This window comes from Lactuca sativa, chromosome 8 (assembly GCF_002870075.4).
Source record: "Lactuca sativa cultivar Salinas chromosome 8, Lsat_Salinas_v11, whole genome shotgun sequence".
NCBI lineage: Eukaryota > Viridiplantae > Streptophyta > Magnoliopsida > Asterales > Asteraceae > Lactuca > Lactuca sativa.
Genome location: NC_056630.2, coordinates 25,303,824 through 25,375,912, shown reverse-complemented (window position 1 = coordinate 25,375,912; position 72,089 = coordinate 25,303,824). Strand labels below are relative to the sequence as shown.

Genomic DNA, 72,089 nt, shown 5'->3' with positions numbered 1-72,089 from the left:
TCGGTGAAACCGGCTTTGTGCCCTCAAACGATAAGTCAATGAAATTATCGTGGTCACATTAAATGAAAAATTAAATTCAGGGCTTTTTCCAATTTAGTGCCAAAAGCATGGGACTTTAGTGATATTAGTCCATATTTTTTATGGGGAGATTTTACTTTTTCTCTTTAAACGCAAAACCCCAAGAGAAAAATGTTGATTACACGAATTGTTTTCTTATACATCTTAAAAATGATATTTGGTCTTTATTTTTAAAAATTAATTTTAGTTCTTGTCTTATTATTTTTCACTCGGATATAAAATAACTATTTTGCTCACAATAATTTATTTTTTAATTTTGTTTTTGTTTATTTATCATTTTTTAATTAAAAAAATGTCCACCAAACACACTCCAACCCATCCCTCCTGCCTCCCCTTTCCTAAGATCCTTTCTACCCATTCGACACCCTCTTTATCATATTTTTCTTTGGAGCTGTTGAATCTAAATCGTCGGAGTAAAAAAGAAGAACAGATATGTTATTTTCCGCCTCCATCTCTGTTCGAAACCCTAGCTCCACCTACATATCTTTGAAATCTGGTGATTTCGATGTACCGGGTGGTGTGAACAACGATGATTCAAGTGATGGCAAACCCTAAAGGGTTCGACAAAACAAAACTCTTCTCTCTTCTCTCCGTCGGAAACTGTCAACCACTACTGCTCCACTTCTCTTTCTTGTGCCTCCTTCTTCCTATGTTTAGTTAGACTGATACATCCAAGACCCTCCCTTCCTTCATTTTAATCACACCAACTCTCTTTCGTTCTCCCTCCAATCGCACCAAAAAAACACGAGGTTCAACACCTTACCTTTTAATCAAGTTGCAAGTTCACTTTCTTTCTCTCACTCTTCTTTTTTTCTTAAAATCAATACAAAAGCACACCCTCTTCTCTTTTAATTCTTGAATTTTGGATGTTAGTTTATGGTGATGTGTGATAGGTGGACGCTTGATGATGGTATAAGATGGCTTGATGGTAAGTGATGAACATGAGAATGAGAGTGTAACATCCCAAAATTCATAAATAAAATTTTAATTTTTAATTCAACCAAAAACCATCAAATATTCATATCAAACCATCCAGAAGTGTGTCATAGTAAAATAGTTATCAGAGTACAATCAATATCATGAAAGTGCGAAAACATGTGTGGTTGCATTTCAATCAAGTCGGGTCCTTCCCCTTCGAACCTAAAGTGCCTGAAATATAAACTTAAACCGTAAGCACAAAGCTTAATGAGTTCCTCAAATGCCACATACCATACATATCAAACATACATATCATGCTAAAGCAAGTACGAGTCTATTTCACCCCTAAGTCCCTCCCGACTCTCTCAGTCCCTTCCGACTCCCTGAGTTCCTTCTGGCTCCTTCGGTATCTTTCTACTGGTACGGGTCTATATCACTGTAACGTTTGCGGTCTCTCTAGGCATTAAAGAGATGATTAGGGTCAATAATTGTAACTTATTTGATATATAATATCGGAAAAATTACTTGAGTATTATGTAATTTTTTTTAGTATGCATGCTTACGACAATATAATAAAATAAGAATAAAATACGCGTCTAAAATTGTAACTTCCATAAAGTTTCGAAAAATTTAAAACTTTTACATAATTCCAAAAACCATCATTTATTACATATTGTTTTCAAAATAGGTTTCACATCAACGTTTTTCCCAGAAATCATAACATGAAATACGAGGAGGTGCACAATCAAGCCTTCGCCTTTCCGTGATCATCTGAAGTATCTGAAACACAACCAAAAACTATAAGCCCAAAGCTTAGTGAGTCTTCCCCAAAATACCACCACATAACATACAGACAACAACAAGCATAAATGAGCCTTCAGCCTGACTGGATCACCTCACAGGGACTTCAGCCTATATGCACCGCTCTCGAGCCTTCGGCATGACTGGACCGCCTCGTAGGGCCTACAGCCTATCCTGACCGCTCAATAGGGTTTTGGCCTAACTGGGCCGCCTCGCAGGCCTTCAGTCTATTTGGGCCGCCCTGGGTCTATTGGCTTTCAGCATAAAGCAGGACTGCCTCAACCCAACCACACACATGCATGTCGACATATACATAACTCATAAACACATGTGTAATCAATAGGCAAACACAAATCATACAGATCAATAAGCATAACATCATCCTATCTACCAAGATATCGATCTAACAACTCATAACAACATAATAGCATCCTAAGATAACCAGGATAACAATCCAAAAATGGCCGACGTTGGTGCCTTCGATCCATAAGTATAGGGAGGAAAACTCACCTCATAAGTAGCTGAACTGATAAGATCTAACTTCGAATCCCAGCTCCCGACCCAAAGCCTACAACCAGCATGACCAACCCATCAAAACCTCAAATACCCAAAATGCCCTCAAAGTCAAACTTGGTCAACCATGGTCAAGGTCAAGGTCAACAGTCCATGTTGATCCAACTCGTTGAGTGCATCTACCAACTCATTGAGTTCCTTTATCACTTAGAGAAATAGGGAAAACCCAACCAACTCGCCGAGTTACCAAGACAACTCGTCGAGTTCCTATAGTATCCAAAATAGCGGGAAAACTCGAGCCAACTCGCCGAGTTTCCTGGATAACTCGTCGATTTTTTCCAACTTAACTCATTCAGTCCTTTATCGCCACTTCAAACGCTCAAGAATGCAAATCTGGAACCCATGAGCTGGAAAACCACGTAAAGTTGCTAACTTTACGTCCATGCATAACACAAGGAGGCTAAAACACTCAAAGAAGGCCTAACAAGGGCCTAAAGCATGAAGGGGGCCTATAACATGATAAAGCTTGAAGCTTTAATCCCAAAGAGGCCACAAACATCCAGATCTGAAGTGACAACTTCAATAAATGGCCAAACCTAAGAATGACCCCAATATGAGCCAAAAATAACAATAATTTCCAAAGGGAAAGATCTAAGCAATAAAAGACCAAGGTATCGACTTTATACCTCAAAATGGTTGCAACAACATAGAAGATACCGGATCTACAACCTTCCTCTCAATCAAACCTCTTCAAACTCCAAGCTCTTTCAAAAGATCAACAAAAACTCACTCTTCAAGCTCTCACACACACAAAAAGGGAGATAATGCACGAATTAGGGTTTCTATGGACAGAGGGGCGGACAAAGAGGCCATCCAAAGGCCATAAGGTCTTTAAATAGGGTGCAACACCCTAAAAATTAGGGTTTCATAAATAGCTGCAAACTCCTCGAGTTTTCCTCAACAACTCGTCGAGTTGGTCCAAAAACATGCGCGACCCAAGAGCTTCCAACACGTAGAGTTGAGGCTATCAACTCGGCGAGTTCAAAAGGGAAATTTGTATTTTAAGCCATAAATCTCATACCTGGGAGTCGGGATGTTACAGAAATAGAATAATAATTAGGCCGAATACCCTTGACAAAAGTTGAAGTAGTCTTGATAAGGATTCCAAGGATATAAGGGACACTTAAATCGGACTTATAACAAATAAGTTATGGCTTGTTGAAGTTTCACAATTCGACCCCGTTCGACAGCACGCGTCGTAAAAAGTAAAATTTTGCTAGGTTACTTTTTAACCTTAGTGACCTAAACAAAAGTCCCAGTAGTTGTTAAACCTAGAGCGCACATATAGAGAACGTCCAAATCTAACTTCATTAAATTATGATTTTTCTAAGATTAGCATAGCAGTAGACAACTCAAATATCGAATTATAGACCGGTTGATTGTTAGTCGAAATAATCTAAATGAGAGTTAAAGATCTCGTTGATAGGATTCCAACGATCTAAAGACAGACAAAAACAGACGTCAGATGACAAAGTTATGCATTTTATACGGGTTTTAACAGTCTAATTCTATGTGAAATAAATAAAGTCAAAATTAGCCGACAAAGTCTAAATGAAAATTGTAGATCTCATCAATAGCTACGCATGGATATAAAGAACGTCAAAAATGGAGCTCGTAAGAAGAAGTTACGCGATTTTAAAGTTTGAATTCCGTTGCTCACGACTGCGTCATGCGCTTGTCCTTCTAGAAGCCACCACGATGCCCCAACTATTGATCACCACGTGTCAGCAAGCCTAAGGAGCCACGACCCCCATGTGCGTGGTGCACACATGGCCATGCACGACGTGCAAGTGTCTCCAGCAGCCTATAAAGAGCTCATTTGTGTTCAACAATTCCTCACACTCCTCTCTACAACTCTCTCTCAATTTCACATCCTTTGGTATGAATTTTTCCTTAGTAGTTAGGATATTTTGGCAATTTTAGAAGTCCCTATGAGCTCGGTATCTAGTAGCTATTATCCCGAAGTTCCGCTAGTGCAATTTCCGAACTTTTGTCCAGGGAATATATGTAAGTTAAATTACACTCTATTTTATTCTATTGTAATTTATATTTAAATTCATAATCGTTGTTATGAATTTATCAATAGTATTTTTCAATAATTTTAATGTCACATTACTAATTGATCTACTTACGGGGATGATGTCTAGGCTGGATTTAGTGAGGTGTTTAAAGTGGGATTTCCAAAAGTATACTCTGTATACCAAACAGACCCTACCACCGATATGATCCTACCTGGTTGTCGCTTATCAACTATATATCAGTAGACTTTGGAATTAGTGATTGATCTAGTCCATCTTTACAGATAAGGAATATTAGCCTAAGACTTAGTGTTAATTTAACCTAGGTCACGTCAAAGGAAAAACCAAGTGCTAAAGCGAAGCGCTGTCCAAGTTTCGAGTCGTCACTTTAGCAAATGAGTGCATAGTTACTTTCATCTTACACATAGATATAAAGTATTTAAGATAATTACAAGATATATGTGCATATTATTTGTATTCTTGTAATCTATGCTAGATGAACGATTTATATATGTTTTACTTGATTCAAACTGTATATTTACTTTTATATCCATAAATATATTAGGTAGAGATAGGTAGATAACATATTATATAGTTGATGAGAGTGGAAAGATGAGATTGATGATGAGAGGCCTTGACTTTAAAGTACTCCAGTCGTCTAGCGGATTATAAATGACGACCACTAACTATTCTAGTCAGTTCAGTGGAACGCTAGCAGGCTCGCAACCTGTAGGTGTTTTTGAACTAAGTGTCCAACTGGTATACTCCACCCTCCATGGAGGCCTTATTGACACATAGTGCTAAGGAATCCCTTAAGCATTATTGTCTACTCTGAAGATATTCCTTAGGATAGGTCCCCAGAAGTAGATGCTTTATGAATAAAAAATGAGGATAACGGGAATAGGTAATCGGGTTGAATGTTTTGATGAAAATATATAGTATAATTATTATGGGTCGAAAGTTGTATGTGCTTACCAGGCCCCCAAGCCTGACCCACTCAATTTTTTATATTACAGGTAATGGCACGAGAGCACAAGTGTGATGTTATGATGAGCGATTTATAGATGCTTATAGGCCAGTAGTTTAGATAAACTATTGTAAGGCTTATATTATTTGTGTTTATGCTTTTGTATTAGATTGACGATGACATCCCAATATTTTTAATATAAATAAAATACATTTTTTCGGAAATGTTTTGATAATATCATTGTCATATTTTTTGGAACAAATTCTGCAATATTATTTTTTAAAAAGGACACTCTGATTTTAAATAAGCATAAATCAATCGGTCTTTTTCGGTCGTGAAATTGGGGCTGTCACAGTTGGTATCAGAGCTTTAGTTTACGTAATCTAGGAAATTTTCTTAGGCTTTCTAGACTTAAACTTAAAATGTTAAGCGATGATTGTGAGATGAGTGTCTGCTAGATTTATGAAATATGTATGGGTAGACACAAGCACTAGCTTATTTTAGGGAAGATGCCTAGATTGTTTTCTATGTGCTAAATGATTTATGTTGTAGCTATAAGATGCCTTATATGCCTTAGGATACTATTATTTGACCAAATCGATGGTCTTTTGCCGACCTAGATTTGGAAATTTTATGTGTTCAGGTTTCTAAACGTGGAATTACGATATTAGAATTGACATATAACTCTTTGGAGTAATAAGGAGATTTATACGTCTATCATAGAGCTTTCCCTATCTTAATTCTCCCCACTATATACGAAATGCATGCTTTAGTGTATAGAACGTTATGGTAAGAACACGTAGTGGATTAGAAAACTCTAATGGAAATCAGCCTGCCGAGCCTTGTGTAGCCGAGCATGCACCAGAAGCAATGCATGTATAATAGAAACTCACGATGGAAGGAGTTAAAGCTGTGATCTGAGCTATGATGGCTGAACAAAGGGAAAAGATGAGGCAGTTAATTTGTAAGAACGGTAGAGAGCCTACAGCACATGTTGAGCAACCTGAGTTGAACATAGAATAATCGGAAGAAGGAAATTATAGTATTACTGTTAGTCAGGTAGAACCCCAAGTGGTTATAAGGAATAACCCTGTGGGAGAGAATGAAGAAAATAATAGACATGGTTTCATGTAACACCCATTTTCTATTTAATTATTTAGAAAAAGAATAATAGGTATAAATGCAAATAAATAATTATGATTAATAATAATTAATAAAAGTAATATAAGAAATATAATAGTAATTAATTAAAAACAATTAATTAGTGGAATCTAAAGATTTTTCTATGTGAGGGGTCAAAAAGGAACATTTTTGAAACTTCATTTGAAAAGAAATTATGGAGGAAGGGCTAAATCGCCATTATGTCAAAGTTTGGGGGCAAATATGTAAATTCGAATTCTAGGCCATGTTATGACGTGACTCTGGGGTTTGATGCACTGCTGGTCCACAAACCATATTTAAGTTCATATATATGTATACTAATTAAACTTGAGAAGCCTTAAACCTATTTTGGTGTGTGTACGTACGTTTTTGGGTTGTGGCTGAGATAAGAAAACAAGGAGGGCTAGTGGGATTTCTTGCAATCAATAAGGATGCAATGGGTGTAGAGTGTCGGTCCTAGGAGGAAGTAGGGTTGAGGAGGTCAAGTTTGAAGGAAGCTTTGGCGGGGAAGATCGGCTAAGGGTATGTTTCTCGGTTTCCTTTTCCTTTCTTTCATTTTTTGGTTTTGTCACTCCAATCGAGAACACCACAGCCTTCATCCATGGCTGCAATTCCCAGCTACCTATAACCTCCTTGCTAGGGTGGAAATGGGTGGTGTTGATTTCCGATTTCAAGTTCAGGAATTGGAGGAAAATCTAACCCTAATTAAATTATCAAAATGGCAATGCACTTTGTAGTTTTCTTATAACATCATACATTGGAAAAGGAATTGAAATTCTAGTTGTCTCTTTGACTAAGTATGTTATAGTATATTTTAATTTAGTGATTTCCCTGATTTGAGTCATTTTCATAATGACTTAATGGGTTAAGAGGCTAATTTTCCCTAAAAAGACAAAGCTGTGATTTCAAAATTTTGTCCTAATCTGTCCAGATTTTTGAGAGATCATATATCGGTCATGGGGAACCCTTTTTATTCGAAACCAAAGACAAGATTTTTGTTTTTGAGTACTCTAAAATTCATTAGTTTTGACCGAAGGCTAGAAATGCCTCTAACTATGGTGAAATCAACCATTACCCAGATTGGTCCGTAATGAACTGTTTTGCGAGGCAGTTTTGTAAAAATTGCCAACAATTGTACAAAAATCGTACATAGGTGTGCAAATACTAATTTTAAAGCTAAGAACCGAAACTTCACGCATATAGAATAGTTTTGAAAATATTGTGTTTAAGCGGGGTAAAACAGGTCCCGAACAGACCATAACTTCTATATATAAATCTGAAAGAAAATAACCCAAGAGTCATTGTACTTTTGAGATATCAAAGGGCCATAACTTAACTCTTTTGGTCATTATCATGAAGTTGAAGGTTGATCTGGTGTGAAGGGGTGTTTGGATTATTTGAAGGATGTTTGACTACTTGAGGTGAGTTCCTCACTTCATACCTATAGGGTATCGCGGTCAGACAGTTGAAGACTGGAGTATTAAGTTGGTGGAAGTTACTGGCTGATACCATGCCCAAAGGAGAAGCTAGTAAGATGTCTTGGGAAGAATTTCTAGTGCAACTGAAAATGCAGTACTGCTCTGAGCATGATTTATTGGAAATCAACAATGAGTTCCAGAATCTGAAGAAGGGTAAAATGAGCGTCAACAAGTGTGCTGCAAGTTTTATGGAGAAAATGAAGCTTGTTCCTTATTTAGTTCCAACAGAACTCACCAAAGTCAAAAAGTTTACTAATGGATTGCTAGCGGACTTTGATCCAATGGTCAAACAGGCAACTACTTTGAAAGCCACCATCTGGGCAAGTAAGAATGTTGAGACCCAGTTAAGAGAGAAGAGTCTGGAGAGAGCTGGGATGGGAGAGAAGAGGAAATTTGAGGGATCTTCAAGATCCAACAAAAAGGGCAGATACTTAAAGTCTGGTTCCGAGAAGTTTGGGGGAGGAGGATGTGAAGCAAAATGGTGTGAGAAATATAGGAAGAAACACTTTGGGAAGTGTGGCAAAGAGTTGACATGTTTCAAGTGTGGGAGGAGTGGTTACTATGCCAACGAGTGACATCCAACAAGAAGGTGTGTTGCAGATGTAATGATGAATGACATATAGCAAGGGACTGCCCGAAGAAGAAAGAGGTTGCAAAGCCTACTGTTGTAACACTTGCAGATTTGGGCTAGTCAATTAAGATATAATAAGCGTTAAAAATGATTTTTTTATAGAAGATTATATATGATAAGAGAAATTAAATTGTTTCCTACTTTTTATGCCTACAAATGTTCCTACCCAATAAAATTATGACAAGTGTCACAATTCCATATTTTTTTAACTAACTCATTAAGGTTATATTACGAATATATCAAATACAATTAAATTTAATGGTGATTTGTCAAAATTTTAGTGGGCAAGAATAATTGTAGGCATAAAAGGTAGGAGGTAAGTTAATTGTAACCTGTTTGACGTAATAAAGAATAATTATATGAATATTATGTATTTCATAATTATTATTATAATAAAACATGAAAAATCAGTCGAATCGTCCGTAAATCATAAAAATAAGTGCGCCAAAACACACACATACACACATACACACACACACACACACACATATATATATATATATATATATATATATATATATATATATATATATATATATATATATATATATATATATAGAAAATACGCGTCGTCCCGATCCCGAAAATATAAATTTCATCGAAATCCAAATCCGTATGAATTAGATATGATTTTTATAAGATATAAAAGTCAGTCGCGCACAATGAATGTATGACGTAAAAAACTACGAAGAAAATGATTGACTTTTAGCTAATACCACCAAAAAGAAAATTGTAGTACTACTTAAAATAGGAATTTTAAGAAAAAGAAGACAAAAAACAGAGTACATATGAGAGAGTTAGGATTTTAGCAAAATTATTTAATTTTATAAATATATGGACAAAAAATAAAGTCAAAATAATTTGACGGAGTTTAAATGAAAGTTGTAGATCTTGTCGATAGCTACGCGTGGATATAAAAAACGTCAAAAATGGAGTTCGTATGAACGAGTTATAAATTATAATAGCATATTTACGTAATAAAATAAAGTCTAAATCATATGTACGTATACATACATATACATATGTATATATCATTAGAAAGGTATCGACGATGCGGTCGTTATAAGACTAGTGTTGAGTACTTTCGATATTAGTTTTGTACAAATATTGTTAAATCTGTTTAAATTAGTATTATAAATGGGCGTTTAGTCATTTAAATAACTATCAGGTCATTAAATAACTATAGATGGTGGTTTTTGAAAATTCAGTTACTATAAATAAGAGTTTCTAGGTTCTCATATTTCTTGCACCACTCTCTTGATTCAATAGTCTTTCTCTTCTTATCCCCTGAGCATTTCAGTCCCTCGTGATTCGACTTCTCTTTCTGTAGTTTTAGTATAGTAAGGTGAGCACTGAAGCGCTACAAGAATCATTTTAGAAAGATTCAGCAACGAAGTTTTGCCCGCGCAGGGCCCGACTCCTAGCTAAAACCCGATTGTAAGTGATTTATGCTTACTTTACTTTAAGTATAACTGATATTTAAGTTCATTATCGTTATTATGAAACTATAAACAATACATGTGCTAAGTATTATAAATTATAAACATTTTTTATAGATGAATCCCTTGAAACTATGTACTCATCAGGTTTTCCAACCTGACCCACTCAGTTTATTTGTATCACAGATATTGATACGAATACACATTACATTGAGAGACTAATGGAGATGTAAATCATTAGTGTAAATGAATGTAAGGTCACTTTATGATTATGTTTTTGCATTGACGATAACATCCCAATGTTTTAATATAAATAAAATACATTTATTTGGAAATGCTTTTATAATACTATTATCATGTTTTTCTGGGAACAAATTCCGCAATACTACTTTTCAAAAAAAATAATGTGATTTTTAAATAAGCATAAATAATTTTTTTAAAATGATCGTGAGTTTGGGGATGTCACAAATGTGCCACCAAGGTTATGTTGGAATAGTGTCTAAGGCTGCAACTATATTAGGCAAGTATTTGACCCGATTGTGCATGGTCCTTTTAGGTTGCCTTCACCAGAGCAACTTGATAGGATGATTTATTATGAGAGAGTAAATATTATTAATATATTATGAGAATAATATAAGGAATAATAATATTGTTATTTGATTAATATAAGCCGTAAATTAATTAGTATTAATTTGGTGACTTAAAGAGATTAATTAAATAAGAGGGTATAAACTGTCAATTGTTTGATAGTTACACTTTAGACTGTAAATCCTTATTGGATGAAGGGTGGACGGATTCTAGGGCTAGGGATAGCCTCAAATCGTCCAATGCTTATCTAAGGAAAGGATTTGGATTGCTTTAAGGAAAGATTATCCAACTAGGGTTTAAGGTGAAACCCTTAAGGAGTCTACAAGTATAAATAGACCCCATGGTCAAGGGAAATCGGCATCTCATCTAAAGTAGAGAACCCCTGGCCGATTTCCTCCTCTCCTCTCTCTCAAATCATCTTCTTTGCTATTTGGTGTTTGTAAGTTATTAGAGGAGTGACAATTGTGACTCTAGAGCTCCAAGACAACAAGATCAAAACAAGAGATTCAAAGGTAAACTTCTAGATCTGATTTTGTATTGTTTTTATACCTAATTAGTTATTAGAAGTCTTGGATTCAAAGCATGTTTAATTAGAAAGCCTAGATCCGAGCATTAGGGTTTTGCATGCGCACATAGGAAAGTTCTTATGGCTAAAACCCATCAGTGGTATCAGAGCCTAGATTGGTTTCTATTAAATTGTTGCTTGTTTGTTTGAATCTTGTTTGCAAAATTCGAATTTTGTGTCTCTGTGTCATGAACTCGATGAGTCCCATGGTGGACTCGATGAGTTGGCCTGACTCGACGAGTCCAGTTGGGAACTCGACGAGTTCGAGCGTCAGGAAGGGCTAGATTCGGGATTTTTTCATATTTATCTTATGGAAACTTGCCTTTATCATATTAGATCAACCTTAATTCGATTTTCTAATATATATGACTATAATCTTGATCTAATTAAAGATATTTATCAACTAATAAAATATTTAATTTCCTTATGTGATAATTAATTAATTATTTTGATTAAATTGGTAATTATCTTGCAAGAAATCTTGAATTAATCAAATATGGATAATTATGGAATTAATAGTTAATTAAAATTATTTGCTATTTGATCCTCCATGTTTTAAATGTTTAAAACTTGTCCTCAAGTTTTGAAATTTCTGTTTTGTGATTAAAAGTTTTAATTTAGACAATTTAAATTTCAAACCCTAGATTTTTTAAAAGTTTAAAATACAACCCTATGCTAATATAATATTACAAGATTAATATATATGTATAACTAAAATGCTAGTCTTACCGTTAGTAGGCCTCATTCACGAAGCCGATCTATAAGGTGGGTATAAGGTTGCGGCCTATAAAATGGCGCTTAATGGGTGTACACTCACACCCACCGCTTGCTTGATCGGTGGATGGTCGTTAGCCGAACAGGTAGGATAGGGCAACCTCATCCTCTCATTAAAAGTATAATATGAAATACAAAGTAACTACATGTTTTTTAAAATTTCCCAATCTTAGTTACTTTAGGAAAAGTGAATTGATGCAATCCCATGATTTTACACTTTGCACCCTTGCTAAGAAGTTAGTGGAGCGTGTGTGGTTTACCGGCACACTAATTGGTTCTAAGAAAAGGTGGCAAAGGGTGATTCATTGTTTATCATAGTTCGATGGAGCGTGTGTGGTTTACCGGCACATCGAATAGGTGATCGTTACAATGAAGGCACCATGTGAATTTGCATGGTAATTCACACCCGCTTTGTGATCCTCGGTATCCTAGTCACAAACAAGAGGGTCATATCGAGATTTGAACATGCCATTGAATAGTTTCAATGAATCTCATCCGAACCTAGGAATTCTCAATACATTTAGGACTTAAAGTTATGTTTTTATGGTGGAGAATTAGTGAATCCTCATTCACTTACCTTCATATTATTTACATGTTAGATTACGGCATCCCTTTTCTAATATGTAAATATTGTTGTTGGATCCTAGCCCTAATTTTTCTTATTGGGTGATAATTAGGGATTCATATTCTAATCTATCTTTGTCCTTTCTACTTGTAGATGTCAAACGCAAACAACGCTGCTGCTAGTTCTTTCACATTGATGAGCCTTTGTCAAAACGTCACTTTCGATGGGATGAACTTTAGCGAATGGATAAGATACATTCGCACCATTGCTCGCTATGAGGATAAGGAGTATGTCCTCGATGAGAAGCTCGAGAAAATCAACCATGAAATCGCTACTCTAGTTGAAATGACCGCTTTTGAAACTCACGAGCGAGATGCAACGAAGGTGCATTGCATCATGATAGCCACTATGAACTCCGAATTCCAAAAGTCCTATGAGGACATGTACTCGTACGAGATGCATCAAGACTTATTGGAGAGATACCATCAAAACACGAGACAAGAGCGTTATGAGATTTTCACTAACATGATTTCTGCTAAGATGGGTCATGGAGAGTCTCTTACCGTGCACCTGCAAAAGATGCAAAGGTATGTCGACCGCCTTCGCAAGTTAAATGTTGACTTTGGGGAAGACTTGGCGATCGACATGGTGCTTCACTCTTTGCCTTCGAGCTACAATCAATTTAGGATGACCTACCACATGAACAAAGAGGAGGTCACTCTAAGCAAACTCCAAGGTCTCTTGAGGGTCGCTGAGAGCAACTTCAAGGACAAGTCTATTGCACCAACTCCCAATCCGCCTGCTGCTCCTGTCTTGGCTATTGGACAAGGAAAGGGAAAGAAGAGGAAGGCTTCGTCCAAGAACTATCGTAAGGTTAAAGCCGGAGATGGTGCCTCTTCTAGTGGGACCAAAGTTGATCCTACTAAGCCCTTCCCTAACCCGAAGGAGGCAGAGTGCCTCCACTGCCACAAGATAGGACATTGGAAGAGAAGCTGCCCAGAGTACCTGCAAGCCATCAAGGAAGGAAAGATCAAGCCGTCTTTCACAGGTATATACACAATCAAATCTAACGATTCATCTCATGCTATTTCTTGGGTTCTTGATACCGGTTGTGGTTACCACATTTGTTCTAATGTGTAGGGACTAAGAATAAATACGGATGTGGAGGCTGGAAGAATAAATCTAATCATGGGGAACAGAAGATCGTCGCCTGTGACCAAGATTGGAGTGTATTCTTTAGTACTTAGGAATGGTTTAACTTTAGATTTGAACAATTGTTGCTATTCGCCAGAAATGGCTAGAAACATCATTTCATTTCATGGTTTGTTTAGACAAGGTTTTAGATTTTCTTTTAATAATGAGAATGGTTCTATTTTAGCTTATCTAAATGGTGTCTTTTATTTTGAAGCTATACCATGTAATGGAATATATGAAACTGTTATGATTGTTGATAACTTAGGAAATGATGTTTTGAACATAGATTCTTCCAATAGTATGGATAGAGCATCCTTATGGCATTGTCGTCTTGGACATGTCAACAAGAAACGCATAGCCCAACTCCAAAAGGATGGATTTTTGGAGTCATTCGACCTTAGGGAAGATGACACATGCGAATCTTGTTTAGTTGGAAAGATGACTAAGTCACCCTTCACGAGCACGTGTGAAAGGGGTGAGGGTCTATTGGACCTAATACATACCAATGTATGTGGACCGTTTAGATCAACCATGAAGGATGGGAACCTCTTCTACGTGACTTTTACCGATGACTATACTAGATATGGGTATATCTATTTAATCAAGCAAAAGTCATAAACTTTTGAAAAGTTTAAAGAGTTCAAGAATGAAGTGGAGAATCAATTGGGCAGGAAAATCAAGATGCTTCAATCCGATCGAGGAGGAGAGTACCTAAGTCTTGAATTCCACGATTATCTCAAGGAGTGTGGAATAGTTTCACAATTGACGCCACCTAGGACACCACAATTGAATGGTGTGGCAGAAAGGCGTAATCGAACCTTATTGGATATGGTTCGCTCTATGATGAGTCGTGCTTCACTACCTATCTCTTTTTGGGGGTATGCCTTAGAGACTACCGCCACTACAAGAAAAATAGCCTTTTACGATGCGCAATCAATGACACGCGCTAATAGAGGATACGCATTTGTGTGTGCCCTAAAAATCGATATCAGTTTTCCAAAATTTAAAGGATAGAAGACACGCATTTGTGCGTGCCATACAATTAGTGTCAAACAAAACAAAATTAAAAACACGAAGGGCGCTTATTTTAAGTGTGTGTCGTCTACAAATGTCGCTTTATATTTTTTTAACTAAACGCGCGTTTTTAAAGAGGGATCTGAAATTCTAAAATTTTGAATACCCCGCTTCTCACTCTGATCCTATGGGTCGCCTTACCTCTCGCACAAAGCCATTCTCTCCCTTTTCTCTCTCTCTCTCTCTCTCTCTCTCTCTAACCCTAGACATAACCACTGGCCATTCACGTTCCTTCTTCCCCGCCGCTATATTCTTCTTGCTCCATATAATAAAATCGGCGACCAAACAATCAGGCTCACTTCTTATTTTGCTTCTCCGTCTCCCACAAAAACCCTAGTTTCTATCACCAGTTCTTTTTCCTCATCGACGATCTCATCTAAACCTCATTCTTCTGTTCTCTTCTTATAATTCTTAAACCCCGCTTCAAAGAACTAGGGATGCGGACCTCACAAAATCCTTCATAGAACCGGCGATTGGGGATCTGCAACTCTTCACGTTGACAACGCCCTACTGTAACTTACGGTGGGGCCCAATGGAAATTGCGTATGGACTTTATTGTCTTAGGCCCTAGTTTATCATCAGACTTCCATTTCTTTGTTCTCCAAAAAAGAAAACCTCTCTGCCTTTGTTTGTGCCTTAGCCCGCCCTTACGCCCTCACGTATGTCTCCGGCCTTACCTTGGGCATCTTTCACCTCCGGCGTCCGCTCACCTACTATGTCTTCTCACCTGTGGCGTCTCCTTCACTTTCGGTAAGCTCTTTCATCCATCTTTTGGATATGCATCTTAAATATAGTGCTAAATCTTGATTTTGAAACAATGTTTTTTGCTTCTGGTTCTTTACTCTATCTCCCAATCTAAATGTATCCATATCCTTTAAATGCCAAGTCAATTTCATATTTCCCTAATTTATTCCAACCGCCGACATCCCCGATTTTTTGTGTTATACCCACAACACACGATGGTTGATTTTAAAATTAGGGTGTTGTAAATTTTGATAATTGAAACCTTTAAACTGGGGAATTGTTCCTGAGGTGTTGAATCATGATTAGCCTTCGGTTGGGTTTTGAAGCAAAACATGAACTTTGACCAAAAATTGGGAATTCTTGAATTTTGTAGAGTTTAAATCATCGTTGGCTGGCCCTCATCAGGACTAGTTTCTGAACCTTGACAAAACTTTGTTCGCGGTGCAGAGAAATCATTTTCTTTGATGTAAGTGAACATTTTCATTTGTTTAAACTGATATTAACTTTGATTTTTGTGATTACATTGTTGGGCCTTGTTGTAATACTTGTGCTGAGGATTGTAATTGTTACTTTTTAGTCACAATTATGAAGTCATGTCTATTGTCTGCTGATGTGGCTCAAGGACACAGTGGAGATTGTGGCGGTGATGGTGACCCTCCTCGTTGCCATTTAGATAGTGTACCTACATCTTGTGCGACTTGTAAGTTACTATTTCAATACCGTGTCTTCATATTCTCAATATCTTCTTATTTTCTAATCTTTATATTAATGGAGCAAAACAAAAATCAAATGAAGTCCATCAAAAGGAAAGAATCTATAGAGGCGGTTTGGAAAAACAGAACTTTATGAGTACTGTTTGACAAATCTTTTGATGAATCTATCCTGAGACACAACAAATTCAAGATGCAATAGATAACTGGCATGACACTCATTTTAAGGACAATCGTGGACGGGCAAGTAAGCAGGCATGATTAGCTTATATAAGTATCTACTTAACCTTTCAGAGAATTCTGTGATCATAAATTGACCATTGACCAAAAAAGAGTAATTAATTAGTATAGCCTTCATATAAGTCTATTTATTTTTTGAAATATTGACCAAAGATGTCTTATGTATTACGTTTTATACATATGCCTTTTCTACATTAAAGATAAATTTAAAAGCTAGTTTGTTAAAATGCTTGTAAATTCATTATAGTTTTTGTTATGGTTTATAATGATCAGTTCTTGCTAGTAATAAGCTTATATGTGAATTTTTTATTGTTGCCCATTAAGTCAAATTATAAGTACTAATATTTATTTAGAGTCAACTTTATATATTGCTAACTAATCACCTTCAAATATGCAGCAACAAATGGTTGTAGAAAAGAAAATACAATCACCTTCCTATTCCGTAAGGTGTTTGGTGACGACATCGGACTTGGATGGAAGTTAAAATGCCCATCGGGTTTACCATTCTCCTCAAACACTTCACATCCATCTTTTTGTTAGACAATGCAAGAGATTGTAAGAAGCGTGCAAGATTGGCATTTGGGTTACAATTTTTTTATTCAATCATCTACCCTTTACTTTTTGCCCTTGGTTTATTTAATTAAACGAAATGGATAATATATACAGGTGAGAGTAAACAAGGTTAGTGGAGCAGCAGTTCAGACAAGTGGCTTGAGGTGGGCCCCTGCTGCCAACACTGATCAACACAAACCTAGGCCAGCTAAGCCTTCACCAGAACCAGAAACAACATCACTCCCTGTGGTTGTTAATGCTCTTGAAAGCAGCAAAGTTTATGATGATGGTAATCAACTTCTTTACTTTTTTTTTTTGCTAAATACAATAAATAACAATGTACTTTCATTTTTTTTTAAAGTACAATGATGTAATAGGAAAAAGGATATTGCTATTTTGTTGTGTTTAATTCTTTTACATGTACTAATATTAATTTTGTGGGGTATAGTTGAAGGTCACTCGATATATGTACGCAATTTGCCAATGATGCACGCAATTTGCCAATGAATGCATCAGTTGCACAACTTGAGGAGGAATTCAAAAAATTTGGACCCATCAAAAGTAATGGCATCCAAGTTAGAAGTAATAAGGTTTGATTATTTATATTCTCTTCTCATGTGTTTGATCAATTTGCTATATATAATTTTGGAAACGTGTATTTTGTTTCCAGCAACAGGGATTTTGTTTTGGGTTTGTGGAATTCGAGTCATTGGATTCCATGCATAGTGCGATAAAGGTATAAGTAATTAAGTATAACCTTGTTATTTTCATTCTAATTCAAAAAATAGCAAATCTACTTTCATTGCTATAATTGGGTGGATTTTTCAAAGTAGAATGTTGTAATCTTTTTCAGGCACCTTCTATCGCAATTGGCACTTTTACTTGTGATTCCAAATGCCAATCTTGCCAACTTCCCACCATTTGAGTCTACACCAGCGCAGCGCATCAGTTTGACTACAATGCCTTTATGTCTGTCTACAAAAAATCTAGTACCACCACAATGATGGCAACAAGGAAGATATGTAGTTTATTTATGAAACTTTATGTTGGTTTAGTGTTTTCCTGGATTTTTTTGGCTAACTTATCCTTGATTTAGTATGTTAGTTCAATGTTTTGATGGATTTTAGGTTAAACAGGGATGTATCTTTGACTTACCATTTTATTGAAAATGGAATTATGGGTTTGGTTAAAAGAAAAAATAAATAATAATAACTACATGAAATAATGAACTTTTCAAAATGTCTCATTCCATTATAATATCTTTGTGACTTAATGTTTTGGAACTTGATTGCTTACTGATAGTTGTTTGATTCTGGTGTTCTATTTTTCAGAGAAACTGGATGACTAGCTAATCCAAAGGCTTCCATTTACGGATTAGTCGCCTCTTCCTCTTTAAGAAAATTAGGGCTTTCATCAAGAAACCTTCAATTGCAGTTGATGACTCAATATTTAAGGGTCCTAATCAGGTATTTTGTTTTCCCAAAACATGAAAATTTGTAAAGTGAGACTGAGAGCCACTTGGTATAAAAAAAATACATCTTTTCTACTGCAGTGCCAGAGAGTGTAAAAAACAACTGACCAATTAAACTGTTATCATTTCCAAGATCCTTGTTCTCCTAAACAAAAAGATTCAACATTTTATAAAATTAACCAATTAATGTAATGTAGTACATATTTGCTAATGATTTATATGAAAGAAGGTAAAGTACCACTTTGAGAAATGGTTCCAAGGCAGTCTATTAGTTCTTCTTTGGTCATTCCAATACCAGTGTCTCTACAATAAGGGTAAAAAAAAGGTTTATAAATCTCTTGTAGAGTTGTATTTTATGAGGAAAGATTCAAGAATGAAGAAAAGTAAGTAATCTTATGATATTGTGATTGTCCCTTTTTCTGGATCAGGTTTAATTTGGATTTCAAGCTCACCAGCATCTCCAAGTAATGAGGGATCCGTTACACTTAAGAATATCAGCTTATCAAGAGCATCACTTGCATTACTAAAAGAAGGTTTCTTGTTAGAACTTTTGTTTTTAAAAACAATAAAAGATGGAAATCAAGCATGAAACATGTAGACTGTAGAGATGTTTTTACATGTAAATTTATATATTGTAAGAAATAGAATTGTAAGACATTAAATTTTATGAAATGGATTATATTTTTTGTATATGATATTTTATTTTATATTGTGAGGCATTAAATGCAAATTTAATTTGAAAATTAGTAAATCTATAAAAAATAATTTTTTTTTAACATTTAAAATTATGATACGCAAACATGCGTGTCATCTTCATTTATGACATGGCCTTTCTTGACAGAGGCTTTCTTGATACGCATTGCGTGTCATTAACACGCGCGTCGTAAGGTTACGACACGCGAATGCGTATCGTCTTCCTTTATGACAGGGCCTTCCTTGATACGCATTGCGTGTCGTAACCGCGCGTCGTAAATGCGCGTCATAAATGCGCGTCGTAAATGCGCGTCGTCTCTCTTTATGACAGGGCCTTCCTTGACACGCATGTGCGCGTCGTCTGAGCGTTTTATGACGCGCAATGAGTGTCGTAAAAGGCCTTTTTTCTAGTAGTGCGCCCATATCCTTAACCGAGTCCCTACTAAGAAGGTTGCCAAAACACCTCACAAGATGTGGACAGGGAAAGCTCCCTCGTTAGCACATATTAAGGTTTGGGGTTGCGAGGCTTTCGTAAGACGAGATACTCACGACAAGCTCGAACCTCGCAGTGAGTGATGTATTTTCATCAGCTACCTGCAGAAATCCTTTGGATATCTCTTCTATAGACCGAAGGACAATGTTGTCTTTGTTGCGAGGAGAGGGGTTTTCCGAGAGCGAGAACTCATAAGCCAAGGAGACAGTGGGAGGCAAATCGAGCTTGAAGAGATTCAAGAGTCGATAGATGAAGGAACCTCTACCGCTGGCACTCAACCCGAGGAGGAAACTCCGATTGAACCGATTGACGAGTCCTTACCTCTTAGACGTTCCGAAAGAGTTAGAGTTCAACCCCAGTTTTATGGTTTTCATATTACTACCGAAGGGGACACGTATATTAGTGATGGTACGCCAATAAACCTTGAAGAACCTAATAGCTATAAGGAAGCCATGGCAGGCCCGGAGTCTGAGAAATGGAAAGAGGCAATGAATAGCGAGATCCAATCCATGTATGATAACCAAGTTTGGAATTTGGTTGATAATGTGCCCGGACGTAAGACCGTTGGGTGAAAATGGATCTTCAAGAAGAAGACCGACATGGATGGAAACGTACACACATATAAAGCGCGATTGATGGCGAAGGGCTTTAATCAAACTCCCAGAGTTGACTATGATGAGACCTTCTCACCAGTTGCGAAGATAAAATCTATTAGAGTGATGCTAGCGATTGCCGCATTTCATGATTATGAGATTTGGCAAATGGATGTCAAGACCGCTTTCCTGAATGGGAAGTTGGCTGAGGATGTTTACATGGCTCAGCTAGAGGGGTTTGTGGATCCGAAGCATCCAAATAGAGTGTGTAAGCTTGAGAAGTCCATTTATGGACTTTAGCAAGTGTCTCGCAGATGGAATCTTTGCTTCGATGAGAAAGTCAAAGAGTCTGGATTTGTACGAAGCGAAGATGAATCGTGTATATGTCAAAGCCAGTAGTAGTATAGTAAGCTTCCTCGTTCTATATGTCGATGACATATTACTCATAGGAAACAACATCCCGACTCTACAGGAGGTTAAGTCCTGGATCGGGAAGTGCTTCGCTATGAAGGACCTCGGAGAGGCTTCTTACATTTTGGGAATAAGGATAGTGAGAGAAAGAACTAAGAGACTAATAGGACTTAGTCAGAACACTTACTTAGAGAAGGTACTGAAATGTTTTAGTATGGAAAACTCAAAGAAGGGAGAATTACCGATACAAAGTAATGCCAAGTTGAGTAAGATTCAAAGTCCGAGTACCGAAGCTGAAATAGCAGAAATGAGCCAAGTACCATACGCTTCCGCAGTTGGCTCAATCATGTACTCTATGACTTGTACTCGCCCTGATGTAGCCTTTGCTTTGAGCATGGTTAGTAGATATCAAGGGAACCTTGGCAGAGCCCGTTGGATTGCGGTGAAGAATATCCTTAAGTACCTTCAGAGGACGAAGGAATGGTTCTTAGTCCTCGAAGGGAGTGATGACTTGAAGGTGCGAGGGTATAGTGATGCCAGCTTTCAAACCGACAGGGACAACTACCGTTCGCAGTCGGGCTGGGTCTTTACCCTGAATGGAGGAGCAGTGACTTGGAAAAGTTCCAAGCAGGAAACTGTAGCTGATTCAACGTGCGAATCAGAGTACATTGCAGCGAGCGAAGCGTCGAAGGAGGCAATATGGCTGAAGAACTTCATCGGTGATCTTGGAGTTGTGCCCGCCATAAAGGAGCCCATGGAGATTTTCTGTGATAATGAAGGAGCGGTTGCCTTGACCAAGGAACCGAGAGATCATGGTAGATCACGACACATCGACAGAAAGTATCACTTTATTAGACATCGTGTAGAAGAAGGACAACTCGTGGTTAAGAGGATATCATCAGAAGATAACCGAGCAGATCCGCTTACGAAGGGACTGAGTAGGGTTAAGCACTTGCAGCATGCTAGGAGTATTAGGCTGAAGGATGATATTAGCATAGATTAGATAGTAGTAGAAACGTGTAATAGATAAATGTAATTAACATTTGATGATTAAATAAAAGAGTATTATTTATGAGTAATGTTATTGTCTTATGTTAATTGTTTAACTATTGTTTCATTTTGCATGTTTTGACTTCCAGAATAATTGAATTTATTAAGAATAATCGAATTATTCAAATTGTCCACAATCGTTCATATGTTGGAAGTAGATATGAATAAAGATTGTCATGAATCGGTGTGTAGATTGTCTAAATGGTATTAGACATAACAAAGGGTTGCTGCAACGTTCATGAGTGCTTATGAACTAGTTTTGAGCATTGGAACAAACCCGCGCTTGCTGGAATCACCTTATGGAATATGATATAAAAGGGTGATCGCAAGACGATAATATCATATAGTCTTAAAACCTAGATATATGGTTTGTTATTTGTTAATTGGTTGTACATTGATAATGCGAAAACGCATCAGTAACTCGCTGTTATAAAACGCATTGTTGTGTATAGTTGATTAATGAATAAGTAAATGCATATAAGTCGAAGTTTATCTGTTACTTTTATCCCAAGAGGGTAAAAGCGATATCTAGGCCGCTCAATGATTTGATTTGACTTATGTGTCGGGCCCGGTCAGAACTGAATTGATGTGTTCGATTAAGTTCTATGTCAAATGAATCGGAGATCGAGAAACCAAATGCTAGACAAATTATTCCATAGAATTGTCAGCATGATATCTAACAGAGGACTGTACGATCCCTTATCTAAATGACAAGATTGATTAGATCAGAGTTTGACAGCGTCTTTGAGAGCTTCGATTGCAAATCAAATTGTACTTGTGCATATAGTTTCTAGACTTATCCAAGTGGGAGACTGTTGGAATAGTGTCTAAGGCTGCAACTATATTAGGCAAGTATTTGACCCGATTGTGAATGGTCCTTTTGGGTTGCCTTCACCATAGCAACTTGATAGGATGATTTATTATGAGAGAGTAAATATTATTAATACATTATGAGAATAATATAAGGAATAATAATATTGTTATTTGATTAATATAAGTCATAAATTAATTAGTATTAATTTGGTGACTTAAAGAGATTAATTAAATAAGAGGGTATAAACTGTCAATTGTTTGATAGTTACACTTTAGACTGTAAATCCTTATTGGATGAAGGGTGGACGGATTCTAGGGCTAGGGATAGCCTCAAATCGTCCAATGCTTATCTAAGGAAAGGTTTTGGATTGCTTTAAGGAAAGATTATCCAACTAGGGTTTAAGGTGAAACCCTTAAGGAGTCTACAAGTATAAATAGACCCCATGGTCAAGGGAAATCGACATCTCATCTAGAGTAGAGAACCCTTGGCCGATTTCCTCCTCTCCTCTCTCTCAAATCATCTTCTTTGCTATGTGGTGTTTGTAAGTTATTAGAGGAGTGACAATTGTGACTCTAGAGCTCCAAGACAACAAGATCAAAACAAGAGATTCAAAGGTAAACTTCTAGATCTGATTTTGTATTGTTTTTATACCTAATTAGTTATTAGAAGTCTTGGATTCAAAGCATGTTTAATTAGAAAGCCTAGATCCGAGCATTAGGGTTTTGCATGCGCACATAGGAAAGTTCTTATGGCTAAAACCCATCAGGTTAAAGGCGAGAGCATTCTAGATGACGTTGGAAGCAGCAAGTGAAGAAGCAGATGTCACTTCAAGTACCTTTCTTGTAAATAATTTACCTGCCAATATACTGTTTGATTATGGAGCAAATTACTCCTTTATATCACATAAATTTGGTAGAAGACTAGTATTGTCTGTAGATAAATTAGATAATTCTCTAGTAGTAGAGGTGACTAGTAGAAAAATCGTACATGTTAGTGATTGCATTAGGAATATCGTCATTGACTTGAATAGGAATAAATTCCATGAGGAATTGTTGCCCATTGAGTTAAATGGCTTCGACATAGTTTTAGGAATGGACTGGCTTAGTGCGAACGATACCGACATCATGTGTAGAAAGAAGATTGTGGTTATCAAACTACCCGAAAGAGAACCATTTATGGTGTACGGGGACAAACGTAGAGTAAATTCTGGAATCATTTATCTTGTGAAAGCCAAAAAGTGTTTATCCAAAGGATGTATATCATACCTGGCATTCGTGATCGATGCAAAGAAAGAGAAGAAGGAGATGCGAAGGTTACCTGTGGTGTGTGACTTTCCGGAAGTCTTTCCCGAAGATTTTCCTGGATTGCCCCCTGATAGATAAATAGAGTTTAGGATAGACTTGTTACCAGGAACCACACACTTAAAGCAAAAGCACCTTACTGATTGGCACCGACAGAGATGAAGAAGCTAATGATACAACTCGAGGAGTTTTTGGACAAGGGTTTCATTAGACCTAGTTCGTCACCCTAGGGAGCTTCGATGTTATTCATGAAGAATAAGGATGTGCATAGATTATAGAGAGTTGAACAATGCAACAGTAAAAAAACAAGTACCCATTGCCAAGGATTGACGATCTGTTCGATCAGGTGCAGGGTGCAAGCTATTTCTCGAAGATTGATCTTAGGTCAAGATATCATCAGCTAAAGGTGAGAAACCAGGATACAGAGATGACTACTTTCACAATGAGATACAAACGCTATGAGTTTTTGGTTATATCATTTGGACTTGTCAATGCTCCAACATCATTTATGGATTTGATGAATAGGGCTTGTAAACCTTTTCTTGAGAAATTTGTAATAGTGTTCATATATGATATTCTTGTATACTCGAAGAGTTAGTAGAAGCACGTCAAACACTTGCGCGAAGTGTTACAAGTTCTGAAGAAGGAGAAGTTTAGGCAAAGTTCTCCAAGTGTGATTTTTGGATCCGAGAAATCCAATTCTTGGGTCATGTAGTTAACCAAGAAGGAATAATGGTTGATCCAACAAAGATTGAAGTTTTGATGAAGTAGGAATGACCAAAAAGTCCCACCGAGATTCAAAGCTTTCTAGGATTAGTTGGATATTACAAAAGGTTTATCCAAGGCTTTTCTTCGATAACCGTTTTGATAGATTTGACTCATAAAGGATCTACATACACATGGATTGAAAAGCACAAATATGCTTTTGAGAAGCTAAAGAAGAAATTTTGAGAAGCACCGATTCTGTCTTTACCTGATGGAGTTGAAGACCTTGCGGTTTATAGAGATCCATCTAGAGTTGGGTTAGACTGTGTTCTGGCCCAGAAATATAAAGTGGTAGCCTATGCATCTTGACAAATGAAAGAGCACGAAAAGAACTGCCCGACTCATGATCTAGAGTTGACAGAAATAGTTTTTGCATTAAAGATATGGAGACATTATTTTTACGACACTAGGTACAAACTCTTCACTGATCATAAGAGTTTCCAGTATCTCTTTCATCAAAAGGAGTTGAATATGAGACAATGACATTGGATAGAACTACTCAAGGATTATGACTACGATATACTTTACCACCCAGGTAAAGTCAATGTCATAGTAGATGTTTTATGTAGAAAGATAAGTTCGGGGAGGAAAATGGAAAGAGCGTTGAGGATTGAAATTGTCTCATTGATTGTCAAAGGTATCAAGAAGGATCAGGATGAAGCTTTGGAAGGAGATAACCGAAAGGAAGAGCGTTTAGGAAAAAGGTTGGAATTCGGTACAAACAGACAAGTATTGAAGGTATTCCAAAACATGATTTGGGTGCCTAAGATGAGAGGAATGAGAGATCTTCTCATGAAAGAAGCTCACAAGACCATGTACTCAATTCATCCAGGAAACATCAAGATGTTTAGGGATTTAAAACCTTATTACTAGTGGCCGACGATGAAGCTCGATGTTGGGAAGTATGTGGTTGAGTGTGTGACATGTGCAAGAGTTAAGGCACAACAGCAGAAACCATATAGGAGTTTGGAGCCCTTGTCGATGCCCATGAGAAAATGGAAAGACGTCACCATGGATTTTGTGACTAAACTACCTAGGAAGAAGAATGATCACGACATGATTTGGGTAATCGTGGATCGATTCATAAAAAGTGTGTATTTCATAACGGTAATTGAGAGACGGTCTATGGATAAGCTCGTAGATGTTTATGTTTGGTTGTGTATGGTACATTGGGGGAACTCACTAAGCTTTGACTTACGCTTTCAATTTATTATTTCAGGTACTTCAGAGGATCGGGGGAAAGGAAAGACGTGATCGTACACATCCTTCGATGATATGTTTCTGGAGATTTTATGATACAATGATCTTGGGAATAATTTTATTTGATGCTTGATTTGATATGGGTTTTGGTTTGAAAACAGTGGTTTCTTTGAAGTTAAAAATGAAAATTTTTGGTCGTGATTTTTGGGATGTTACATTCGTTGTTATGAATTTATAAATACGATTTGTGAGTAATTCCAATGTCACATTACTGATTGATCTACTTATGGGGATAATGTCTAGGTTGGATTTAGTGAGGTGTTTAATGTGGGATTTCCAAACAGTATACTTTGTATACCAAACAGACCATACCTTCGATATGATCCTACCTGGTTGTACCTTATCAACTATAGATCAGTAGATTTTGGAATTAGTGATGGATCTAGGCTATCTTTATTCATAAGGAATATTATCCTAAGACTTAGTGTTAATTAGTTGAACCTAGGTCACGTCAAAGGAAAAGTCAAGTGCTAAAGCGAAGCAATATCTGAGTTTCGAGCGATCACTTTAGCAAGTAAGTGCATAGTTAATTTCATCTTACACATAGATATAAAGTATTTAATATACTTACAAGCTATATGTACCTATTATCTATATTCTTTTTACATATGCTAGATGGACGATTTATACATGTCTTACTTGATTCAAACTGTATATGTATTTTTATATCCATAAATATATTGGGTAGAGATGGGTAAATAAAAAATGATATAGATGAAGAGAGAGGAAAAATGAGATAGATGATGAGAGGCCTTGACTTTAAAGATGATCCCATCATCTAGCGGAGTATAGATGACGACTACGGACTATTATAGACAATCCAGTGGAACGCTAGGAGGCTCGCAATCTGTAGGTGTTTTTGAACTAAGTGTTCACTAAGGGTACTCCATCTCTCAATGGTTTCCTTATTGATACATAGTGTTAAGGAATCCCCTGAGCATTATTTTATTTTCTATTTTGAAGATAATCCTTAGGATAGGTCCCCAGAATTATATGCTTTAGGGACAGAAAGTGAGGATAACGAGAATGGGTAATCGGGTTGAATGTTTTGATGAAAATATATAATATAATTATTATGGGTTGAAAATCCTATGTGCTCACCAAGCCCCCAACGTTGACCCACTCAATTTCTTATATTACATGTAGTGGCATGAGAGCACAAGTGTTATGTTATGATGAGTGATTTATGGATGCTTATAAACCAATCGTTTAGATAACCTAGTGTAAGGCCTATAAACGTCCGTTTATGCCTATGTACTATATTGACGATGACATCACAATGTTTTTAACATAAATAAAATACATTTCTTCAGGAATGTTTTAATAATATCATTTTCATATAAATAAAAAGGATACTCTAGTTTTAAATAAGCATAAATAAATCGGTATTTTCTGGCTATGAAATTAGGGATCTCACAGTCACCCCTACAATTAATCATACAATCTTACTAGAAAGAGTCACAAAAACAACAAGCACATACATGCATATTAGTAATTGTCACAAAGATCACTACTACCCTACAACATAATTCAGTGGGCCGACATTGGTACCTTCGAGCCACAATTACCGTGAGGAGACTTACCTGAAATTGAAGATGAACAAATCACACTCACGAGCTGTTGCTATCACAACTCCTTACACTAAACATATCCAAAACTAACCCTAATAAATAATCAGGGTAATAACCCATAATAAATGGCCAAGATTATCATCTTCATGCTAAGGGTAAAAGACCATTTAACCCTTCCCTTCACGGGCCCCTCAAACCATGGACCAAACCCACAAATACCCAAACCCCAACAATGGCCCAAAAGACCTAAGGAACAACATATGACCCAAAATGTTTCTGGTGAGTACGCTAAGCATACCACATTATTATGCCCCTTAATAGCAAGGAAAAACAGGAGTTGAATGCATCATGTTGAGCGTACACATACGTACGCCCAACGTACTCCCCTGATGGCCAAAACTCACGGTAAGTACTTAATAACTCTAATCCAAATGTCCAAATCATAGATCTTGCTTAAAGGAAACGTCTTAAATGATAAAGTCATCAAATTGGTGCCTTTTCATGGCTCAAACAGTCCCAAGACCCATTTTTAACACTCTAACATCATAATATAACCAACAACTATTGCATGGTTGAGTTAAATCCATCAAGATGCCATTTTTATGAATAAGGCGTCACCAAAATTGAGACTGTATGCCTTCTGGAAGATGATAATGGTGAATATATTTTGGATCTACAAGCTTCAAACCAAAGGGATTCTCAAAAGGGTTCTTCTTTCTTCAAGATGCACCAAACACACACCAAGACACACACACACGACTCAATATTCTCTAAAAAGGGATTAGGGTTTGTAGGAACTATTTTGGGACGTAAGAGGTTGATGGTAGAAGAGGCCTTTAGGTTATAAGGTGCTTAAATAGGGTCTAAACCCTAAGTTTCAGGGTTTTCCCTTGACTCGAGTACACCCAACGTACCAGGGGAAAACCTCGTATGCAAGATTTGCCAAGGTATTCCCACCGTACCTTGATTATGCCTAGAATAATAGGCTAATATTCAAAAAAAAAAATAAACACTTTAGAATTTACGAAATTTACATGAAAATCGGGCGTTACAACTCTCCCACACTTGAATTAGACTTCGTCATTGAAGTCCACCTCCATAAACAACTTTGGGTAGTGATCCCTCATCTCCTCCTCATGCTCCCATGTCCACTATAAACCCTTATGGTGTTGCCACTGCACCTTCACTTGACCCACAAGCTTGTTTCGCAAGGTCTTTGTCTTCTTTTCTAGGATTGCAACCGGTCTCTCTATGTAATTCAGGTGCTCATCCACCTGAATATCCTCCAAAGTAACCACTGCAAAATCAACAACCAAACACTTTCGTAACTGAGAGACGTGAAAGTATTGTGAATCTGACTGAGCTCCTCACGTAGCTTCGAATGATAAGCAACCCTGTCCACCCGAGCAATAACCCTGAAAGGGTCGATATACATGGGGCCCAACTTGCCCCACTTCCTGAATCGAATGAAACCTTTCCAAGGTGACACCTTCAGGAGTACCATATCCCAACTTGAAATTCCAACTATGACCGACGTCTATCCGCGTAACTCTTATGACGCCTATGTGCGGTCTGCAATCTCCCGCGCACCTGTTGGATCAACTCAGTAGTTCGGAGGACCACCTCCATGCTACCCATCACTCACTGGCCGAACTCACCCCAACAAATTGGGGTCTGTGTAACAACCATAAAAATCATGCCCAATTTGAACTTTTTAAAACATTTAAAACCATTAAGTTACTACAATTTGTTTTCAAAATAGTTTAAACATTAGAGTATCCCCATAATCAAATCATGAAAATATAAGGAGGCACACGATCATGCCTTCGCCTTCCCGCGATCATCAGAAGTACCTGAAATAAAATCTACAATTGTAAGTCTCCGAAGCTTAGTGAATTCCCCCAAAATACCAACGTCATACAGATATAACCATATCATATAAACAAACACAACATGCATAATGAGCCATCAGTCTGACTGGACTGCCTCACAGGCGATCAGTCTATCTGGACCACTCTCTGAGCCATCGGCACGTCTGGACCGCCTCTTAGGGCCTTTAGCCTATCCGGACCGCTCGAATGGCCTTCGGCCTGACTAGTATGCCCTAACCGGGTCTGCAGTCTATCCAATCCACCCTGGGTATCTTGGCCTACAACACAAAGCAGGACATGCCTCAAATCAATCCCCCAAACCAACAAACATGTGCACATACATATCATACGCTAGGTAGCAAGTACAGATAGTCATATAGATCTAACAGATCACTAATCATGGCAACCATCCTATAACCAGGATACTGATCTAACCGATCACTAACATAGGAACCATCCTATATCCAGGATAACGATCAAACCGATCACTAACATAGCAACCATCCTATAACCAAGATACTAATCTAACAGATCACTGACATAGCAACCATCCTATAACTAGGATACAAATCATAAAGGGTCGGCCTTGGTTCCTTAGACCCTGTTGATATAGTGAGAAGAACTCACCTCGCAAGTAGTGTTGAACCAGACTAAAAGTCTCCGACCGTTGTCTCCGAAAATCCCGAACTATCCAAAATAATGAATACTAAGTCAGCACATGAGATATCAATCTTGACTAAGAGTCTACATAGTTCATTTTGAATTTTTCTCTAATTTGGTACAAGGCCCAACATCAAATTCACTATCCAAAAATCCATATACATAAGACCCATTATTGGCCCAATTTTCCCAACTGGGACCCAACTCTGAAATCGGGCCTCATTTTAAGATCTATACCACTAATGGCCCAAAACACATTTATCCAAAAAGCCCAGCAAGGCTTATGTCCAACTGGCCCCAAAAGGCGTCCAATACCGAAGCCCAAATCGTCAAAAGCCCAACATATGGCGTACGCGGGGCGTACTCTTCTGGTACGTTGGGCGTACTTCTGTTTTGTGTTGACAACCATCGGGGTGGCTGACTCAGTACGCTGGGTGTACAGAAATTACACGGGGCGTACGCAAGGTTTCACTAAAACCCTAATAAGTGCTTAATGGCTTAAGCACTTAAGCCCAAACTCCAGATCCATCGACCAAATGTGCCTTATAACCTTAAAGTCTTGAACTTTAAGACTTTGGACATCTAGAAAGTTCCTAATACATGGTATTAACCCATTAAGACCTTTCTACTACATGCATGAGACACTTTCAGCCCTTGGGACATCATTTTTATCAATTAGGACCCTTTCTAGGGTCTAAAAGGACAGCTTGTCTCATTCAAAACATAACATGCACAAACTTGGGACTTTTGGGACAAGAAATGGTTTCATAAAGCTAGCATGGCAAGATCTACATCATACAAGCTTAAAGGTTGGAGCTAGGGATGAGCATATGACCGGGGAACTGGCCAGAACCGATACCGGAACCGAAACCGGCATTGGAACCGGAACCGGTCAGGCCGGGACCGGGACGTTATTTTTGTTTATTTTTGGAATCGAGAACCGGTAGGAATTGGAACCGATATAACTGGAACCGTATGATGCTATTTTTCGAGGACCGGTTCCAACATTTGAAGACACGACAAAACGTGTAGGAACCAGGAACCGGTAGAACCGCCAGGTCGGTTCGGTTCTTGATTTTGGCCAAACCCGGTTCCCGGTTCCCGGTTTGGGTCCGGTCCGGGCCGGTTCGGTCCTTTTACTCATCCCTAGTTGGAGCTTTATACCTCATGGAGCTTCTAGAGCACAAAGAAACCTCAAATCTACAAGCTTATCTTCCTTCTCAAACTTCTTGATGCAACACCTTTTTCTCCAGCTACTCAAAACATACACTTTTAGCTCACATATTCAAGAAAAGGGTTAGGGTTTGGGGGAAAACGGATCAAAATTATAGAGGCTGAGATGATGGAGGGTTTTGAGCTCATAAGGATGTTATATAGCACTCAAACCCTAAATATTAGGGTTTCCATCTGACGTGAGTACGCCTAGCGTACACAAGTGTACGCCCAACGTACTAGGGCGCACCTAGTACACTTAGCGTTCCTTATGTACGCTTAACATACTAGTCTTGTTCTCAAAGTTGCAACTTTAGCCCTCAGTCTCCTCCTGGGTCGGCTCTTCTAACCCGCAGGGACTATGAATGACAAAAAAAATAGAAGAGAGGATTCGGAAATACTTGTAAAATATCAGGATGTTACAGTCTGACTCTTTCTCCCGTAAAGCGTCTCAAGAGGAGGTCAATCAATATTGACGTGGTAGCTGTTGTTGTAAAAAAACTCAGCCAAAGGAAGATACGTATCCCAACTACTACCGAAATATAATACACATGTCCGAAGCACATCCTCCAAGGCTTGGATAGTCACTTGCTCTGACCATAGGTTTGCGGATGAAGACTTGTACTGATGTGCACACGAGTACTCAAATCTTCATGGAACCTCTTCCAAATCCTGGAGGTGAATCAAACATTCTGATCAAAAACCACTAAGACGGGAACCCCATACCGTGCTAAAACCTCCCAGATATAGACATCTGCTAATTTCTCCGCATAAATGCTCTCCTAAATGGGGATAAAATGCACACTTTTGGTCAATCGATCCACGTTGACCCAAATCAAACCCACCCCTTGTGCGGTCCTAGGTAGCTTGGTGATGATATCCATCGTGATATCTTCCTATTTCCAAACGGGAACACTTATTGGTTCCATCTTGCCATGAGGTCACTAATGCTAGACCTTGACTTTCCTGTAAGTTAAGCACCTCTCACATACCAGGCCATATCCCGCTTCATGCAAGGCCACCAATAATCGAGCTAGAGGTCTCTATAAATCTTCATCGCTCCCAATGAATAGAAAACCTCAATTTATGCACCTCTTCCATCAAAATCTGACGCGTACCACCGAATATGGAACCCAAAGTCTCTGATGAAGAGTCACCAATCCCCGACTATCATAAACGAAAGAGGGCACTTGACGCACTATACGCTCACTATTCCGGTGCTCATCTTTCATAGCCTCGACCTCAACCTTGAATATACTCTAAGAGTGGGATGATCACAGTCAACCTCAAACAGACATCCCTGATGGGAGTACCGGCTGCCTTTGCGGATAAGAGCATCGACTACTACATTGGCCTTCCCTAGGTGATAAAGGATCGCACAATCATACTCATTCACCGCATCAAGCCACTTACGTTGCCTCATGTTCATATTTGGTTGAATCATCAATTACTTAAAACTATTATGGTCCGTGTATATGATACAACGAACCCCATACAAGTAATGACACCAAATCTTGAGGGCGAACACAATTGCCCCTAACTTTAAATCATGAGTGGGATTAGTCACCTCATGAGGCTTCATCTGCCTCAAAATAGAAGCTATCACACGACCCATTTGCATCAAAACTGCACCCAATCCCAAAATCAATGCATCATAATACACCAATAAATCATCCACACCCCTTTGGCAAGGTCAAGATCAGAGCCTCACATAACTTCTACCTCAATGTCTCAAATGCCGCCTGCTGCTCAGGCCCCCGACGGAAAGTAGTAAACTTCTTCGACAACCTAGTCAACATAACTGTGATCCTAGAAAAAATCTCGACAAACCTCTGTTAATACCCGACTAAACCAAGGAAACTCCAAATCTTGGATGGAGACCTCAGAACCTCTCACTGCATCAACGAGATCAATGTTGGCCATATCGACCAATATACCCTTCTGGTTGACAAGGTGCCCCCAGAAACTGCACCTCGCATAACCAGAACTTGCACTTCTAGCTACATGCTGCTTCATTTTAACGATGATCGTGATACCTCTATTGATCACTTCAATTATCTTTTCCTTCAATTTACTATGTCAAATTTACCTTGTAGATTAGTCAGACTCGATTTAACATGACCACTAAGGTCGGAATATTTATTTTCATAGTCTTACCGAAACAAAGGTAATGATGGAAATGAAGAAAATAACTCAACTACTTAGAGACCTTAGTAACTTTGTGACTTTCCCTGGTCCAAGTGTGAGTCTTGTGCTTCTAGCAGTATAGGCCTCTACTACTTTTCTCACATACTCATACTCGTCCCAAGTATTATCTCGTAGTCCACTAACTTATCACAAAAGGGAAATTGCATAGAAAGCACATTGCATTATATTCGAAAATGGTTACAAGATTTATTTGTATGCCTGTTACATCATGCCACACAACCTTATACTAATCATTTGTCTCATTCACTCAAGTATTCCAGACAAGCAACTCCAAATTCTCGCCCTCTTGTTTTCTCATCAAGCCCGATAAAATAGGCCCTCGCTTTTGGCTTTGGCGGGATATTTGGCCTGACAACTTCTTTCTTCTTTGTGAAGTCCTTCATGACATGCCTTTCCTCATTACATTCAAAACATACCCTTCCTTCGTACCGACACTCATCAGAATAATGACCAGGTCTTCCACACCCGTAGCAGGCCACTTCTCTTTTTTACATTGCCGACCATGTTTCTTCTTGCATTTATTGCACCATTCTACTTCATTACTACCTCATGCTTCTTGTCGTTGGGGGTCAAACCTTGAGTTTTTACTTTTCTTATTGGGTTTTGAGAGTCCTTCACCTCTCCTTTTCTCGCCAACTTCAGCCTTATCGACGGTTCTCTTGTTGATCATATCTTCCACAGACTTTGCAGCCCAGACGTCTACTTTAAAGGTAGGTGCCTAATTAACCAACACAATGTACTCCCATGGTAGCTCCTTGGCTTACCTATCGATCTTGGCTAGTTCGTCCAGGACAATGCGCAGGACGAACTCCATCTTATCAGTGAAGGCATTGGTGTACTCCTCCACAGTCGAACACCCTTTCTTCAAATTTAAGGTTTGGTTCTCCAATTCCAGTATGTTTTGAGCAAAACAATACTTTCACATGAAATACATCAAGAACTCTATCCATGTTAGTTGCAATGGCTCGTTCGGGCTTATTATCTTTCACAGTGTGTTCCACCAACAGAAAATTGAGCCCTTAAATTGTCTCACCGCATAGGCGGTTTGCAACTTTCTTGAGCAACCGTGTGTAATGAAGGTCTGCTCCATCTCCGAAATCCATTCCATCACTCCCATCGGGTCTTCTTTTCTTGGTCTTCTTACTTACTCTGATTTACATTACAATTGATTGAAACTTTGTTCAAACATATTTTCAGGAACACCAAAGTAATATTTCGAACAATCAATCCAGAATAAGTTTTACTTTTGTGTAAAATGTGTTTGGTTCTATTTATATAAGTTCTTTTTGTATAAGTTTTATTCCTATAAAATCTAAATTGCAAAAGGTAATCTTAAAAATCAACAAAAATCCAATAAATACATAAACTTAAAGGATTTTATAAAAGTAATATTACAGTGTTCAAATGGCATTTATCCTTGTACCTTAAAATTTTTTTGCCATTCGTTTACGATATGACATTGCCCATGGACCGCTTTTACCTCTATAAAATATGATTTCCTGGCGATCAACGTCTCCAGAAACCAACACAAAAACACCCCACAATCCCATATACTATCAATCTATTATGATACGTATGGGGCCTTTTTGAGGGTCATGTTGAAACTCTCAAGTGGGATTGCATAAGTTGGTTCACTACCTAATACTAGTTGATATCCACTAGCAGTCTGTGGATACGGTCTCGCAGACCACATGTCATTGTACTATGTGGTACCAATATCTTGCATGATAAGTTCCTATACGGTTCCATAGTTTTTAATTAAAAACAATGCAAAACATAAGGACCATAAAGTTAAATAAAAATTGTATGGGAGTGAAATAATTAACAATGTACATCCACCCCCTTCGAGGTACCAAAATCGTCTTTGTAAGTCTTATTGTTAAGTTTTAGAAGCATGAATAAAGTAGTGTCATGCTCTGCTTAATGCTTATCCAGTAAACTCATATGCTCGCGACATCCACTGAGCTCGTTTTGGAATTGGCGAACCTCGTTTTGCAAGTCAGTAATAATTCGATCCATATCAATTGATGGTTTAGAGACGACAATGGTGGTGGTGGCGGGTGAGATGGAATATCTATATGTGCCTTCTTTTGTCGAAGCTCATGGATAGGGGAGCCTTTGGGTGATGGTGTTAAGGAAGATGCCTTGTGAACTTCTCTGTCAGGAAAATCAGGACAATCAATCCATGCTGAGCTAACTATCCACCATTCAGCACGACTCTCAGCCTTTGTTGGCTCCAACTTCTGTACAAGACTGTTATCATGTTAACAAAATTATAAAACTATAAATAAACATAAATTATACATATAAAAGAAAATCTTAAAATATATAAGTAACCATACGGCGTCGATTGTTATAAATTAGTTGCACTGAGTCTTTTGTAAATGCCTCAGTTTCGACCATGCAACAGCCCGAAGGATCATATTCTCTTGTTGTGTACCAAACAAACTGCTAACATGAAAAGTTTCAAGAATCCATATCTGAAAAAATCATTTATTAGAATGTTAGCAAACAAAAAAAATTGTTAATCATGTAATTACCTTGAATGCATATAAAAATCCGTTTAAGGTGTAAGTCACTTTTGAAGTTATTTCTCTTTCGGTTCCATTGGATGTATATGCTTGTCAACCTTATTGAATACAATAATTAGCTGTGAGTACATTTAGTAACCTCCCCGTGGATATATATGACATATAAATTCCCAATTAAATTTCTAAAAAATATTACAAATGATAATTAATTAACCTCAATTATAATCTGCAATAAAGTAACTACAAGAAACCTGTTGAATTCATTAAAGTCGGATACCAAAGCCAAATACTCATCTAAAACATATTGTTTAGCCAACTGCCTATTGATCCCCTTCTCTAACAAATATAAGAGACATACACGTACCACATCTTTGTTCGATAAGTCATTAAGCGGATGCTTAAACACCTTATTCACATTCCTCACTACCATAGGAAACACACGGGAACAAAAGGTTGCGTCGGAACCGGACGCAAGAAAATAATCTCCAAAACGGAAGCCGATAACAAAAGAAAATTCTTTCTTCCTGAAAGAAAGCTCGTAACCCTAATCTCAAAAACCATTTATTCTGCTTTTCTTAGGGGTACGTGATAACTTAGTGGCAAAAAATAATGTAGAAGCAAATGACCCCCCCCCCCCCCCCCCCCCCACCACCACCACTTACATTAGGAATGTCTAACCACCTACCAAAACCTGAATTCCAGAACATAGTCGTGCATGCCGGTCTGTCTTCCAATTTTAGAAAGAAAACAGACCAATATTCTAGACCAGTTCCTTGCATTCCAAAATGAAATTTTACATTCCGAAACACTAAACAATACCTAAACATCTAAACTACTCTTTGGTTGGTCCTACTGCAATGACATATTTATTTAAAAACTCCAGAACGTTTTCAGTTCATTCCGGAGGTATTCTACATATTCCGGAACAATAGTTCTTGGTGAATAGTCACGTTATACAAACAAACAAACTAGGTTTTTAGAGTGAAAAACATACACGTAAAGTAACCGGGTCGTAGTGGTCGTCTTCCATGTCGGATATCGGAATTGGAACCGGAATCCGAAATGAAGTCGAGGGTCTAGATATTTCCAAAATATATTCCAAATTTTGAAATTCAAATTCCAGATCCAGAACACGTACGAAATAGGTATTCCGGAAGCAACAAAATGGGTCGACCCACCCAAAAACGAGTTTGAAATATGTTCCACAACAACCCATTCCGAAGAATGTGGTTTTTTGTTTAATTTGCTTATTATGTTATATCACATGCTAAATTTGAAAAATGGAACAAACGTAAGAAATTTTATCCAAAAAATAAGAAAAAAAATCAACTTTTCTAGACATTTGACGAAAAAAAATACAATTATTCTAATAAACAGTTTAACCTTTTTTTAACATATAACCGTTTATATATAAAATGCCAGTGTTTTGTTCACTTGCTAATTTTAAGACTTCAACTTACGTAGTTGTAACATATATACTATATAATTTAAAAAATACTAAACTGTACAAATGGTCCCTGTGGTTTACTTAAAATTGCCACTTTGGTCCAAAAAAAGTTTGGAGTAGCACCAGAAGTCAAAAGTTTTCATTTTGTTGCTTGTTTAGTCAAATATGTCTTGATTTTTTTTAATAATGACGGATTTGCCTCTGTTACATGATTTTCTCTATTTTCTTATTTTTTTTTTCTTATTTTCAGATTAAAAAAAATCTCTCTCTCTCTCTCTCTCTCTCTCTCTCTCTCTCTCTCCTTCTTCAAGGTTTTCAAGAACCCCTTATCGTCGACTCCACCACTGTAGTCGCCGTTAGCCACCACCGCTTCAGCTCCACCTTCATCCCCTATCATCCCCGCTACCACCGTCTATTTGTAAACCCTTTCTCTGATCTTGTCGCCATTGTCCATATCTGTAAACCTTCATTTTTCCGGCTATCTGAAAAAATCCGTTGCAACTCGACAAAGCTCCAAATCTGTAAACCACCGTTCTTCCGGCGAGCCTCGTCAATCTCCATCTTTCTCCGATTCATCAGCAAACCCTAGCGATTTGGTGACGACATTCCAAAGAAGACGAAGGGCGGCGGCAAGTTAGGGTTTTCAGAAAACCCTAATCGGTTATTCTTGTTTCAACACCGCTATCATCTACTAAAAACCCTAGCTCCATCATCTTCATCAGCAAACCTTAGCGCTGATATGTGTTGAACGACTCCCTTACTTTCGTCTCTCCAAATCCGACGAGAAAAAAAAAAAAGTGGGTAACGAACAGATCAGGTGACAAATAGATCTGCTTGTTAATTTCTTATTCTTATTTTTTGACAGATTTGGGTCATTATGTTTGGATGACAATCGATGGTGTTTCAATGGTAGTGTGATGATTTGATGGAGAAAATGATGGGTTGTAAGGTTGTGTTTTTGGGTTATGTCTGGTGGTAGTATAAGGTGGAATGGTGGTTTGATGGTGGTCAAAGTGGTGGGAATGGAGACGGAGAAGGGTGGCTTTGGGTGGTGATAGAAGATGAAAGGTTCAACCGAGGTTGAAGGTTGGTGAAGGTAATGAATACGGAGGTTGAGAGAGAGAGAGAGAGAGAGAGAGAGAGAGAGAGAGAGAGAGAGAGAGAGAGAGAGAGAGAGAGAGAGAGAGAGAGAGAGAGAGAGAGAGAGAGAGAGAGAGATTATTTTTATTTTATTTTTTTTAAATCCGAAAATCATAAAAACAAATAAAAAAAAGAGAAAATCATATTAACAGGGGCAAATCCGTCATTTAAAAAAAATCAAAACAGATTGGACTAAACAAGCAACAAAATGAAAAGTTTGGACCTCTGGTGCTAGTCCAAACTTTTTTGAACCAAAGTGACAATTTTGTGGTGCTAATCCAAATTTTTTTGAACCAAAATGACAATTTTGAGCAAACCGCGCTACCAGAGAAACCATTTGTACAGTTTAGTCTTTAAAAAAATATATTCTAAATCTAGAAGCTAAAACAAAATATTTAATTAGAAGTCGAAGCAATCATGAGTTTGAAACAATAAGTTTCATATTGGACGTCACTAAACTATATAATTAAGATCAATGATTATGATTTTTATCGTTTTTATATAATTTTATTTTATACAAGGGTTATTACCTGGTGCATAATACATGAGTTAATAATATTGCGAATCAAATTCTACACTAATGCGTTGCTTTATTATAGAAAGGCTTGCTGCAATTCTTACACTTGCGAATCAAAACCAAATAAATCCATTGATTAGTTCCTGCGTTTGCCCTCTCGATCGATACAAAGAAACACATTCGTCGTCACCAAAACCCTAGAAGTTCAACAATGGCACCGATTGATCCACACTCGTTCACCGATTCAACCCACCCTCTAACAACCCACATCTCCCTTTCTCTCTACTTCGATTTCTCCACCTCCACCATCTCCTCCTCCGCCTTGCTCACTCTATGCGCTCCACATACCGGCGATCTGCTCCTCGACACTCGGTCACTCACCATAAAGTCGGTCATCGACCCGATCAACAATACCCCCCTCCCATTTTGTCTTTCTTCCGACGTTGACCCCATAAAGGGCCAACCTTTAACCGTTTCCCTCAACAACAATTCGAAAATCCTGATTACTTTTGTCACTTCTCCATCCAGTTCAGCCCTTCAATGGCTAACTCCTCCACAAACCTTCAACAAAAAGTTCCCTTTCGTGTATACCCAGTGTCAATCCATCCATGCGAGGTCGATTTTCCCGTGTCAGGACACACCCGCATCACGAGTCCGATACAATGCTAAGCTGAACATTCCTCATCAGTTATCAGCTGTTATGAGCGCGAGACACGTCGAAAGAAGAGCACCGTTGGCTGGGGGCGATTCAAGTTTCGCGTGCGATGAATCATTATGGTGTGCAGAAGGAAGAGTCGTCGAGGAATTCACCATGGAACAACCGATTCCACCTTATTTATTCGCCTTCGCGGTTGGAGAAATTGGGTTTAGGGAAGTGGGCCCCAGGACTAAGGTGTTCGCAGAGTCAGTCCCTGCGGTTCTTGATGCTGCAGCAAAGGAGTTCGCAGGTACTGAAGATATGATTAGGGTTGGAGAGAAGCTATTTGGGGATTACGATTGGGAGAGGTTCGATTTACTGGTTTTGCCTCCTAGTTTTCCTTATGGTGGAATGGAGAATCCGAGAATGGTGTTTTTGACTCCTACTGTAATCAAAGGAGATGCTAGTGGTGCCCAAGTTGTAGCACATGAACTTGCTCATAGCTGGACTGGGAATTTGATCACTAACAAAACTAATGATCATTTCTGGTTGAATGAGGGATTCACAACTTATGCAGAAAGAAGAATAGTCGAGGCTGTTCAAGGAGAAGACATAGCTGCTTTGAATATAGGAATTGGTTGGAAAGGTTTGGTTGATGAAATGGAAAGGTTCAAAGATAACGTCGAGTTCACAAAACTCTTAACTAATCAAGAAGGTGTAGATCCAGATGATGTATATTCTCAAGTTCCATATGAGAAAGGGTTTCAGTTTCTTTGGCGCATTGAAAGACAGGTTCTTTACTTCTTTCATTATCATATATCATGTTTTCATTTCTTTTCCTATGAATCTTGTTTTATTTTTATATTTGGTTTGTGGGTTATGTTCAGATTGGAAGGCCGGCTTTTGATGAGTTTCTAAAGAAGTACATAGCTGCATTTAAGTTTCAATCGATTGATACGTATATGTTTCTTGATTTCTTGAAAGTGAATGTTCCTGGAATTGAGAAAGAGATTGATTTAAAGATATGGACTGAAGGCACTGGTATTCCTTTTGATGCTATGGAGCCAGTTTCTAATATCTATAAAAAGATAGTTTCATTAGCAAATGAATTTAAGCAAGGCAGGATGCCAAGTGAGGAAGAAGTTGCTAATTGGCATGGACAGGAATGGGAGCTTTATTTGGAAAATCTCCCTAAATCTGTTGAAGCTTCACAGGTATCATCATTTCCTTCACTAATTGTTTTATGTGAAATATGATAACAGAAAAGGCAGTTCTTTGATTGCAAAATCTTGATGATGATGATGATGTAGGTTACAGCTTTGGATTCTAGATACAGGCTATCTGAATCAAAAGACTATGAGGTGAAAGTAGCTTTTCTCCAACTAGCCATTGCTTCAAGATGCAGTGAATATTATAACATTGTGGAGAAAACTTTGAAGGAAGTAGGGAGAATGAAATACCTTCGGCCATTGTACACAGCACTTGTGCAAGGGAATGTGAAGAAAGAAGAAGAGAAAATATTTGCACAAAGGGTTTTCTCAGAAGCTCGTGAAACTTATCATCCAATAGCTCAAGGTGTTGTGGAGTCTATTTTTTCCAAGCATCTTTAATCGTATCAATTAACAAAAAACTTTTGACTCAAAGACTTGTTACTTTTCGTGAATTGATATGTGGTTTGTTTCTAACTTTAGGCGAAAGTTTGTGGATGTGTTTTTCAATTAATTTTCTTGGTAGTTTTGCATATGGAAATATGTTTTTGCCATATTTGATTGGTTCACACATTTACTTTCTCTCATAATAAAAACTCTAGTACTTATGAATCAATATAATGGAAGTTGAAATTTTGTTGCTTTTTACAATAAGTATCAACAGAATGCATCATCTCAGGATTGTTCTCTATCTATGTTTAGTTGTTTAAATCGCAAACTTTCCAAGGCAATATTGACTGAACAGAGAAAATTTTCAGAGGAATTAGTTTCCTTAACAATTATATTTTAGACTCTAAATAATTAATTATTATTATTTTTTCCAAAATTGTCATATATGGGAATTAGATATTTCATATTTTATTTCTTTCTATTAAACTAATTTTTCTTCTGAAATCTGCCCTAATAAATAAGAATGATTTTGCCATATGTCCTTCTCTCATTCAATTTGCCACATGTCATTTTGTCATAATTTAGAGATATATTTATTTTTCACTTGTCATTTATTTCATTTTCCATTTCTAATATATTATTAATTAGTTCTATAAATTAAACCTACTATAATATTAATTTCAAATTTTAAATTTTAAATTTCAATTTCAATTTCAAATAAATTTATAGTTTAAACCTTTGTGTTTAACATTTTGTTATAATTAACCTGTTTAGTATACGGATCTGATAACTAAACAATAATTTTAATTTATTTATTTTTTGCATGTTTTTTTTCTCATAATTTTTATTTATTTCAAATTTCAAATTCAAATAAACTTTTCATTTAATCGTTTCTATTTAACATTTTGTTTTAATCAACCCGTATAATATACGGGTTTCACAACTAGTATAGTAATATTTATGTTGTATTTTTAAAAAGATTATGATTGATTAATAATAAAAGTACATTTGATGATTTGAATAACTAATTACTTTACTTGTAACTTTGAATTTGATAATTTTTTTTGTTTGTGGATTAATTTAAGAGATCCTAGTTAAATATAAACAAATAGCGTATGTGAAAACTAATATTTTATAAATTAATGACATCATTAAATCTTGTTTTTATATATTAATTTAAGTTTTTTTTTATATATAGCAAAACACACAAACATATATCTTTTTTTTTTTGTTATTTTTTTTTGCAAAATTTAAAACATACCGAAAACCATTCATTTGATATACATGTATCTAGATGATACGAGAGTTTGTGCAAAAAAATCTCAATTTAAACAACTTAAATTTTAAGACACAATCTCATGATTGGTTCTGTAGTTTGCAAAAAGTAGGGTTGTGTATGGGTCGGTTTTGGGCCCAAACCCAACCCAATCCAACCCATAAATGGTCGGTTTCTGGTTTTCAGAACTTAATAGGATCGGTTTCTGGTTGGTTCGGTTTCTCAGATTCTGAGGTCGGTTTGGGCGGTTTTTTGGTTTCTTGGGTTCAACCCATATAATCACAGGTTCTGGGTTTAAACCCATGGGTTTGGGTTTTTACTCATTTTTCATAAATGAAGCAACAAGTTAAATATTTCAAAAAACACCAAATTTAAGTTAAATACTTCAAAAAACATGAGTCTTACAACAAATAGTCTATTACAAGTTACAACCAAAGCTCGAAATAGTCTATTACAACCAAAACACAATCAAATATGGGTCGATTTCTCAGGTTGGATGAGTCGGTTTATTGGGATGGTTTGTCGGTTTTAAGTATGGGTTGGTTTCTCAGGTTGGATGGGTCGATTTCTAGGTAAAAACCTAAACCAAACCCGATTTTTCGGTTTTTAAAAAATTCAAACCCTAACCGTCGGTTTTGCTTTGGTTTCGGTTTCGTTGGTTTTAGTCAGTCTCTCGGTTTCTTAGTTTGGGTTTGCTCACCCCTAGCAAAAAGTATAACTATAAAAACTGTTACACATTTGGTCCTTATAGTTTCAATATTTTTTGTGGTTAATCCTTGATACATATAAAATGCCTAATTTTTTCCTTGGTTAGTCTTTGACACATATCAAATTAGGGGTGAATAGCGAAAATAGGGTACCCACTTTTGGAACCGGAATCGTCTTGGAACCATCGGTTATGGTTCTCATTTTTCGGAACCGCTACTTGTTGGGTACCCGTCGAAACCGGTTTATATATATATATATATATATATATATATATATATATATATATATATATATATATATATATATATATATATATATATATATGATTGGGTGAGGACTCCAATCTCAGTGAGGACTACGAGGACAAATATGAACCTTTCATCTGAAAAAATGATTGGCTATGGTTTTTTCAAATTTTCTCTTTTTTTATTAAGTGGGTGGTGACAATTTTGGGAATAACTCAAAGTTTTTGTGGCTTTCTTCTTAAGGGGAAAAAGTTCTAGGGCATAATGGTCAATTTTCTATTCTAAACTCTGGATGAACAATGAAATGTACGTTCCATTTAATTTCATAGAGAACACTCCCTGAAACTCTAAATCATTCAGGATATCCCCTATCTGATCTCGTAATCATTTTAATTTTTCGTGTTTAAGCCTTGTTTTGGTTCAATTTCAAGTTATGGAAGCAGTTTTTTTTTTTTTTTTTTTTTTTTTAATTTCTACTGTTTTTAGATTCATTTTTGGTTTGATCTGAGCTATTTTTGATGTTTATTGTTTGATTTTTCTTTGATTTGTTATTGTTAGGTAAGTTTATATGTGATAATGAATATAATATGTAATGATATGCAATTTGTTATGATAATCCCTAAATATAGTTACAATTTCTAATTTTTGAAACCCTAGTTTTTATATTCTTGTCAATTTGAGCTTTAATTTATACGATATTGAATACTGAGATTAATTCTTGTAAGTTTTTAAGTTTTGAAAATAGTTCTGGATGAAGAATTTATATAAAATAATCAACCTGAAGCTTAATACAAAGATGCTCACTATATATATATATATATATATATATATATATATATATATATATATATATATATATATATATATATATATATATATATATATGATAATTATCAATGTAGTTGTCTATAACATTGATTGATATTTTTTGTTTTTGAAATTAAATTGTTAGACATTTTTAGTCATTGAATATTCTTTCTGTTTTTGTTACTGTAAGGTTTTATGTTTTGATGTTGTTAGGTTTTAAATGCACCTTACTATATAAACTCATGATTGTTATGTATATTATATGCAAAATTTGGGATCATAGTTTGTTTATACAATTCTAATAATTTTGTTTTTGTTACTTGATTATATTGTCAAAATACTTGTTTTACTTCATATGTTTATTATTGGATCATATTCTTATTGTAGACTATATATATATATATATATATATATATATATATATATATATATATATATATATATATATATATATATATATATAATTAGATATGTTTATTTTTTTTTATTGAATAATATTATTAAGTTTATTACTTTCCATATCATAGATTTATGATTATAACTTATGGTTATTTGCATCATATACTAATTATTGATCATTTATTAATTGTGGATCATATGAAATTTGTTATATCTTTAATAAGTTATGATAACTTGTTTTGTTATTGGATGAATTTAGTCTATTTCTTGTTGTGGATCATATGTTGATGGGTTTGATGGGTTTACCGTATAATCCGTATTGTTAATTTGGTCATTTTAGACCATATTCAAATGGTTTATTGTAGATCTTATGTTGACATAGTTTTGCCTATGTACAAATTATTCAAATAAAGGCAAAGATTATGTGACAGTTATTATTATTTTTTTGTAAGAATGTAAGTTGTTATATTTTGCATACCGTTACCAATCTTTTATAAGAGATTATCTAATGGGACTTAAGCTTCCCCTAAACTATGAAATATTAATAACTAAATATATGGTATAATAGTGTTGGAAAAATGGTGTGTTACAAATTGTCTCTTCCAAAATAACCAACTTATAAGACAAATAACTTTCTAGTGGTTGAAACTCTGTGCCACTCCCATGAAAAAAATAATCATGTTGATTATATGTTGTTTCTTATGAAGTGTATCATGGTAACGGAGCTGATAATATTGAGGTTGATTTAGAACCTGAATCTGATGATTGAGCTCTACAATTAGATGAGATAAGGAACAAATATATTGCAAAGATGTTGTCTGATTTTAATCTATACAAATGTAGCTTTTCTTAAAACTTAGGAAGATTTTGATAATTATTGAAGTTACAAGAAGAATATTTACAATGAAGCGCATTTCAAAAAGTTCAACTTACGATTGCTAGAATTGGAATTTTATGATTGTTGGTTCGGGTGTATTTGATGATAGATTGTTCTTTTGGTTGTTGTTAAAGAATTTCAGATATGTTTGTTCTTTATTCCTATTTGCATTTTCTTAACGGTTTTCTTGTCATTTTCTTTAAGAAAATAATGTCAGTCTCATATGTGTTTCGATTATGAACGTTTTTAAGATACATTCTTCGTTTTTAGTATTATATGGTTTTGGTTATTAAATATAGTTTGGATATTAAATTATGTTCATAGGTTCTAGATATACATATTAAATTATTAATTTTAAACTTATATTGTCTATTTTATGGAAATTGTTCATCATAATCAAAAAAGTCTTAGATCAAGTTAAGTTACAAATCATATTAATCGGATTATTATTTTGTGGATCATAATCATGATAAAGATTTATTAAGATTAAAATATTAATTTTTATGATTCTAACATCGAGGATCTATTTTATATAAATTGTCCATCTTAAATAATAAAAAACTTTATCCTTCATGTCGTATTTTTTAATCATAAAAATTGTAGATCATAGATTTTGCATCACAGACTTTTTTTTTAAACATAAATATTTGTATCTTAATTAATAGTAATGATTCAATTTTATGATACATCTTTTACAAACGTCTATGATAAATAATAAAAAAAATGTGTAGATCATATTATTATGGATCACGATTAAGTTATGAATCATAGTCGTCATCCAAAAGTTTTTTTTTTTTTTTTCCTATTATATTTTTGGGTCATATGAATTGTGTCATATTTTTTGGATCAATGACCTTTTGAATGATTAATATTTTTTTGTACATGCATTGTAATAGCCAAAATCTATATAACATAACATTATAGTTCCAATGTTTTGATGCAAATGATCATCTATGATCTAAACATGTAAAAACTATATAATATACTTTTGTTTAGTTATACATTATAAAAATTATTCACATTTCATGCCATATTATTTAGCTTCATATATCATTATTATGAACCAAAACTTGTTATGATCCAAAAGTTATTATGATTCAAAACTTGTAATGATTCAAACATGTTATGAACCAATGCTAATGTGAAAAATCTGACATTATTTAAAATTATATTATTCAAAATAATATGATTCAAAATTTGATATCATTTTAAACGATATGATTCAAAATAATATGATTAAGAGCATATAACCATTTGGTGTGTATTCAAGTGTGTTTCATAACATATTGAAAAACATGATACCAACAAAAAAATTATGTAACACATGATATAATCATAGTATAACATTATTTGCATCATAAGAGATTAATAAGTGAGGATCCAATTTTTTTTAGAAAATCAACACTTGTTTATGAACAATAACTTATGTGAAAATTTTAACTTCATTAAAATTATATTATTCAAAAACAAAAACTATGATTCAAAATCGGATGATTCAAAACTAACATGATTAAAAATGATAGATATGATTTAAAATTATATGATTAAAAATGTTATGATTCAAAATGATATGATTTCAATAATATGATTAAATATATAAAAAGTTATTTTCAAAATTATGGTGTATGATTCAAAATGATATCATCCAAACTATAGTGATCTTAAGTGTTGTGATACAAAATGTTATGATCCAAATTATATGATTCAAAATGTTAGGATCTAAAATGGTATGATTTTAATTATATAATTCATATTATAAAGATTTATTTCCAAAAAGCTGTTATATGATTGAAAAAAATTATGATACAAAAACTTTATGACACAAAAACTACATGTTAATCCAACTTTCTACGGACAACTGAAACCACCCTATTATTGCAACTAGATTGTTTCAATAATATTACAACATATAACTAGTTGGAGAAATATAAATAAGAAAAGAAATAGTACAAAAATATATATATATATATATATATATATATATATATATATATATATATATATATACATATATATATATATATATATATATATATATATATATATATATATATATATATATATATATATATATATATATATATATATATATATATATATATATATATATATATATATATATATATAAACATCACAAACCTAGCAAGATTGCATAATATCACTAGCTAGATGTGTAAAAATGAGTAGCAGCTCGACCAAGTGAAACATAACTTGAGCATAATTGATGAAACCAATGACAACTCAACCACCAAGACTAACCATAAATGAAGTAGTAGAAAAAACCCTTTTAAAAGGAAGCTTTATAAGAAACCACAGTTGATTTGTATTTTTGTCTTAAATTTTATGTGAAGGAAATCCATAAGCTACATCAGTATACCGTATTAAGAATCAAAACAACCTGAACATCCATTTTTAAGAACTCTAACTAGATAAAAATACCAAAAGATTCAGGGGTTAGTTAAAGCTTCCACACATGAAACAATAAAACACAATCATCATTCTTTATAAAATAGTTACTTATTCAACCAAACTAAGAAAAAGCAAGCACAATAATGTCTCTTTAGATTTAACTCAAGTTTACTACCTGGTGGTTTGGAAATAAATAAAATGCAATTGTTTCTATAGTATAAATGTGAAAATTTAACATGGAGATCGACACATCAAAAACATATTTGGAATACGAAAATTAGGAGTCAACAAGGGTGAAAAGAAAAAGGGTGTAGGGAGACTTTTGATCAAACACCTTTAAAAAGATAGTGCCTTCACATCTGATATGAATTTGTTTCAAAGTTTATGATTTTGTCTTCACAATCCTTGGGCCAAAATTGTTTAAATTCTATTCAAATTGTTGCATATAATTACTTTGATTTTCTCACAGATAATCCCCAACTTTTCTTTGTTCATGAGATAATGAACTCTTTTAGGCATTTCATCGAGCACCTGTTACGCATCAATAAAACATAGGTTAACAACCCCGTTTGTAATTTACTTCCTTCCAACTGAATCGTCTTAAAGGCATACACAACTTCAAATATTAACAACTCTAACTTTAAATCAACGTTTTTATCAGAAAATTAAGATTAATATGATTATTTTGTAAATGAATTCATTACAATCGAAGCTGATTTTACATTATTTGAAACAGAGGATGATTATGCATAATAAAATATCTTTTTCATGTTCAAATCTAACCTGATTTTGTACGATTTAAATAAAATATTGAAGAATTCAGTAGAAACCATGGCGAATTCAATGTCTTTTAGGTTTTCTTCGTGTTTGCTTGATGAACGAAGGAGATGACGACGAACATCGAGTCTTGCCTTGTTAGTCCAATATGGTTTCTGGTTAACCAAGCCCATCCCAACACATTTATTCTTTTTAGTCCAATGCATTTTTGTTTGACGGAATTTCCCTTAATGAACACGATTGGACGAGAATTGTCCTTGCAATCCTCCCCGTTTTTTGAGTCCTATTGTCCTTGCAATCCTCATCGTTTTTTGAGTCCTCACAAGATCCGAACTATATATATATATATAGGCTTAGGTTATTTTGTTTTTACTAACTATTGTGTGCCAGAATGCACAGATCTAGACCATCGGATGAATAGAATCAATGATCATGATGATCTGAGGGTCTATGATATTACAATAGGATAACATGTACCATATAATCACACAAATTTCAGCAAAAGGGTATTTTGGTCAATTAACCTACTTTAAAAAAGGAAATTTTCGGATTTTAAGGGATCATTAACACTCCTAATTTTAAAAATCTGAATTTTTTAAATTAATTCTAATTAATTCTAAACATAATTTGTAAACATAACCGATTTTATTGTGTCAGAATAGATTTTTGTTTGAATGATGTTCTTTCAGAGTTTCATTCTATTAGAATATTAATGAAGAATAATAGAATTCTTGAACTCCTAGTTGAAGAATAACAACATTTTAATATTTTCATATACATTCGAACTTAAATACAAATTCATACATATTCTTACATACTAATAGCCTTATACATTTTAATATATTTATACATATTCTAAAAGAATATCATAAAAAATCAGCATTTTTGAATATACAGTTAATGAATAAATACAAGGGTAATTTTTAAAAAAATAAAAACATTCTTAAACTGTGAGTGTCATCAATCTTTGGCTCATTCTTCAAGTCATTCTTATTAGGTCTTCAAGCCATTCTTCGGACCATTCCTATCACAAATGCAACAAAAACTAATAATGGTTAAAAACATGTTGCTTATAATTCCTATTAATTTATACATGCTAACAGAATACATATAATACATTATGGTAGAATATACAGAACATAATCTTGCATAATACATAGAATACAATCTTGCAGAATACATAGAATAAAATCTGCTAGTTATAACTTTACATGCCACTATAAAGAATTAAAATCATGTGATTTGTCATTTGCAATCGTATTTCTCTATATATAAACATTCTAAAGCATAGAATGTATAATGCATTCTGTCAGAATTATTAGAATGTTACTTGCAATTCCTAGCATTTTATATATTCTGGAAGAATACATAGAATATGATAGAATATATAAAATACATTCTGACAGAATACATAAAATTTGCTACTAAATCAAGATTATAAAATTGTGAACAGTGGAACATGTTAAGTTTAATATTTTTCAAATATTAAACGGTTAGATTTTGATATTTTCCACATATTGCTTATTTTATCAGGTGATTATAAATGCTTTTGAGAAGAGTTTTCTCATTCATACAATGTTTAAGTTCTAAAGTGTCTCAAATTTGTGAAAATCTCTTATAAACCGTTAATCAAATCTTCACCCTAAATTGATTTAAAAAAATCAAATACCAATAGCAATGATTGATGCTACTCAGGTAATTAACAAACAAGGAGTTACCAAAAACAACAAAAAAAAAAACATATCAAAAGGTTTAACGAAGAAAATAAAAGAAATACTCTTTCAGGCAATTAACAAATAAACGTACCATATGTTAGAACCAAGTAACACAAATAACCAAGTTAGAATTACTTTTGTGTTCTTCAAGAATTTGAACATCAAATTATCTTTGAGGCATTTCTACAAACACCTGGCGTGCAACATAAAAATCAAAATTTCTTTCAGGCTATTTCTACAACAAAGCTACCAAATGTGAAGAAGTAAAGGTTGGAAAAGAAAAAGAAAACACCCAATGTAAATGAAGAATGTAATTTACCTGTAGAAGAGGAGAATAGAATGAGATGTCTGGGAAAGTCGATTAACATATACTTTCAGCACCATTTTTTCTCTCAGTCCATAACTTGAGTTGTTAATTTGATCAAGCTTTGATTTGGATAATTAAAGCCTTGTACTTACAAGTAAATATCGTTTGACAGTGGCATGAAGGAAGCAGAAGTCGCCAATGGTGGAGAGGGAGGAAGAAGAAATTGGGTCGCTCATGTGTCTGCCGATCGAAAAAAGAAAAGAGTAGGGATTAGGGTTAGTGAGATGAACAACGATTTAAAAAGGATCTGTGATACTCATTTAATGATTTTCCAAATATAAAACATTTATTTTTGGTTTATAAAGGTAAAATGACTAAGTTACCCTTTATTATTTAATTAATGATTTGTTTTTTCCTAAATTTTAATTGGAGCATTTAGGCACACAATAGTTGCTAAAACATTTGAACCTATCTCTCTCTCTCTCTCTCTCTCTATATATATATATATATATATATATATATATATATATATATATATATGGGATATTTCAAATAAAAACAATTAATAGTGTGAGAACGTAAAAACATTATTTTTATATTATTATTCTGCAATGAATTTTGTATCCACAACTTTATATCATTAATCAACAATGAATAAATGAGTAATCACACATTAAACTAAAATTAGAATTTACTACAAAAATATAGGCACGTAAACTTATAATACAATAATAACATTTTAATGAATCTATGAATAATCAAACGTTAATATTCATATTAGAATTACTTCAATAATACACATATACAACTTCATTACAAAAACAACATAAACATAGTGGTTTTATGTTATCACACTATTTACTGTTTTTATTTAAACTTACTTTATATATATATATATATATATATATATATATATATATATATATATATATATATATATATATATATATATATATAGGGGACAGTTCAAATAAAAACCAGTAAATAGTGTGAGAACGTAAAAACACTTTTTTATGTTATTATTCTGCAATGAATTTTGTATCGACAACTTTATATCATTATTCAGCAAAGAATAAATGAATAGTCAAAGGTTAAAATTAAAATTAGAATTTACTATAAAAATACACATACATAAGTTTATAATAGAATAATAACATTGTAAAGAATATATGACTAATCGAAAGTTAATATTTATATTAGAATTACTTCAACAATACACATATACAAAATTCATTACAGAATAATAACATAAACATAGCGTTTTTACGTTCTCACCCTATTTACTGTTTTTATTTGAACTTACTTCTATATCTATATATATATATATATATATATATATATATATATATATATATATATATATATATATATATATATATATATATATATATATATATATATATGGGAAAAGTGATTATACCCTTAAGGGTATATAAGCTTAGGTACCCAAACTCATCATACTATGTCGTTTTGTATCATATATACATTGTAATTGTCAAATGTTCTTATAGTTCAACTTCTAATTTGATTACTTCCAATATTTTTATAAATTTCACATTATCTTCCTCTTACATAATTTTTATTTGGAACTATAATATATATAACTTAGTAAGTGTACGACAAAATGATGTGATGTAAGAGGAAGATAATACTGAAATTTCGAAAATCTTGAAAATAAATCAAATTAGGGGATGAAGTTCAAGAATATTATAATGTATATATGATACAAAACGATGTATTATAGTGGGTTTATGTAACAGCCCGGAATCTCAGGTATTATTAAAATTATGTTTTTGGGGTGATTTAAGAGGGGACTCGGCGAGTTGGAGCCTAGACTCGCCGAGTAGGATCGCAGACTTGGTCGCGGGTCCGCGACTGGACTCGACGAGTCCAGATATGGACTCGGCGAGTCGACGCCGTTCAGCAGAAACCCTAACCGTTCAGTTTGGATCGTATTTAAAGCCTCTTAGGCCGTCATTTTCAGTCTTTTGGTCGATTGAGAAGAACCCTAATCGCTGTGGACGTCTAGAGCAGGAGAGAAAGCTTTTGGAACTTGGAAGAATTGGTTAGGCAAGAAGAAGAGGGATTTGGCTAAAAGAATATCAAGGAGGATTGAGACCTGAGATTTGGGGGACACAGAGAGTGCGTTTTCAGGTAATACTCGGACCAATTCTGTTATTTTGATGTGTATGTAAGTTTAGGGTTTATGAAACCCATTTAGTGATTTGATGGGTTATGATGTTGTTACCCAAACGTTTTTACCCCAGTAATGAGGTGTTTAGACGTCCAGAGGGTCCCATGGTTGTATATCGTTGGACCATACGTGATTCAGGAAGCAGTTACTCGTCTGCATGGCATGGACTCGCCGAGTTGTTCTTCAGACTCGGCGAGTAGCTTGAAGATTTACTGGGACTCGCCGAGTTGTTCATCAGACTCGGCGAGTGGAGTCGGGGTGGCCCCGCGATTCTTCCACGAGAACCTCGTCGAGTCAAGGGGGATACTCGACGAGTAGAAAGGGAATATTCAGGAATTTGTGAGGACGACTAGACTCGCCGAGTCGCCATGGGACTCGCCGAGTCCGGTTGAGTTGACCGTTGACCAGAGTTGACCTAAGTCTGACTTCTTAGGGATAGTCACCCTTAGAAGTTATAAGTGTTAATGAGATATGTGATGTTATAGGAAGGTTGTAGCTCGTCGGATTGTGCACAAGTGATTTCAGGAGTTGCTAGCTTTCAGCATTTACGAGGTGAGTCTTCTCACCATACTGTACCCGGAAGGGTTTGACTGTGTGACCGGAAGGTCGAATATGTTATGTGATATGTATGCTATATGTGGTAAGTTAATTGTTATGTATGCTATGTATGATATGTGGGCCGGAAGGCGATTATGTTATGGGCCGGAAGGCGTTGTAATGAGGACCGGAAGGTCAGGGCCTGGAAAGGCGTATGTGTGTAAGTGTATATTGGGGAACTCACTAAGCATTTATGCTTACAGTTGTTGTGCATGTATTTCAGGTACTAGCGAGGACCGTGGGAAGGCGCCGGCATGATCGATACACACTGAAGATGGTTTCTATGATCTTGGGATTTGAATAATTATATTGACTGAATAATTAACTAGTTATGCCTTGTTTTTAATGAAAACAATTATGTTTTAAAATTGAAAAATTTGTTTGAAAAATTTGAGTTGTTACAGTTTAGGTACCTAAGTTTGTATACCCTTAAGGGTATATTCACTTTTCCCTATATATATATATAGTAGAGGAAAGATCGTTTGAGAACTCATAGTTTCCCAAGAACCCGAGAACTAAAAGTGGAACGTTAGATCAAAAGTGATTAAATTTTTTAATGACCCAGATTAAAGATGGCACATGTGTAATTTTCAACAAATTAAATGGTAATCTAGACTTTTTAAAATAAATGAGAAGGGTAGTTTTGGTATAAGAAATTAAAATACCAATTAATTAATTAAATTAATTTAGCAACATAATTCTCTCTCTCTCTCTCTCTCTCTCTCTCTCTTTTCCTCAATGTCAATCTCTCTCACATGTTCATCACACACACACACACACACACACACACACACACACTCTCTCTCTCTCTCTCTCTTGTTTATCTAGATCTGGAAGAACAACCATCATATCAAGAAAATCAGTCAACGGATCTGTAATCAACACTCCTCTGTCGATGGCGCCGATCTCCTCGATGATCACACCTACTTGATCTGCATCGCTTTCCTCCTACCTTCAAGCTTCATCCAAGAAATCGTTCACTTGATGTCGATGATAAAAGGCAACCACTTATTAAATCATGGATGACGATTGAGAAAGAGATTTTCGATATTCATTACTTTGTGATCCTTTATTGATCGCCGCGACACCTTCTCCGATCGATTTAATGAAGGCTCCAACTGATCGTTTTTTTATGCATCTTGTCAATTTTCTAATTTTCGATCGACGCCTTCTGAGATACGTCTCATTCTTATATGCGTCTCCTTCTTCAATATATTTTATGATTTGTAGATTTAACTTGAAATTTTTTTGAAGATGACGCTGATTTTTCGTGGGAATTGTGAGACTCGTCAATCTGATTTGGAGAGGTTGTTCGAAAAATATGGAAGGCTCGATTGCATTGATATGAAATCTGGTATGCTCTTAACTGTATATAATCCTTTCCTCATTGATTAAGGATTACTTCATGTAAATGGAGAATTACAAATTAATTCAGTAAAATCAATATCACCATTTAATTACATCAAATAGATTGTTGATATGTACTACAGAAGAACTCGAATTAATCATCATAAGGCATCGATCGATTGATGATATACAAGTTATTCATGCTATTTTTTTATATGATTAAATATTGCAGCTCAATCTGCATAACATACTCCTGTTATGTCATAACTAATCATAAAAGTAACATAGATTGGATCGATTGAAGATATTTCTCTTTACAGGTAAACAATATTATATAATCAAATCACTCTATGCTCTATATCAGATGCTTGGATTCCAGCTCCAATTTGGATGAGGAAGAGTACAACTTCAATTTCTCGCTCTTACTCTCTTTGTCTCTCTCCACAAACTCTCGAACGGTTCCTCCAAAAAGCGATTGTTAAATCATCAAAATATTTGTAAGTGTCTATTGGATTCAAATTCCACTAGTAAAAAAATTAACCACCTAATTCATATGGAAAATATTTGATTATATGTAGTCTTGACAATTGATCTGGTGCAACATTATAGATGCTTGAATGGTAATATTATGATGATGGCAATAGCTAAACATTTCACATGCAAACTCAGCGTAATGACAAAATATAAAGGTCAGTTGATAATACTTCCATTTATTAATTTGATCCAGACCTTTTTCAATGTTTACTTCCTCAAATAAATAAGACCCTTACAATGATGCTTAAAGCAAGTGTTTGGTAGGAAATATTGCTTTATGTGTATGACAATCAAGCAAATTGCTTCTATTTCAACACCTATATTGGTTTAATGCATTAATTTTCTCTTTGATTATCATTTTTAATCCCTTAGGTGCTGATTTTGAAGCATATCTAATTCATTATTAAAATGCATTAGATACTTGTATTGTACAATCGATGGGTGATGCATTTTTATAGTTTTGGCTGTTTCTTTGTAAAAAAAAAAACAAAAATTTACATAATTCAGCAATGGCCAGAATATTCAAAAATCATTTTGTAATCCAAAGGCAGCACACATAGAACATGACAAAGCTTTATGGAAGTGTATATTTACAATAAAGTTTTTCATATTTTGTCCAAAGAAAAAGAGAGGCATATAAAAAATGGCCATTCAGTTTTACTTTTCTAAATATTATATGTAAATCACATGTAATTCACACATGAATCACATGTAATGCATACGTGAATCACATGTAATTCACATATAAATCATATGTAATTCATATATAAATTACATTTGATGTACGTTTAAATCACATGTGATGCACATGTAATTCACATATGAATCACATGTAATTCATATATGAATGACATGTGATTCACATGTAAATCACATGTAATTCACATATGAATGACATGTTATTCACATGTAATTCACATATGAATTACATGTGATTCACATGTAAATCACATGCAATTCACATATGAATTACATGTGATTCACATGTAAATCGCATGTAATTCATATATGAATTACATGTGATTCACATGTAAATCACATATGAATTACATGTGATTCACATGTAAATCACATATGAATTAAATGTGATTCACAGATGTATTTTTTGTGAGTGTTTTTGCATCAATCAATTTCTTTTTAATTTTGTTGTAGATTTGGAAGAAATTGTGGTGAATATTGAATAGATGAAAAATGATAAATTGAAAAAAATAAGGAAATATTGACACGAAGACATGAAAATGCTTTGAAATTTTGTAGCATTTTTTTTTTTTGTTTTTTTACATTTTATTTTGTATCGATGTATACTTATTGTATTGTATTTATAGATTAGTAAATAAAATGTGTTTTCTTATGATATCTTTACAAATATTATTATATGAAATATGCATATATGCATTTGTAAAAATGTGCATAAATGTATTTTGTTTGGTTAAAAAATTATAGTATTTTTAAAATATTCATTTTTTTTTTAAATTTTACTGATTTTTAAATGCTTTTAAAAAAATTGCAGTTTTTTTGAAAAAAATATTTTTTTCAATTTTTTTTTCAAAAATTAATGTTTTCTATAAAAAATAAAAAATCTGCACTTTTTTTAAAAAATATTGAAAAATACTATTTTAAAAAAAATCCGAAAATTTGATTTATTATGTAATTTTTTTAGACATTTCTCTTATTATTTATATTAACGCACAAAATTAAACATTGAATGAGACTGATAAGATTACGATCATGTCCTTAATGAATTATTTTTGATCTAACGTTCAACTTTTAGTTTTTAGGTTCTCGGGAAACTATGAGTTTTCAACCGATCTCATATATATATATATATATATATATATATATATATATATATATATATATATATATATATATATATATATATATATATATATATATATATATATATAGGGAAGAGTTATATGGAAAATGAATGATTATGGCAACACATATTTGAACCAATGAAAACATGACAACACATCACTTCCATAATAACTTCCACAATACATTACTTGTGAAGAAAGAAATGGACACGTGTCATTTGATTATTGGTTCCGGTAGATGTTGCCTAGTTATTTGTTTTTCATAGAACTCATTCTTATATATATATATATATATATATATATATATATATATATATATATATATATATATATATATATATATATATATATATATATATATATATATATATATAGGGTTAGGTTCATTTGAGACCACCTATATTTTGTGAGACCGTGAGACGCATTTTTTTATTTTATTTATTTATTTTTATTTTTTTAGTTAATTCAAGTTCCGAAAATAATATTTAAAAAAAGAATTTTTGGATTTTTCCATTTATTTTGCATTTTAAAATTATTTATTAGAATATGTACAGTGTAATATTCTATTAGAATATTTCACGTATTTTAAAAAAAATGGAATTTATTTTTATTTTTTTAGTTAATTCAAGTTCCGAAAATAATATTTAAAAAAAGAATTTTTAGATTTTTCCATTTATTCTGCATTTTAAAATTATTTTTTAGAATATGTCAGTGTAATATTCTATTAGAATATTTCACGTATTTTTCAAAAAAAAAAGGAATTTTTTTTATTTTTTTTAGTTAATTCAAGTGCCGAAAATAATATTTAAAAAAAGAATTTTTAGATTTTTCCATTTATTCTGCATTTTAAAATTATTTTTTAGAATATGTCAGTGTAATATTCTATTAGTATATTTCAAGTATTTTAAAAAAAAAACGGATTTTTTTTATTATTTTTATTTTTTTTAGTTAATTCAAGTTCCGAAAATAATATTTAAAAAAAGAATTTTTGTATTTTTCCATTTATTTTGCATTTTAAAATTATTTTTAGATTTGGTCTCACGGTCTCACAAAATTAGAATGGTCTCAAATGAACCTGAACCTATATATATATATATATATATATATATATATATATATATATATATATATATATATATATATATATATATATTACTTTTTCTATTATACATAAGATATACATATGTACTAAAATCTTTAATTAATAAATTTAGTTAATATAGTGTTTTTTCTTAGAGAGTAACTTGTGTTTCGTAGTTTTGTGAAGGAATTACACTGCAACATTCCTTTTTCCATTTAGTAATCTGGATAGAGTAATAATAGACTCGTTAAATTAAGTGATTCATGATCTATAGTACTGACTAAACGTTATTACATGTAACTTATTAGTGGTATTTGATTTTTGAATATGTTTACTGAGGTTTGTTATAATATGGTACAATAAGTTCAACGAGGATAAGATGACGGCAATCCCATATCGGTCGGATTATAAAAAGTGAAAAAACTATAACGAAATATTGCCTATAAAAGAATTGTGCCATTATTAGTTAGTATTATAATAAGAAGCTGTAATGTGTTTTAACCACAAGGAACATATTTTGACAGCTTCTGACATCCTCAAATGAGATATTTATATATCTTTACTTAATCAATGGTGCACACTATATGATATATTTTCTTTTATAGTTAGAAAAATTTTAAAATCTTTTGAAACCGGATACTTGGTATTAGAACCGGTGTCAAACGATGGTTTCGGTTCCGGTTCCAAGCAATTTGGTTGAGTACTTGTCTATGCTCATTCTTATAAAATGACTGAAAAACAAAAAGCAAATGGAAACTTTGTAAACAATTCGTGATGATTGTTAGGTTAGGTTTATTGAATCGTTGGTCCTAACGCCCTTCAAGTTGAACATCTAAACCATGAACAAAAGAAAATAAAGGAAACAAGTTTCTAGTGATTTAATAGTTCCTTTGAACCGTTATCTATACAAGATAATAGAAAATATTTAAGAGGTTTGGAAAGAGACTGATCAATAACCTAACAAAAAGTCCAATTGATTACAAACAACCATTAAACTCGATCAAGATTCTTAACAAGTTCAGGGAGTTGAGCTTTGGGCACGCCACGAAGGTGGAATACAGGGTCTGAAGGTGGAATACAGGGGTCTATCTCTTAGTATCACTTTCTAACCTAGCATTTGTCTATTTTTGCAACATGCCTTCCGATTTGTGCATTAGAAGAAGGGACCATCAAATTGCTATCAGGCATCCAAGAGGATACATAGTAACACCGTCCCTTTTGAAGAGCACTCACTCGTCATTTGTACGGTCTTTGTGGGAGGTGGGTCACCTAACCACTTGGATTTTGTATTATGATGGTGAGGTGGTTTCCAGATTTGCTAATGGGCGATGGGCCACCTAACCGCTAGTGGAATGTCAATACCACAAGTTGTCTCAAGAAGGATAACTTGATCAAAAAACTTGTGTGATAAATGTCACCTAAGAATGAGAGGCCCAATGCATAGATGAGATCAAAAATGCCAAGTTAAAAAATAGTTGTTTAGGATCCCATTATCTAGTAATTACGTTTCATGAAATTGGTAATCGATACCTACCGAGTTGGATTAAGTTGATGGATAAATGTCACCTAACCATTTACTTGTTTCGTAACTTGGATCCTAGACTTTAACAAATTAATGTTTTTCTAAACCAATAAAAGGTATTAATTTTTAAAGACTTAATATTGAAAATACTAAATGAAATTTTGTTAAATTATGTATATGACTTCTAATACTCGTATGCCCTGTACAAACTCTCCCTTGTTGAGTTTCAAGAGATAGTAACATTTGATGATTATAATTTCTATAACTGGTATGAAGCCCTGAGATTTTTCTCAAGGATAAAAAGAAATTATATATATTGAAAGATCTCATTCCTGAATAACCTCTTCCTATCAGTCAGTCTGATCATGATGCTTTATGGAAACATTATTGTGACGATGTTGATGTGTCTTACATCATACTGGAATAATGACCCTCGACATGGAGAAGGTCTTGGAGACTTATGAAGCATATCAGATGTTTCATCAAGTAAAGCATATATATTCATTGAGAACAGTAGAACCTGGTTCAAACCTATTCAATCATTGGATAAAAGGAAGGTCAAAGAGAGTGTGCACTCTCAGAGACCTATAGTTCAGTTAAGGGAAATACAACATAAACCCAAGAAATCTAGAAAATGCCAACTTGATCAATGTTGTTTCTATTGTGGATAAACTAGACACTGGAATAGGAATTGATCCTCTTATCTCACTGAGCCAAGGAAGTGTAGCATGACCAACTCTTCAAGTCTCTATATGATAGAACTATTTATTTTTCCACCATTCACTTGAGTATTTAATAATGCATGTGACACTAATACTTGATATTATGTGCAGATGATTGGACAAAATAAGCAAGTGATTGCAGATGAATGGTAATCCATGCAAGAGATATGACAAGTGATGTTATTGATAATGTTGGAGCTTTTGATTACCAAATAGTCTGTATTTGAACAATAGATGTCTATCTTGTAACAATTGCAAATATTGAATAACTTTATATATACTTATCGTTTAATGGATGTTTAGATTCATGTTCTGAAACGATGTATCATATGTTAAGAATATTTTATCGTAATGTTATTTATGAAGTAAATTTATAAGTTTTCATTAAATTAATAGTTCTAAAGATAAGATCTATATAATCAAATAATATTTGATTAAATCTTATCTATGTCATTATCTTTCTGACTATATAAATAAAAAACACATATATCAACTTCAAAAGATGGAATTTTGAAGGCAAATAAGTCTGATTCATTTGATATATGTGAATCCTATTTATATGGGAAGATGATTCACAAATGTATTTCTCTAATGGTAGTGAAAGAACAAAAGGATTGTTAAAAAATTATACATAGTGATGCATATAGTCTTTTGAATCCATGAATATATTTGGTGATAAATACTTGGTTTAAATTGCTCGAACTGTTTCATAGTGAAGATTGAAATACAACTTAATCAGAAAATCATAAACCTTTCGTTTTGATAAAGAAAATGAGTTTTTAAACCAAGTCTTCTTGGAACATATTAGGATTTGTGGAATCGGTTCACAACTTTTTCCGTCAAAGAACACTCACTCATTATTTGTACAGTCTTTATCGCACAAGATCACCTGGTCTCAGATTTTATCTTATGATGTTTGAGGTAGTTGTATTTTCTACTGGGATAGGGTCACCTAGACACTGGTTGAATGTTGATACTACAAGTTTTTGAAGAGTATAAAACAAACCTCACCGTCTGCTATATGATGCTCTAAAAAACTCTTCCCTTTATAAAATTTTTGGAGTTATGCTCACTGCAACACACACACACACACACACACACACATATATATATATATATATATATATATATATATATATATATCCAACCAAACAAGTAGATTAAATACCTTCCTAAGACAAAAAATGAAATGGTTTATCCTTGTCTAAAAGATATAGAGTTATGGAGCTTATGTTAGACAAAAATTGCAACTTACTGTGTTTAGCGGGTCGAAGGCACCAATGCCGACCCATGGTTATTATGTTAGGATGTGTAACGACCCAAAAATTAAGGGTAAAATTTTTATTTTTCATTACAGTCAAAACACATATATCTTTTAAATCCAATCTTTCCAAAAACAATGCTAATTAAAAACATTTATCAGAGTTCATCCCAAAATCACATATTGCGGAAAACACGGGTGTGTGGGCTACGATCAAGCTGGGCCCTTCCTTTCCAAACTGAAGATACCTAAAACCATAAACAAAACTGTAAGCACGAAGCTTAGTGAGTTCCCCAGAGCATACCCCACATAATCTACATAACCGCATAAACCATATCAATCACATAGGCCATATCAATCATATAAGCCATATCAATCACATAAGCCATACATATAAGCATATAAGGATATAAGCATATAAGGATGTCGTGGGCTCCTCCCAGGGTCTTACTCCAGGATGTCATGGGATCCCCCACATTGTCTTACACCTAAGTGCCATGGGCTCCCCCATGGTCTTTACTTGGAAATCCATGGGCTCCCCCACATGGTCTGACAACCCAGCGCCATGGGCTCCCCCCATGGTCTTTCATGCAAGTATCACAAAGACAACTAGCATATCTCACATCTCATAAACAACTAGTATACCACATATCACATAAACAACTAGTATACCACATATCACATAAACAATGCATATAAACATATAAGGATGTCGTGGGATCCTCCCGGGGTCTTACTCCAGGATGCCATGGGCTCCCCCACATGGTCTTACACCTATGTGTCATGGGCTCCCCCATGGTCTTTACCTGGAAAGCCATGTGCTCCCCCACATGGTATGACATCCAAGTGCCATGGGCTCCCCCATGGTCTTTACATGAAAAGCCATGGGCTTCCCCACATGGTCTTATATCCAAGTACCATGGGCTCCCCCATGGTCTTTCAAGCAAATATCACATAACAACTAGATAAATGGGTCGGCCTTGGTGCCTTCGACCCATTGGTATGGTGAGGGGACTCACCTCGAATGTAGAAGCTTCCCAAATGAAATCCTTAGCTACTGTGACATCCTCAAAATCACAGCCAGAAAAGAGCAATTTAATTTATGCTTTTTAAAATAAATTTTCAGAGTAATCCTTTGATTTAAAAGAGTTGCGGAATTTTTTCCCAAAACAAAATATGATAAATAAAATTTATTGAAGCATTCCTTAAAGAAGTGTATTTTCATTATATATCAAAACTCGGGATGTCTGTTCCGATACAGACACAAAAGCATAAACGACATATTATAAGTCTTACAATAGTTATACACAACTACTGGCCTATAAACAAAGTATCTTCACAAGTTCTCCAACTTATGCTCTCGCGTCACTACTTGTAATACAAATAAAACTGAGTGGGTCTGGCTTGGGAGCCTGGTGATCATATAGGGTTTTCAACCCACAATAAATAATCATATTTAATTTTCACCATCCAACAATAACTTGATTACCCATTCTCGTTATCCTCACTTTACGTCCCTATGACAACAACTATTACAAGAGACCTAATCTAGGATTTTCATTCGGACGGACATTACTGCAAAGGTGTTTCCTCGACAATAGATGTCCTAAAGGCAACTATGAGGGGGATAGAGTACACCGGTGAACACATCGTTCACAACACCTACAGGTTATGAACCTGCCAACGTTCCACTGGACTGTCTAGAAAGACTCTGTGGTCGTCATCCATACTCCGCTAGATGACTAGATCAACAACAACAACATCAAGGCCTCTCATCATTTTATTTGATCACATATCCACTATCTACCCATGTTCTACCCAACATGGCAACATCTTTGTAGATATACATATATATATATATATATATATATATATATATATATATATATATATATATATACACACACACACACAACATAACACATGTATAAAACATCCAATCAATACTCATTTTCAAATAACACATAACATTTAAACACAAAACACGTATTTTATAGAGAATACTTCGTATTTATGTGTTAGAAGAAAGTAACTACACACTCACTTGATAAAACGATGGTCGGGCAGCACCTCGTCTCTTAAAATAATCTTTTCCGATAAAACCGGGATTTACGCGGGCAAAGTTTCGACTCGGAAACTTTACTTCTCGGGATCCTTGGGGCTTCGGGCTCAGGATGAAACTGGGGCTTGGGGGGGGGGGTTAAAACTTGCCAAATAGAAGAAAGAAAAGGGTGGAAGAACGGAAAATTAGCAACCAATCCGACTGGGGGTCGCATCGTATTTATAGGGACTGAACCTCGGGTTACGCTGGGCGTAACCAAAGTTTACGCGGGGCATAACGTCTCGTCGACATGTACGTTGGGCGTACACCTAGGTACGATGGGCGTACCCTTCGGATCAGATCGGACGAGTCACCAATTCGGATATTATCCGAATATATAATAAAACTTATATATTTTAATTATTTAAAAACTTCAGAAAATCATATCTTCCTCATACGAGCTTCGTTTTTGACGTTCTTTATATCCACGCGTAGGTGAGACTAAGTTCTACAACTTTTGTTTAGACTTTGTTGGCTAATTTAGACTTTATTTTTATTATATTATTTTTAGTAGGCCGGGACAGGAAAACTCCGTTAGAAATTCATAGCTTCTTCATCCGACGTCCATTTTCGTCTGTCTTTTCACTGTTGGACTACTATCGACGAGATCTTCGATTCTCGTTTAGATTATTTCGGCCAAATATCACTCGATCTCTATTTTGATATTTGGGCTGCATAATGCTAAGTCGAAACTTCGAAAAACCATAACTTCCTCATACGAAGTCAGATTTAGACGTTCTTCTTATGCACGCTCTCGGTTTAACTTATTCTATGACTTTCGTTTAGATCACTAAGGCTAAATATCTCTCTATCGTAAATTCACTATTTACGTCACACAGTGTCGCGCCGGTTCTGTAGTCATAACTTCTTCGTTATAACTCGAATTTCGGCATTCTTTATATATTCGGAAACCTTGCCACGACCACTACCGCATCCTTCATAGATATCGGGTTTATCTAACATTTCATATTGACGCTTATTTTTATCCTTAATTCATTTAAGTCACACAATTAAGCACAAAACACATAATACTCAAATAATACATCTTTATTATTTCAAGACGGGTTACAAAGGTTAACCTAGACTATTACATCATCATTAATTCGTAGCCTAGAAACACGGGCATTACAACTGCCATGTCCACTTCTCGAGCTGTCAATACCAAAATATCACCCAATTAGCAATTGGGTCTCAAACCATGATCCATAATCCATAATTGGGGTAAAATGACCTTTTTACCCCTGGCCCAACAAGATTCATAACTAAGGCCCAAGCCCATCACCAAACAAGCCCAAAACTTCAAAATCCATAAAGTCCACTATTGGCCCAATTTTCTAAATTGGGACCAAACCCAAAATGGCCCACAAAGCCTAATAAGGCCCAATCCATCATGGACCCAACCTAAGAAGGTCCAAGACCCAACCTAAGAAGGTCCAATACCCAAAAAGGCTTGAAATACTGAATGAACAACTCGAGTCAACACCTGGTTAAAGCAAAGTCAAAGTCAACACTATGAGTTGACGCAACTCGTCGAGTTGTACCTTAACTCGTCGAGTTCCCCTTAAGGACAGAATTGCGATGTCTCGAACCAACTCGTCGAGTTTCTCTAGTACTCGACGAGTTGCCCTCTTTTCATCAGAATTAGGATAGTCGCATACCAACTCGTCGAGTTCACTCATGAACTCGTCGGGTCCTCCAGTCTGCCATACCCATTTAATGTATTAAGTCATTACTTTTGAATCCAAGGACTCCAAACCTCAAATCTTTTCCATATTGATATCAAGAAGGGTAAAGTTCCAACTTTACCCTCAAGAATAACTCATTAAGCTTCAAACTCAAACCCTAGGTTCCTTAAAGAGGGTCTTGACCCATTAAGCCCTTAAATTCCCACTACAACATTCCAAAACACAGATATGGTGTCCCAAAGTAGGAAAATCATGTAAAGTTTCTGACTTTACGCTCGTGTATGCTAGAAATACCCTCTAGGGATCGTTTATGGCTTCAAAATGGACATATTGCATAAATGGGACCTAGAGGCCAATAAAGTTTGCAACTTTAAGCCTCAAGAAGTCATGTAGGGGTCATATCTACTCCATCAACCCCTGGAAACCTCTTCTCTTTGGACAACTCAACCAAAGTCCTAAAACTCAAGCTAAAACTTGAAGATACGAGATCTAGTTAACTACAAGTCAAAGTGACGACTTTATACCTCAAAGATGACGACATTGGTGAAGAGTTTCTGGATCTCGTAGCTCCTTTTTGTACTCCTAAGCTTTCTTTCCTTCCAAGTGGATTCAAACACACACACAACACCCTCAAAATGGCTCACAATCACTCAAAAGTGCCTTAGGGTTTCGAGGTTAGGGTTTAGGACAGTGGAGGCTGGAAATGAGGCCAACTCTTGAGGTTTTAATTGCTTAAATAGAGTAGAAAATCCCAGAATTAGGGTTTCCCAAACCCAGCCCATCTCGTCGAGTTGGTCCTCCCCAACTCGTCGAGTTAGTTTTCAAATCTCCGCGTGCCAACATAATCCTACTCTTCGAGTTGCCCCCTTACAAATCGATGAGTTGTATTTTTAATTGGAAAATATCTTTCCTTAATTAGCCTTCTACATTCCGTGTGTTACAACTCTCCCCCACTTAAACTAAACTTCGTCCTCGAAGTCTGCTGCAGTCACCTTCTTCGGATACTACTCATACGTCACGCCCCTGGCTTCCTCTATCCACTTACTACTCCGATTGATGTTTCCCACTGCACCTTCACTAACCTTGATTCCTTATGTCTTCAAGATCCTCATTTTCTGCTAGATATCTGTCACTACTTCCGTTCCTGATTCAGGCGTTCTTTATCCTGGATATCGGCCAAGGAACCACACGGAATCGCTTTCCAAACACTTACGTTCCTGAGACATAGTAAGCACTATGAATCAGTTTGAAATTCCATCATAAACCTACATAATGTGTCACCTTGCCCATCCGAGCTAGATCCTGACAGAATCACTATACCGGGCCTTCAGCCCTGCTTCCCGAATCGAGGTGTCACTCTTGAAGGTGAATCCTTGAGAGCACTTCGACCTTGATAAAACTTGAGTATTCTACCCTTACCAAAAATTGACAACCCGTTCGGAACCCATTGAATACCGGCACCCAACATCCCGAGGGACACAACATCATCCTGTGCTTCCGATGGACTTCCCAAGGCAACTAATCCCAACCCAACCAGACTCTCTCTAGTCCCGGCGAGGGGTAAATCCTTCGTCTCATGCAGGAAACTACTCATGCATCCCTGGATCCTGAGACCTCACATTGGCCTGACTCTTTGACAGACCGCCTGCGCTGAAACAGTACCATCAATTTCTTCCAGGAATGACTGACCGACAAACACCTCCAGTCCTGATTATCTCGGTGTTACCTATTGAATGAATTTTATTATCATAACCAGATGCATAACGCCCACATCTGGAATACCAGATTTCTGCTCTGTTACTGAGCCAACAAGCTGTTGGATTAATGTCTAAGTCCATAACTATATTTGGTATGTACTTGACCCGACCCAGCATGGTCCATTTGGGTTGCACTTCACCGACACAATTTATATGGATAATCTTTTGAGAATAGTATATTTATGGTTAATATTAATATATTATAAGTTCTAATATATTAATATGGAATCATATTATTTAATTAGTATTGATCAAGACATAATTTAGAATTAAGTGATCAAAATGAACTAATTAAATATGGACTCTTATATATATGGAATGGGCCAAGTTCATTTAGGTTGGGCTAAGTCTTCATGGATAGTCCATGGAGTTTTAACCCATAAATCATATGAAATGAAAGGTCATGGGTTTAACCCTAGTTTCCATACTATATAAAGATGTCCTTGGTTGGTGAAATGGGCACTAATGTGGGTACACTAAGAAGGGCTAGCCGATTTCACTAGAGAGAACCAAGTATCCATATTCTCTAAAGTCTTCCAAGGTGTTTTGGTGATTTGTGATTCCACTTAAGGCTTCCACACTATTGGGGCTAAGCTCTTAAAGCTTGAAGTCATCAAGCTACATCAAAAGGTATGTCATCTAACTAGTACTTTGTAGTATAAGAGCTTCATAATATGCTAGTTAGGATTTAAGCCTTAAGAAGTTCTTATTTGCATGTATAATAGAGAAAACATAGATCCAAGGTTTATAGGGTTGCATGTACACCATAGGAGTGTTAGAATGCTCAAAACCCAACACTGGTATCAGAGCCTAGGCTTGTTTTCTTGTTATCCTTGCAAAACTGCTTAAAAAAATCGAGTTTTTATGCTGTCTGCTCAGCAGACTCGCCGAGTACAATGATGGAATCGCCGAGTCCAAGACAAAATGCATCCAACTCGCCGAGTTGGTTCGTGCACTCGACGAGTTGGACCCCCAGACAGCATAAATTCGACTGTTTTGGCTGGAATTGGACTAGGAGCATTACCTTAAGATGTTTTTGGACTTATAAACTTGTTTTTGATGTGGTAATGTTCTTGCTAATCCAATTTCAAAGATAATTGTCAATAGATTCATGTTTTGTATTAGTTTAAGTGTTATGCTAATTACATGAAAAAGTTTGATTCCAATTATCTTGTTCTTATGAGTTGCTTAGATTAATAGAAAGGTTGATTGATTATGTGTCTTTGATCCATTTTAATCTAAGAATTGATTCTAAAATGTGTTTGTGTAACTTGTCCTCAAGTTACATGAAAAGTCACATTACAGATTCTTAAAACTCATAAAAGTTGGCAATTGTTACAAAATGAAGAGTCTTGTCTCATTGAATGGTTTTATGACTCCATAACTTGTCCTCAAGTTATGGAAGTTCAAGAGTCACTTCATTAAGTAATAAAATGTGTAACCTTAATTAATTTCATAAGTTATAAAATAAAGAAAATTTAATTCTTTTATTAGTTTAAAATATTCCATAACTTGTCCTGAAGTTATGGAACTTGAAGAGTTTTTTTAATTAAAACTACTTTAAACACATAAGTTATGGAACTAATATGTTTTGAATAGTTTCAAAAACTTGCCCTCAAGTTTTGGAATTTGAAAAGTTTTCTCTTATGAATACTTTAATTCCAAGTTAGCCCTTAGAGTTTTAAAAGTTAAAATTCAACCCTTATACTTTATAATATTATAAGTTAATAATATTTATATATATATATATGTATAAGAGTAAAGTCAGTCTTACCGTTAGTAGGCCTCATTCACGAAGCTGGTTTATAAGGGGGGTATAAGGTTACGACCTATAAAATGGCAGTTTAATGGGTGTCCACTCTCACCCACCGCTTCCTTGACTGGTGGAGGGTCGTTAGCCGAACGGGTTGGACAAAAACTATAAATTTTCCCTTCATTAAAAGTATTAATGATAAATACTAAGTAACTAAACCTTTTATAAATACCCAATCTTAGTTACTTAGGAAAATGTGAATAAGGTGCTAATCCATGAAATTACACTTTGCACTTTGTTTAAGTCGGTTAGTGGAGCGTGTGTGGTTAACCGGCACACTAAATCGTATTTAACAAGGTAGGCAAAGGGTAACTTAATGTTTATCATAGTATCGATGGAGCATGTGTGGTTAACCGGCACATCGATTGAGGGGTAAACACTTAAGGGTACCAATTAATTTGCATGGTTACTTCACACCTTGTTTTGTGATCCTCGGCATACCAGTCACAAAACCTGAAGGGAACACTCGAGATTGAAACATGCCATTAGAAGTTCAATGAATCTCAAAGATCTAGGAGCTTCAAATCCAATTAAAACCTAATAAATTATTGCGTTTTTCATGGTGGAAACTGGTGAATCGTCATTCACCTACCTTCAAATATTCTATAACTTGGATTACGGCATCCCTCTTCCAAGTTATAAAATAGTTTGTTGGGTCCTAGCCTTAATATTTCATATTGGGTGTTATATTAAGGACTTTAAATCAACTATCTTGAATATCTCCCATTGTAGATGTCTAGTTCAGACATCTATGATCTTCCTAAATCTCTTGGAACTTCACTTCCTCCACCTCCTCCAATTATTCTCCCTAACCACAAGCTTAAGGTCACTCAAGCCCTATTGGCAAGGCAAGGTCTAGGTGTGATCACATCTTGGAGATGAAGTCACATATTGACAAGTCGGGAGAGTTGGGTGTCAAAGTCTTGAGAAAGTTGGTGGTTCAATCACTTTCTAAGTCACATAGTGAGTTCCTTTGGGACTCCTATGAAACAGACTATGAAAAGACCCTTAATGATCTTATCTATTTGCTAAGATCAACTTCCTAAAGCTTTATGGACATTGACAATGAAGACATTGGATATCCAGTAAAGCATTCTCTTCCCAATGGAAAGGGATCGGCCATAGTCAATTCAGTTGACCAAATGGTAAAGAGAAAGGCTAAGTCTGAGATAGTCCCATGTACCATTACAAAAGGGTCCATATGGTTATATTGCCAAAGTAAGGGACATTGATTGCGAAGCAGCCTATTTACCTAAGGATGGTAAAGTCAATAAGTTTGACTTTATTTCAGGTAAAGTCCATTGTCTAACTCTATTAAGTTCCTAATTGGAGATTCTTATTACATGATGTGGCTGGGTCACATGTTGATGTTTTAAGAATCAAAGAAAAGTAAAGAAACTTAAAGGAAGTATATGCTGATTTTGATCGCAAAGATGAATTTCAATCGCATGGTTCGGTGATCATAATGTTGAGCAGGTGCTTAAGAGTTATGATAGATTGCTTAGCAATAGATGACAACAAGTTTTCATATACATTTGCATTGTAAGGATTAGTTTTTCTGCAAAGTTTAAAATAAAAGAAAAGTTTTTAATTTTATTTATTTTAAAATATCCTTACAATGGCATTTGGGAAAAAAAATATGTTGCTTATATGATTCCATTGATAGCAATATTGGAAATATGAATTTGATTCTTTCATTTGTGGTAGTGTCTAAATTTATCAAATAAGGAAAGATTCTCATCACCCAAGGTTCAGTTGGATAGAAACTTGGAATCATGCGAGCATTGGAAAATTAAGACTAACTGCTTGTTCACATGGATGTGTGAGTCAAGAGAAGGAATAAGGGATCAAGTACACTTTCTTGTGCACTTGTCAAAGTCCACCACAAAAGATGGATAAGACTATTCATCATGATTTACTAAGGTTTAGTAAATATGATTATACTTACAAGCTTAAGTATAATTCTGAAGCATTGGAAAATCTTCAATGTATCACAGAACGAATAAGAAGAATCAAATTAGGCAGAAGGATAAAAGTTTCTCCAATATGAAAAGGATGGGAGAGTACTTTAGTATCATGTTTTAAGATCATCTTAATGATTTTGAGACCTTATCACAATTCATCCTCTAAGTACATTCTGATAGTTAAGAAGAGGAGTTATGAATTGTTGAAGTGGTTAAATCAAGAAGATGATTCATACTTCATTCCAAAACAATTCATAGAGTTATACTCTAAGATTGTAACTTGAGTGACATGTCTTAAAGAAGGTTTAAAACACTTGTCAAATGTAAGAGTAAAAGTTTTCTACTCTTGTACATTTGAAATTGGTAAGTTGTGATGATTTGGATAAAACAAAGACCAACTAAGGCTAATTGTGTTAAGTGTCTGTCTTGATTAGAATCCACACTATCTCTTGAATATTTGGCAAGAAAGTCTTATAGGTCAAGGAGACAGTGGGAGTCTAAAAAAATCCTGAAAGGGTTTCAAGAAGTAATCAAGAATAAAAACCTGTATTTCATCGCTAGCACACAACTAGAGGTTTATAACCTATCGTACTGACATTTCTATGCCCATTCCAGTTAAGTTGGCTATACATTTGAGTTCTACCTGTTCTTAGTTGTTTGCATAACTACTTGGAAGCAATGGCAGGCCCTTGAGCTGCCAGGTGGCAAGAAGTTAAGATTACACAAGTTCAATCCATATGAGTTAGGATTTGTCACTAACCTAGTATTGTGATTATGGTTTTGACAAATTCACATGGATAGGAACACTTACACCATAAAATCTAAGTGTCATAAGGTTTCTCTTCGATTCATGAAAAT

The 72,089-nt window shown here is 35.0% G+C and overlaps 2 protein-coding genes and 1 long non-coding RNA gene across 3 annotated transcripts; 2 read left to right on the top strand and 1 right to left on the bottom strand.

Annotated features, from left to right (window-relative positions):
• The first annotated feature begins 17,566 nt into the window (after nucleotides 1-17,566).
• On the top strand, nucleotides 17,567-18,046 carry LOC111877201 (nuclear transport factor 2-like). Its single transcript, XM_052767064.1, has 3 exons — nucleotides 17,567-17,660; nucleotides 17,741-17,806; nucleotides 17,924-18,046. The coding sequence occupies exons 1-3, from the start codon at nucleotides 17,574-17,576 to the stop codon at nucleotides 17,993-17,995; spliced, it is 225 nt and encodes a 74-aa protein (XP_052623024.1). The 5' UTR covers nucleotides 17,567-17,573; the 3' UTR covers nucleotides 17,996-18,046.
• Nucleotides 18,047-39,117: 21,071 nt separating this feature from the next.
• LOC111877254 (leucine aminopeptidase) lies at nucleotides 39,118-41,458 on the top strand. Its single transcript, XM_023873782.2, has 3 exons — nucleotides 39,118-40,507; nucleotides 40,603-40,929; nucleotides 41,026-41,458. The coding sequence occupies exons 1-3, from the start codon at nucleotides 39,290-39,292 to the stop codon at nucleotides 41,323-41,325; spliced, it is 1,845 nt and encodes a 614-aa protein (XP_023729550.1). The 5' UTR covers nucleotides 39,118-39,289; the 3' UTR covers nucleotides 41,326-41,458.
• A 6,710-nt stretch (nucleotides 41,459-48,168) lies between these two features.
• On the bottom strand, nucleotides 48,169-49,104 carry LOC111877193 (uncharacterized). Its single transcript, XR_002845332.2, has 2 exons — nucleotides 48,818-49,104; nucleotides 48,169-48,565 (listed from the first exon to the last, which is right to left on the bottom strand). It is a non-coding gene; the product is annotated as an uncharacterized LOC111877193 (long non-coding RNA).
• Between the last annotated feature and the right edge of the window lie 22,985 nt (nucleotides 49,105-72,089).

What these genes read in the sequence shown, in the direction of transcription:
- LOC111877201 (XM_052767064.1), top strand. Translation starts at nt 17,574, where the DNA reads ATGAATGCATCAGTTGCACAACTTGAGGAGGAATTCAAAAAATTTGGA. An exon ending in TCCAAGTTAGAAGTAATAAG is followed by an intron (nt 17,661 to 17,740) that starts GTTTGATTATTT and finishes TTTTGTTTCCAG; the next exon opens with CAACAGGGATTTTGTTTTGG. An exon ending in CCATGCATAGTGCGATAAAG is followed by an intron (nt 17,807 to 17,923) that starts GTATAAGTAATT and finishes AATCTTTTTCAG; the next exon opens with GCACCTTCTATCGCAATTGG.
- LOC111877254 (XM_023873782.2), top strand. Translation starts at nt 39,290, where the DNA reads ATGGCACCGATTGATCCACACTCGTTCACCGATTCAACCCACCCTCTA. An exon ending in TTTGGCGCATTGAAAGACAG is followed by an intron (nt 40,508 to 40,602) that starts GTTCTTTACTTC and finishes GGTTATGTTCAG; the next exon opens with ATTGGAAGGCCGGCTTTTGA. An exon ending in AATCTGTTGAAGCTTCACAG is followed by an intron (nt 40,930 to 41,025) that starts GTATCATCATTT and finishes ATGATGATGTAG; the next exon opens with GTTACAGCTTTGGATTCTAG.